Below are 60948 nucleotides of genomic sequence, written 5' to 3'. Positions count from 1 at the left end.
CAGGTCAGCAAAGAGGCTGATGGAGTGGTTGAGTCAGGATAAAAGGAGCTTCTGAACCAAGCTAGTATATAACCACATAGGAGTGGCTCTTCCCAGACCTTCCCTTCACCGAGGTCGCAGGTCCGCCCCCCGGGAGCAGTCGCAGCTCTGTAGAAGAAAGAGAGGTCGACGCCATATTGGGCCCAATCTCAGAAGGAAGCTGTGTTTCTCCATCTCCCGGTGAGCATCACGGACCCGATGCTATTTCCCAAACCACCCTCCCACCTGCAGAGACGTCTTCTTACCGTTCCCTCCCATGAAGGGGCTATGTACGGTCTCGAGTTGAGTGAAAATGAGATCCATCCGCTTTGGGGGGGGTCTGAGGATTTTTTGCAGTTGGAGAAACGCCTCCGGGAATGCACATCTTTACGGTCCGACGGCTGGGGAGTGGTTCGTTTCCCCAACACGAAACAGTTCCTGGTCTGACAGGGAGTTCGAACTCAAACCTTGGCAAAAGTCCAGAAATTGGTAAGTCTCCAGCGGACATCACTTGGCCAAAGAAAGGCCACCTTTGTCTAGGAGAATAACAATAGGGATGAGGAGGAAAGAGGTAAGGGTGCTGACCAGGCCGCCTAGTGGGAGTCAGAAGGTCATGAGTTCCAATCTGGGATCCACCACTTGTCTGCCGTATGGCCTTGGGTAAGTCACTTCACTTCTCTGGCCCTCAGTTACCCCATCCATAAAATGGGAATCAAGACTGTGAGCTTCAAGAGGGACAGGGACTGTGTCCAACCCTATTTGTTTGCCTTCAGCCCAGTGCTTAGTACAGTGCTTGGCACATAAGCGCTTAACACAAACCACAATTATTATTATTAGTGGAAAGACTCTGGACCAGGAGGCAGAAGCCCCAGCAACTCACTGAAACTCTTCAGGCTTCAGTTTCCTCTTCTGTAGAATAAGAATAACGTCCTCGTTGTCCCCACCTCTTAGACTTGGAACTCCAAGGTGAGACTAAATTCAATCCGATTGTCCTGTATGGACCCCAGCCCTCGGTACAGAATAAGAGCTGAAGAAATAGCATGATCCCACCATGAAAGCCAAAGGCGCCTCCCCCCACCCCCTTGCCGCACGGTTCCCAGCTGTGGGACAATAGCCCTGGGATCCAGCTGTCAATCAATCAATCAATCAATCCGGGTCGGGGCAAAGTCACCGCCTCCCCCACATCTGACCGAACAGCACTCCCAGTCTCGCTCCATGCGGACTAGGCCCGAGAGTATCGAGAGGCTGGAAAGACCTCCTCAAATCGGGTGTCTGGCCTTTTAGCTCCCACCCCCAGACCAGACCAGAGCCGTGGTCTCTGCCCTCTGCTCACTCCGCTCCCTTTCCGCCCGTCACCTCTGTTCTAGACGGACAGACGGACAGACAGACATCCCTCATCATCCATCTCCATAAACTTTAAGTCGCCTCATTTGAGTCAAGGATGGGTAAAGTCATATCAAATAGGAGGCGGGAGGACTGAAGCGCCAGGCTCGGTGGCCGGCTGGCTCGGTGGCTAAGCCGGCTCTGGGTCCGGCTGACAGGCCGGCTGGCAGGCTCCGTGGCTGGCAGAGTCACTGACGCAGCCGGCAGGAGGGGACGGCTGAGCAGAGGGTTTTTTCTGTCTAGGCGATGGAGACCCGCCCCGCAGTCGGAGCCACACTGGCCTCGGGAGCGGGTCCAGGGTCCGGCCAGTCCTCGGCCTCCCCTTGCTCCGCTCCAACCCCTGGGGCCTGGCCAGGTTCCTGGCCAGGTGCCCGGGAAGGGATGGGCACAGCTTCTCCTCCATCTAGGAGGGGAGGGGGCGGAAGGAAGGAAAGGGAGGAAAGGGGCTGTGGCAGAAGAGGGGATGGGGCTGCTTTCGTCCCCGAGCACCCTCTTCATCTGAAGCAGTTCCCCCCCTGCCCCGCCGCTCTGGGATCACTGGCCCTTGCCCCTTTGCAAGGGTCAGCCGGGGAGGGGCTTCCCAAGCCTGGGAGTCAGAAGGTCATGGGTTCTAATCCCGACTCCACCACATGTCTGCTGGGTGACTTTGTGCAAGTCGTTTCGCTTCTCTGGGCCTCGGTTACCTGGTCTGTAAAATGGGGAGTGTGTGAGCCTCATGTGGGATAGGGGCTATGTCCAACCTGACTACCTTGCATCCCCTGTAGTGCTTAGAACAGTGCTTGGCACATAGTAAATGCTTAACAGTGCCTGGCACAGCGTTAAGTGCTTAACAAATACCATCACCATTATTTTATTATTATCATTATTATTATTAACGGGTACCATAAGTGGCTCGGTCACTTGCCAGCTGTGTGACTTTGGGCAAGTCACTTCACTTCTCTGTGCCTCAGTTCCCTCATCTGTAAAATGGGGGTTAAGACTGTGAGCCCCACATGGGACAACCTGACCACCTTGTAATAATAAGAATAATAATAACGATGGCATTTAAGAGCTTACTATTTGCAAAGCAGCACATAGCACCCCAGCGCTTAGAACAGTGGTTTGCACAGAGTAAGCGCTTAATAGATGCCATCGTCATCATCAAGGCACTGTTCTAATCGCCGGGGAGGATACAAGGTGATCGGGTCGCCCCACTCGGGGCTCGCAGTCTTCATCCCCATTTTCCAGATGGGGTCACCGCGGCCAAGAGAGGAGAAGCGACCGGCCCGAAGTCCCCCAGCTGACAATAATAATGTTGGCATTTGTTAAGCGCTTGCTATGTGCAGAGCACCCTTCTAAGCGCTGGGGTAGATACAGGGTCATCAGGTTGTCCCACGTGAGGCTCACAGTTAATCCCCATTTTCCAGATGAGGGAACTGAGGCCCAGAGAAGTGAAGTGACTTGCCCACAGTCACACAGCTGCCAAGGGGCAGGGCCGGGATTCGAACCCATGACCTCCGACTCCCAGGCCGGGCTCTTTCCCCTGAGCCCCGCCGCTTCCCCAGGGCTTAGAAAGAGTCGGAGCCACACCGGCCTAAGCCACACTCGGTTTAGGAGAAGCAGCGTGGCTCAGCGGAAAGAGCCCGGGCTGGGGAGTCAGAGGTCATGAGTTCAAATCCCGGCTCTGCCCCTTGTCAGCTGTGTGACTTTGGGCAAGTCACTTCACTTCCCTGGGCCTCAGTTCCCTCATCTGTCAAATGGGGATTAACTGGGAGCCTCAAGAGGGACAGCCTGATGACCCTGTATCTCCCCCAGCGCATAGAACGGTGCTCTGCAGAGAGGAAGCGCTTAGCAGATACCAACATTATTCAAGCGCTTGGCCCAGAGTAGGCGCTTAAGTTATTGCTGATCTGTGCCGCGTCTGTGCAGCCGCTAGGCGCCGGCTGACCGCTAGATGGCGCCGCGGGCCGGGCCCCGCCCCCTCCCCGGGAGCGGCCCCATCCCCGGCTGCCGGCAGGGGGCGGTGGGGAGCGCGGCGGGGCTGCGTCACGCTCTGGCCAATGATGCTCCGAAGCGGAAGTCCCTTCCCGGGCGGGGGCGGGGCGGGGGTCGCGGCGCCCCCTCCCGGCCAGGCCGGGTCAGGACAGGACAGGCCAGGCCAGGCCGGGCCAGGGGGCTGCCCGGTCCCGGTGCCGGTCCCGGTGCCGGGGACGGGATGATGGGGCCCCCGCGCGGCCCCCCCCCGAGCGGCCCCCGCGGGGGGCGGGGACCCGGGCGCCGCCCTCCCCCTCCCCCTCCCCCTTCCCCCGCCGCCCGCCGCCCGCGTCTGACGGCGGCCGACGGGGCCCGGGGCCCGGGGCGGGGCGGCGCCGGCCAGGATGGCATGGTGCCCCCATGGGCCCCGCCGCCAAGGAGCCGGTCCTCGCCCTCGCCCTCGCCATGCCCCGCGGCGTGGCGCTCGCCCTCCTGCTCCTCCTCCGCCTGGCGGCCTGGTGAGTGCCGGCGGGACCGGCCCGGGGCGGCGGAGCGGGAGGAGCAGGAGCAGCAGGAGGAGCAGGAGGAGCAGCAGGAGCAGCAGGAGCAGCAGGAGCAGGAGAAGGCCGTGGGGTGGAGGAGGTCGGGGGTCCCGGGGGCGGGGGGTGGGGGGGCAGGGGACGGCGGCCGGACTGGGGGATGCGGGGAGGGGGACGGTCCCCGAGCTCACCCCGCGCCCCTCCAGCTTCAGCGAACCCCAGAAGGAGGACAGAGCCTGCCCGGAGAATTTCACCCGCATCCTGGACAGCCTGCTCGACGGTTACGATAACCGGCTGCGACCCGGATTTGGGGGTAGGAGCCACCGCAACCGCGGCTGTGCGTCCGTCCGTCCGTCCGTCCGTCCGTCCGTCCGCCTGTCTGTCCGCCTGTCCGTCCGTCCGTCCGTCCTGTCTCCCTGTCTGTCTTTGGGGACGCTCCCCTAGGTAGGGCCGGTGTCTCCAACCCACGCGGCCCCTTAGGGTTAAGGCGCCTCGCCCCTCCCCATCTTCCCCATCCCCTTCGTTCCGTTCATCTCGATAATAATGATAATAACGTTAGTATTGGTTAAGCGCTGACTAGGTGCAGAGCGCCGTTCTAAGCGCTGGGGGAGATCCAGGGTCATCGGGTTGTCCCACGTGGGGCTCACGGGCTTCATCCCCATTTTACAGATGAGGGCACTCGATGCCGCTGTCTTCTTTTTCTTCTCTTCGGCTTTGCCGTCCGTCCTCCCCCCGTATAGACCCTCCCCGAGCCCGTCTTTGGGCGGGGATGGTCTCTCTCTGTGGCCCAGTAGGACATTCCAAGCGCTTCGGGCAGTGCTCTGCACGTAGTAATAATAATTGTAAAAATGTTGGTGTTTGTTAAGCGCTTACTGTGTGCAGAGCACTGTTCTAAGCGCTGGGGGAGAGACAGGGTCATCAGGTTGTCCCACGTGGGGCTCACAGTCTTCATCCCCGTTTGACAGATGAGGGAACTGAGGCACAGAGAAGTTAAGTGACTTGCCCACAGTCTCATAGCTGACGTGGCAGAGCGGGGATTCGAACCCAAGACCTCTGACTCCCCAGCCCGGGCTCTTTCCACTGGACCACGCTGCTTCTCTAAGCGCTCAGTGAATACGGTTGAATGAATGAATGAATGAATCTCCCCACCCCTTTTGCCCCCCACCCGGTGCGGGGCTTCTTCCCGACCGACCCCGGTCCTCCAACGCCGGTCCGCAGGAGCGGGGCCCAAGGCGGGACGCGTCCCCACCGGGAGTCTCCTGACAAGCGCTTCCCGCTTCCCTTCCTCCCGGAAGGGTGATCATCCCCTGCCCCTCCACCTTCTCCCTCGCCACTCCATCAGTCGTACTTGTCGAGTGCTGACTCTGTGCCGAGCACTGTCCTGAGAATTGGGAGAGCACGACGGAACGGGTAAATACGATTCCTGCCCCCGAGGAGCTTACTGTCCAGCTCAAGTAAACTGCTAGTAGGAGGAAGTGACAGAGTAAATAATAATAATGATGATGGTATTTAAGCGCTTACTATGTGCCAAGTGCCCTTCTAAGCGCTGGCGGGGGGGATACCAGGTCATCAGGTTGTCCCACTTGGGGCTCACGGGCTTAACCCCCATTTTACAGATGAGGTCACTGAGGCACAGAGAAGTGAAGTGACTGGCCCAAACTCACACGGCTGACAAGCGGCGGAGCCGGGATTAGAACCCATGACCTCTGACTCCCCAGCCCGGCTCTTTCCACCAAGCCACGCCGCTTCTCTAAAAAGTCAAAAGATACGTCCATAAGTACTGGGGACCTAAGTACCCAAATGCTTGGGTGACGTGGAAGTACCGAGGTGGCGGTTGTGAGGGTGATAGAGCGGGGAGATGGAGAGGTGTGATTTCTGAAGTGCCTTGAAGATAGGGAGAGCAGTGGTCTGGCAGATGTGAAGGGGGAAGGCGTTGCAGGCCTAAAGGAGGGAAAGAGCACGAGGTTGGCAGCGGTGAGAGACAGGAACGAGGCACGGTGAAGTAGGTTGACTTGAAAGGAGTGAAGTGTTATGAGCTGGGGTGTCGTGGGAGAGAGCGCTGATTGAGTGCCTTAAAGCCTATGGTCGAGAGTTTCTACTTATTGCAGGGAGCCAAAAGAGCAGCAGTGGCAATAGTATTTATCAAGTACCCACTGTGGGCAGAGTGCTGTGCTAAGCACTGGGAAAGAGTGTAAGTACACAGGTGTGACTCAGACACGGTCCCTGTCCCTTAAGGGGCTTACAGTCTTTGAATGTAGGTGGAGAGGAGAGGACTGGAGTTGGACGCTTTGGGAGCAGTAATAATAATAATAATAATAATTGTGGTATTTGTTAAGCACCTTGTGCCTCGCACCTGGGGTGGTTACAATGCAATGGGTAACCACTGGAAACTTTTGAGGAGGGGGGACAGGTGTATTAAGCAACATTTCAAGAAGACGATCCAGGCAGTAGACTAGTTTAACCCGAAGGGGAAGAGGCTAGAGGTTGGGAGGCCAGAGAGAAGGCTGACGTGGTAGTCTGACGGTGAGATGACCAGTGGTTGGACCAGGGTGGTAGCTGTTGGGTGGAGGGGAAGGAGAGGAACCAGGAGACGTTGACGGGAAGAACTGGTGGGATTTATCAGTTGACTCAGTGTGAGAGCTGAAAGACAGCGGGGAGTGGAGGCTGTCACCAAGGCAAGGCAGCGGAGTTACCGAAAGATCAAAAACGGGGAAGGAGGAGGACGGGGGAATGGGTTTGGGAGGGAAGATGAGAAGTTCAATTTGGGGGCATGTTGAGTTTGAGTCGCCGTTGGTCCATCAGAGAGGAGGCGAAAGGGATGTGGGCTTGTGGAACGGGCGAGAGGTCGGGGCTGGGAACCACCCCCAGAGGGTGCGTTCCCTGACCCCCGGTTCTGGTTAGGGCGGAAGACAAAAGACTGGATTTCTGCTGATTTAGTAAAAGCCATAAAAAAGATCCGATTCTCCAGAGCCCCGACAGTGTGGCCGACTTTTGCTTCTATTCTGAGTCCAATGGTCGCATCGCCCACTGTTGTGGGGACGTTCCCTCTCCTCTCCCCCACCCCCCACCCCCGACTCCCCCAATCCCACCATACCGAGAGATTCCGCGGCAGATCTCCTCCTGCTTACACGGCCCCTCGCTTGGCACAGTTAGACAGGGACAGTGGGGACGGGAGGGACCCCGGGCACGGTTGGGAAGGGACTCTGTGGAGTTGCTTTCTGGGTCACCAGTGGGAGGAGAGTTTGTCCCCTCCCCACGGGTCCGGCTTGGTCCCTCGACTTGGGGCACAGCCTTCAGGGCCACCCCGCTGCCCCTCAGTGTGACTAGACTCTCAAAGAAAGCGGGAAACTTTTGTGGAAGTGAATTTGGGTCGGCAGCGTGCGTGATCCTCCTCCCCCCCACATTCAGGGAGATGTATTTTGGGGACTAACCTCCCTTCAGCAAGTAAAAGTTTCCCCGGGACCCCCAAGCAGCTCGGCAACGACCACGTCACCCATCAGAGCCTTTCCTCTCCCTCCCTCCGGAGGAAGGAGAGATGAAAAGGTTACCATGGCCACGGCTCCTTTCAGAGGAGAAGAATTGGGACCAGATCGTGGATGCTTTGATGCTGACGAGGCCTGTCAAGTCCTCATCCCTGACCTGGCCCTGGTTTTGGTGGTGGCCTCCCGGCCTCTCTGCTTGCCTCCCTCTTTCTCTTCCCATCTCTTCAACGTTCGAACATCTGTTTGAAACAGGGTTCTGGGGCGGAGCTCCAGGTCAGGGCTCCGGGTCAGGCTTTTGGGTCAAGGCTCTGGGTCAGGGCTCCGGGTTAGGTTTTCGGGTCAGCACTCTCGTTCGGGGCTCTCTGTCAGGCTTTTGGGTCAGGGCTCCGGGTCAGGCCTCTGGGTCAGGGTTTTGGATCAGGCATCTGGGTTAAGGCTGTGGGTCGGGGTTTTGGGGCTCCAGGCCAACTGCCCCTCTTTCTTTTATCCCAACCAGAAGTTCATAATCCGTTTCTTCCCGAGAGGAATCACCCTTGTAAACACGCATTTTTCCCCGCAAAGCAACTCTGTGGCCTTGTGTTGGCAGTAATGTTGACCAGCGATTGGTCCGCAGACTCTGTTTCCCATGTGGTCTTCCCCCGGTCGCCTCGACAGTCAACTGTGTTTCTCTCTTCTCTCGATTGCCCACCTGCTAGGTCCCGTCACGGAAGTCCAAACAGACATCTACGTCACGAGCTTCGGGCCCGTGTCTGATGTGGACATGGTATGTGAAGGTTTCTGGGGCTCTGGAAGGCCTCAGCCCGGTGGGTCCGGTGCTGGGGGCCAGGCAGTGGCCAGGCCCGGGCATTGAGGGGGGCGCGTTGGGGCGACCGGAATCTCCCTTTGGTGCTTATGTCACATGAGGTTTGGGGAGTGCATGTCTCCTGGATTCTTTGCTGCCTCTCCCCGTCTCCCCTCTCCCGAGCATCCCCCTGCCCCGAGTCCTTTCCCCCAGCACAATACTTAAGGTTTATCTCTGTTTCCCACTTTCTCTCTGGGATGAGAACCTTTGAGATCTCAATAGGTGAAATTGGTCCTTGCTCTAAATCTTCCCCCATCCCCACCCCCGACTCCATTTTCTTCCTCCCTGCCCCATCCCCCTTTACTTCTCTCCTCCCCGCTCCCACCCCATCTTGCCCTTTCTTCTCACCTTGCCCCTCCCTCCCCCAACCCATCATCCCCCTCACCCTTCTCCCCCCGCCCCACCACCAGTCGAGCTGCGGCCATGGACTGTTTAGGCAATCTCTGGTTTGGGTCTGAGTTTGTCCGGTGCCCCTAGCAAGGCCTGCCCAGTACTCTCGGGCCTGCCCCGGGCCCTAGGCCAGAAGTGGTGAGCTAAACTGGAAGCTCCTGGAGGGCAGGGGTGTTGCCACTTGTTTCTACTGAACTCTCCTGGTACAGGACTCATGCACAGAGCGGGTGCTCAATGAATACTAGTGATGGGCAGTAGGAGTAGCAGGGCTATTTCCTGAGCAGCCCCTCGGGGGGGGAGGGTGCTACACTGTCCTCGACATGCTTGGGAGAGAAGCCCAGAAGCAGGAGCCACGCTCCCTGCCCATCACGCCTGTGTTGCGGAAGCGCCCCCGCAAGATGGGTGTCCCAACGCATTTCCCGGCCACCTCTGGCCCCTCAGAGGACTGTCATTGGCACCTGTCACTGCTGTGAGTCGTGCCGTGTCTTGGTCCAGGCTTGGCGGGGAGGATGATTTCTGGCTGTCTGCCACATTATGAGATCAGCGTCGTCGTTCCCGAGTGATGAAACAGAATGGCGACGGATCTCCCGGTCGAATGCAGGGGACCGTGGCACCTTGGGCTCCCGCCTCCCCACTCCACCCTGCTGCTCGTGAACCCGCCCGGCCTCTTGTGGCCTGGACCGGCCAGTGAGCGGCGGCCCTGTGGTCCCTCCCTGCAGGAGTACACCATGGACGTGTTCTTCCGGCAGACGTGGGTGGACCCGCGGCTCAGGTACGACGGCCCAGTCGAGATCCTGCGGCTCAACAACCTCATGGTGACCAAAGTGTGGACCCCCGACACCTTCTTCCGCAACGGCAAGAAATCCGTCTCGCACAACATGACGGCCCCCAACAAGCTATTCCGGATCATGCGGAACGGCACGGTCCTGTACACCATGCGGTGAGCGGACCCTCGGACGTTCTTCTCGTGGGGGGCAGGTGGGGTCCCGATGGGGGCCAGGTCCCGAGCGACACCAACGGTCTTGTCCCCGGCCCCCACCGGGCGTGGCGTGTCTCCATTCCAGGCTCACCATCAGTGCCGAGTGCCCCATGAGACTGGTGGACTTCCCCATGGATGGCCACGCGTGCCCCCTGAAGTTTGGGAGCTGTAAGTCACGGCCCCACCTCAGCCCGCGGAAGGAAAGCCGGTTAGGTTAGTTGGTTTAGGTTAGTTTAGAGAAGCAGTGTGGCATAGTGAATAGAGCACAGGTCTGAGAGTCAGAAGGTCATGGATTATAATCCCGATCTGCCGTTTGTCCGCTTTGCGACTCTAGGCGAGAGCTTAACGTCTCTGTGCCTCAGTTATCTCATCTGTAAAATGGGGATTGAGACTGTGGGCCCCACCTGGGACAGGGACCATCTCCAACCAAATTTGCTTGTATCCACCTCAGCGCTTAATCCAGTGCCTGGCGCATAATAAGTGCTTAACAAATTCCACAAGTATTGTTATTCTTTTTGTTTTATTAGATTAGGTTAGGTCCCGAGACCGCTGGGCTCTTTGGTTTGTATTACTGCCTTGGCTTGAGACTATTTTGTTCATTATCTTGATGGTTTAAGATGCCATGGAGACGGTTTGGGTCCAGGATGTGTCAGGTGGCTCCACAGCTTCCTTCTTCTTTGGTGCCTGGGGTGAAGCATCCAGGAGACATATCCTAGGGAGCCTGCAGCTGGGCTCTACTGTCCCAAATCCCAAGGTTTTCCTTAGGAAATGATGCTGGGATGGCTGTGCCAGGTGCCTGCTGTATGCAGAGCCCTGTGCTGGGCCCCGGCTGTGTGCAGAGTGCTATGCCGGGTGTCTGCTGAGGGCAAAATGCTATGCCAGCTTCCTGCTGTGGGCAGAGCCCTATATTGAGTCCCTGTTGGGTGCAGAGTCCTTTGCTGGGTGATTCGATAAGTGCAGTAAAATCGATCAATCAGTCAGTGGTATTTATTTGAGCATTTACTAAGTTCAGAGCACGGTACTAAGCACTCAGGAGAGTACAAAGCCCTTGGGAGCATAAAAGGCCGTCCCTGCTCTCAAAGAATTTATGGTGTGTTGAGGGAGACAGGCAGACACAGACTATCGGCATACAGTCGGAACAGAAGAGAACACGTAGATACCCCCATGAACAATGAAGGAAGGGAAGGCAGGAATTAAAATATAACAGGGAGAGGGAAGGTTCTTGGCGTGGGTGCTCGGGGTGGTCAGTGGGACAGTTTGGCCAAGAGTGGGGACGGCGGGAGTTGGTCCCTGGGGGGAGGGGCGCATGCGCTAATCTTCCTGTGCCGTTCAGATGCGTACCCAAAGACCGAGGTGGTCTACGCTTGGACGAAGGGGCCCGAGAAGTCGGTGGAAGTCCCCAAGGAGTCTTCCAGTCTGGTCCAGTATGACCTGGTTGGGCAGACTGTGTCCAGCGAGACCGTGAAGTCCATTACCGGTGAGCGCTTGTGGGTTGGAATTCAGGGAGGTAACAGAGGGTGCCAGCCAGCCCCAGGGTGGGGTCTCGGCCTAGAAACCTGGTTTAGGACTTCCACGACCTCAACAGACCCACCCTGATCCCCCAAAGCCAGGTCATGGGTGGGGAGCAAAGGAGAAGGAGCTGGGGAGTGGGGAGGGAGGCATACCTCACACTCTGTCCACCTTGGAGACTTGTCCCGAGAGCGTTTTTCCAGCGCCCGCCTATGCCTTGCAGAGGGACAGAAATTTGATCATTTCCTTTTCTTTTCTTTCTGGTATTCTCCCCTTAGGGCGGAATAACCTAGCGTGCACATACGCACGCACACACACGTATGTAGCATTTCACACCGTGTATAAGTAGTCAGAACACAAAGAGTTCAGAGAGCCTTATTCCTAAATCACAGGCCCCCTTCCCACCCCTCCCCATCCCACATACAGACTCTTGGAAGCTCCTCTCTCATCCTGTGACTGTAGCGTCAAACCCCTCAGGTTTTTAAATTCTTCGTCCCAGACAAATAACCAAACTCTGCTAGATGTGGAGGTGGCTCGAAGGAGCTGGGCGGTGACCCCCCAGAATGCTAGTTTGCTCACAGCCCGATGCTTTTTCTCCAACACCAGATTCCTCCTGGGACAATCCTTTCTTCAGCGGGGTGGGGATTGAGCATTCGTTCTTGCAGCGTCACACTCCAACACTCTAGTTTGGTTGGGAGGACACAGCTTGGGGTCACTCTCTCTCTGAATGGGAGACGAGCCAGGCTGGGAGGAGAATTGGGAGGAGGATGGGGATCAGAAGGGCAGGGCGGGGGGGCTGGGTTGGGGAGGGAACAGGAGGGGCCAGATCTGCTCTGGGTGGGATGGGAAGTGTACGGGGACTGGGTTGGGGGTGAGGAGATGGGTGGGGTGACCCGGAGGGCTGAGGATCTGGGGCTGGGAGGCCGGGAGTGGGGCCGGGGCAGGGAGACCGGAGCCACGGAACCACAACCGCACGTTCTCCCGGTGTTTTGTCTGGCAGGTGAATACGTTGTCATGACGGTTTTCTTCCACCTGCGACGGAAGATGGGCTACTTCATGATTCAGACGTACATTCCCTGCATCATGACTGTGATCCTGTCTCAAGTTTCCTTCTGGATCAATAAGGAGTCAGTTCCAGCCCGCACCGTATTTGGTAATTAGTGTTTCTTTCTGGGCAGTGTCCTCCGGGCTGCCCCGCCTGCCGGTCAGCCGCACTGGCCCCCCAGGCCGCTCTGCTGCCTGCTGTGGGGCTGACTCTGGGAGGGCTAGGGCCGATGGGTGCTGCTCTAGCCTTCCAAGGGTCCTCCCGGGGTGGGAAAGAGCATCCTGGCAGATGCAAGCGATAGCCCGGCCAGCTACGGGCCCTCACTCTAGTCTTGTGCCTGGGAGGCGGGCAGGCGGGCTCTGAGAGAGGGACTGTGCAGGCGAGAGATCACGCGGGAAGCGCGGGGTTGGCGTTCAAGTCCTCCCTGCTGCCGGGACCAATCGCAGTGATGCCTGCCTGCCTGCCCACCCTTCCGTCCCTCCACCCGTCTGCCCGCACAGTGAAGTGCACCAAGAGCCAACTAGGACCAAGACAAGAGAGCCGAGCCCAGTCCAAAAAAACCAAAGGGACTTGTGGGTGAGGGAAGGAGTGACCTGAAGGGTGCTGATGCAGGCCTGGTCAGTGGGGTCCTGGGGGCCCGGTCAGTGGAGTCACAGGGGCCTGGTCCCGTGGGGCCCCGAGAGCCTTGTCTATGGGACCCCACCACCCAGGTCAGTGGGGTCAAAGCCCATTTTTCTTTGGTAGCAGAGCCCAGGCCAAATTAATCAGAGAGCTAACTTAGCTCTCTCTTCCAGGCTCCTCATGGAGTCAACAGAATTTCCAGAATTTCCCAAATAATAGCAAGAGAGTCTGCCGACCTCGTCGGCTTCCCAGAGTCACCTGCTTGGCTGGCTTTCCGGCCTACAGGGAGCTGGGGGGAGCTGGGAGGAAGGAGGCAGCTTGGAGCTTGGCCAGCTACCGGCTCCACCCTGGCTTCCCCACGGTGGGGGAAGGAGGAGAAAGAGGAGGAGAAAGAAGCAGAGGTAAAAGCACATGGTGGGGGAAGGGTTTTAGCAGAAGGATTCTAGGGAGGGAAAGAGTGGCACAATCACCCACCTAAGTGACAGAGATCGAAATCCTGTCGATCTCATCCGTGTGACCAGGCCAGAGGGGGCATTTGAGGGTGCAAGGGTTGGGGCGGTGGGTTGGGGGGGTGGCGGGTGGAGGCGTGTTGCTAGAAAACACTGTCGGAACTCATGAGGACTTCATCACACATGGATCTTAATTAAAACACTGCCCCTTCTAATGAGATTTCATCTCTGCTTTCAGCTTAGAGGCTCAGTTGCTAAAATGGTGCTTCCTTAATTAACAGATCTGTGGTGTGTCGAGTCGCTTTCCTGAACAGGAGAAGCTTTCTTCTCCGATAAGCCTTGTGCTGGGCGTGTGCAGGGGAGCGGGCCAGGGTCAGTGCAGGAAGCTCGGGGGACCGCAGCAGGAGCCCCAACCGGGCCCTGACCATTCACTGTACAAGGACGGGTGACTTCTACTCGAATGGGGAACTGTGCCATACAGATCTGGAATGCTGAGCTTCTAAATGCTCACCTCCCGGTGTAGACAGAGGCTGATCCTATAACTACCCACCCACAGTGTAGACAGGCTGAACCTCCAACCGTCCAGCTCCTGGTGTAGAAAGAGACTGGCACGTCGAGTAATAATAATACTAATGATTGTGGCATTTGACTGCTTATTATGTGCCAGAAAGTGAGCTGAGCACTGGGGTAGTTACAAGATCATCAGGTTGAACATCATCTCTGACCTACCTGAGGCTCACATTCTAAGAGAAGGAGAACAAATATTGAATGTCCATTTTGCAGAAGAAGAAACTGAGGCACAAAGAAGTTGGGTTACTTACCCAAGGTCACCCAGTAGGCAGGGGGTGGAGCTGAGGGTAGAACCCAGGTTTCTTGACTCTCAGGCCTGTGCTCTTTCCACTAGGCCATGCTTCTCCTGTGTAATTAGGGAAGCAGCGTGGCTTAGGGAAATGAGTACGGGCCTGGGAGTCAGAGTACCTGGGTTCTAATCCTGCCTCCATCACGTACCCGCTGAGTCACCTTGGCAAGTCACTTTAACTTATCTGGGCTTCAGTTTCTTCATCTGCAAAATGGGGATTCAGTACCTGTTTTCCCTCTCACCTAGACAATGAGCCCCATGTGAGACCCGATGATCTCATATCTAACACAGCGCTTGGTACAGTGCTTGGCACATAGTAAGCACTTAAATACTATGATTATTATTCTTATTATTTTTCCTTGGTTTTTATTTGGGACTGTAATTCCCAAAGCCCTCCCTCATTATTTATCTCATTTTTGCCCTCACCACAATCCCATGAGGTAGGTAGAAAGGCAGGTATTTTTGTTATTCCCATTTTGCAGATGAGGAAACCGAGATACAGAGAGTTTAAATGACTTGCCCTCGGTCACACAGCAGGCTTGGGGGGCGGGGGAGTAGAGGCGCTGCAGAAGCACTGGCTGTGGCTGCTGCCGGGAATTAGTTCTAGCCTAATGGATGTCCAGGGCCTGGAGAGGCTGTTTCTTCCCAGGTGTGTGGGCAGGGGGGATTTTCAGACCTGTCAGGCCCTCAGGGGGCAAGAGTTAAACCCTCTACACTTCACCCCGGGCCTGCACTAGGCAACCCACAAAGCCAATGAGTACAGCTGATCCCCGACTGTGGGCAACCCTGCAGGGATGTCTCTGTCCACACATGAATCCTGTGTGCACATGGCCGATCTGCACGCGAACGATGAGAGCACGTCACCAGGGCCGGTGTTGCTGCTGGTGCCGCTGGTGTGTGTGTGATGGTGAGGCACCAAATCGAGCAGTTGGCGATATTCCCGGGGCCGGGGTCTAGCCGTTGAGCATTCTGCCAGCAGCTGAAACCACATGGCAAGGGACTTCTTTGTCCTGAGAACGCCGTGAATTTATCCAGAGCTGCCCTTTCCCCGAAGGGCTTTCCCTTCACTGACCTCCCTGCACCCTCCCAACGTTCCCGCGACGAGGCGGCGAGAGGCAGGCAGGGGGTGACCATTCCCAGACCCCAGATGGGGTGGCATCGAGGCCCAGGGAAGGTCAGTGACCATCTGAGGCCACATAGCGGGCCGGGGGCAGAGGGAGGACTTGGACACGAGGCTGGCGGCTGGGGCCAGGGCCCGTTTTCGTCCCGGCTCCCTGGCCACGCCCGGGCCTGAGGACTACTGTGGCTCCACACCGCAGGAATCACCACGGTCCTGACCATGACGACCCTGAGCATCAGCGCCCGCCACTCCCTCCCCAAAGTGTCCTATGCCACCGCCATGGATTGGTTCATCGCCGTCTGCTTCGCCTTCGTCTTCTCCGCCCTGATCGAGTTCGCCGCCGTCAACTACTTCACCAACGTCCAGATGGAAAAGGCCAAGAGGAAGCCGCCCAAGCCACGCCCGGAGCCGCCCGCCCACCCTGGCCAGCGAGACAAGGGCCTGGAGGGGCCAGTCCAGGTAGCTCAACCATCCGCTCCGGTCATTGACCCCTCTCTCCTGGGCCACCGCTGCGTGGAGAGGCTTATCCGGGGAGGCTGTTAATCATGAATCACTGGCACTTATTGGGTGCTCCCTATGTACTAAGTGCCGGAGAGACTGTAACCCAGTTGGTAGACAGGATCCGATCCCTGCCCTCAAGGACCTTCCAATCTAGTTGCCACTGGGCAAGGCACTGTACTGGGTGCTTACTGAGTGCAGGATATGGTAGCCAGCCCCTAATGCGTGCAGGGTGCTGGGCTGTGTGCCAGCGCTATGGGCTGGGAGCTGTCCTGGGCACCTTCCATGTGCAGCTAGCTGTACTGGGCCCTAGGGCTGCAACCAAAAGAAAAGACCCAATCCCTACCTTGGAGTTTACTGGGGAGACCCAAGACCAGACCCAAGGATGAAAATTCAACAGGTGAAAGAGTGCCGGGCGGGGAGGGGCCAGGAGGAGGAAGTTGCAGGGGGGAGACTGGAGAGACGGAGGGGGCCGGAGCCCGTGGCTCCTCACGAGCAGCACGTGACGAAGCGTGGCCGGTCCGGACCCTGCAACCCCGGGGCCCGGGCTGACTGAAGTGTGCCCCGCCGCCGCCCGGTTTTCTTGGCTCACTGACCCTGCATTCCCCTTTGCAGAGTCCAGAGCCTGGCTCAAACGTGAGGAAGCGCACCAACGTCTCGGGGCCGCCCGACACGGATGCCGGCAGCCGGCCGGAGCAGGGGACCCGTTCTCCCGCGGCCACTCCGAGCCCCGTGGCCCTCCCCGCCGCCCGCGCCTGCCCGGCCTCCAGCCCAAACCCCTTCAGCCGCCTGCAGGTGGCGGAGACGCTGTCCGCCGCCCGGGCGCTGACCCCCACCGCCCCCCGCACGCCCAACCGTGCTGGCCCCGCACCCTGCTCCCCTCCCGCTGGCTCTCCGGCCACGGTCCGTGCCCCTCCAACACGGTCTCCGGCCACCACCGCTGCACCGGCCGCCTCTGGCCAGCCCTCAGCCAGCACCCCAGCCCCCGCCCCCACGCCCGCCCCCCCGCCGCCTGGCTCTGGCACCAGCAAGATCGACAAGTATGCCCGCATTCTCTTCCCCGTGGCATTTGGGGCCTTCAACATGGTCTACTGGGTAGTCTACCTGTCCAAGGACACCGTAGAGAGGGCTGAGGGCACGCTGTAGCAGCCCAGATGGGGCAGGCCTGGACCCCCAAGCGGGGCAGGCCGAGGCCCCTCAGCGGCCCCGCTGGGAGAGGGCTCGTGACCCTGCCCGGCAGCGGGATGGGGGAAGCGGCTCCACCCAACGTCTCCAAGTGAAAGAGCCCGGCTCACTGCCGGGGGATGGACTGACGGACGGACTCGGTAGGGTGGAGATGCAGCGCTCCCTGTCAGGGTATGGAGTTGGTCTGGGGGCAGGACCTGGCCAGGGGCACCTGAGACCCCTGAGCTCTGCTGGCCTCCCTGGCAAGAGCTGAGGAAGGCACAGGGGTGGAGGCCGGAGTGGGCACCATCACAGGCGCTGTGGTAGGCACGGGCATTCCAAGGACCTCCTAGGCCCACAGACACCGGTGTGTCTCGGCTGCACGGGGACGGGAAAGGATGGACGGCGGGCAGCACGGGGGGAGATGGCTTGCGGTGCCTCGGAAGAGTTCAGAAATATGGCCCTGGCAACATCCTGCTCAGAGCACCGCGAGTCCTCACCCCATCTGGATTCGACCGGGGAGCGGATGGGGGCCACCTCCCGCCGGGGGAGGGCTGGAAGATGAGGGGAAGGGGGATCTCCAGTCAGCTGCTTCATGTGCCCTACACGTGCCCAAGGCCCTCTGGATGCTCAGCCATATGCCGGTCACCTCCGCTACAGATCGGGTGTGGGCAGGAGAGAGGATGGGCCAGATGTCTAACTGCAGGTCCTAGGGTTTCCCCATTGCCCCTCAGGGGGTGGAGGTTGCTGATCTGCCCCTGCTCTCCCGGCTCTGTTTCCCCATCCTTGGGCCCAAGCTTTGAAGCACTGATTGCAGTGTTGTAGTCTTTGAATGGGGTGCAGGGTCTCTCCCCTCAGGACACCATCCTGGTCCTCAGACCACACAGACAAAACACCATCAATCAGTAAATCACCAAAACGTCAGCTACTCTCACATCCCCAGCTCAACTTCACCACCTCCCCAGCCCAGGCCTCTCTCTCTGTCACTTGGAGGAACCATGCTCAACGTCGTCCTGCTCATCCACCCGCCCTCGTGATCCGGGATGGACCATCCAACATCCCTGACACTCGCCTCTCCATCCCTGACTCTTCCCCCGGTTGACTCGGCACCCCTGACTCTCCCATCTCCATCTCTTACTCTCCCTCCAGTGACCCAGCACAGATCATCCAAAACCCTTGACTCTCCCCCATCCTTCCTTGGCTCTCCCAGCATTGACCCAGCCCATGCTCTCGTCTGTGTTCTATCTGAATCCCCCTGGTCTTGCAGATGTTCCCAGCTGCAGAACTTCTTGAGGGAAGCAGGCCCCCTGCAACTTCCAACCGTTCCTCACATAGGGGTCTGTGGCCTGCAACCAAGAGGAGCTGCCCCTCCAGACGTTTTGAAACCCCTCTGCCGAAGTTAGTGCTGCCCCAGAGCATGAGCCTTGAGCTTAGGAGCATCCATCAAGTTGCATGTTGATTTTTCAAAAATATTTTTTATAATTCAATCAGAAACCACATCTAGCCAGGGAGGAGCGGCCCTCAGTGACCCTCTCACGTGGGTGGCACTGTCCCTTCTCCTTCCCCTCGGAAGGACAGGAACCCAGCTGTCTCCTTCACAAGGAGGGGCTTGTCTTTTCTGTGCAGGAGGGTATCAAATCTCTTGGGCTCGTCCCTGGATTATGAGGGCTTCTGGGATGAACATTCCATCTCCTCTGCCGGTGTTGGGGCTCGGGGTCAGTGAGCAGATGCTTCAGAGAGCTCACTAGCCAAGGGGATGTTTCAGACTCATTTCAGAGTCTCCAAGACCGGACAGGCCTCAACCCTCTGCTGCTCAAGCCAGCAGCCGCTGCTTGGAATGGGCTGTGGTTCCATTTGGACGCTCCTCCACCCCTCTGCCCGCCGGCTGGCTCCAAAATAGCCATGCCTACCCCAGGAAGGGTAGTCTGAGGCAGAGCAACCCCTGCTCTGTATCTCCATTTTCGGTTCTCCTGGGCTATCAACAGTTCCCTTCTCCAAATCCCTCCCCTTCAACTCACACGTTCCCCGTGTCTCCAAATCCTGTCCATTCTTCCTCCAGGATCTGCCCTTTTCCCTCCATCCAAACTACCACCTGCTGGTCCAGGCAGTCGACACATTCCAGTTTGAATACCGCATCAGCTTCCTTGCTGACCTCCCCGCCTCCAAGCTCTCCCTTTCCCAGTGCAGACTTTTCTCTGGCTGGCCGGATCGTTTTTCTAAAACGTCATTCTGCCTATCTCTCCTCACTTCTCAGAAACCTCCAATGGTTGCCCATTCCTCTCTGCGTCAAGCAGAAACTCCTCCCCCATCGACTTTGAGGCTCTCAATCAACTCGCTCTCCCATCTACTTATTCTCACGTCTCTCCCACTACACCTCAACTTGCACGTTTCTCTCCCTTCGAGCCAACCTACTCACTCTGCCTCATTCTTGTCTCTCCCTCCGCCGACCCCTTACTTGCACCCTCCCTTCAGCCTGGAACTCCCTCCGGCTTCACTTTGGCCAGACTACAGTTCTTCACAGCTTCAGACGCCTTTTTGATTCACACCTCCTCTAGGAGACCTTCCCCGATTAAATTCTCCTCACTCCTGGTTTCATCCACTTTAGCATTTTGCGCCAGTCACTTAATCTGGACCACCTGAAGCACTTTTGTATTTACAGATTTAACGTACACACCCTATTGCTTAAGCGCTTAACTCATCACCCTGTCCACTTTCCTTATTCTAGCTGTAAATTACATCAGTGTTTCTCTCCCCTAGTAGACTGTAAGCGCTTTGAGAGCAGGGATTGTGCCTACTAACTATTGTACTCTCCCAAGCCCTTAGTACAGTGCTCTGCACAAAGTAGGTACTCAATAAATACCATCGATTGACACTCTCCCCATTGTACAGAGGAGGAAACTGAAGGCCTGAGAGGGTATGTGACTTGCTTAAGGTCACACAGGAGGTCAGCGGCAGAGCTGGGACTAGCAACCCAGCCTTCTGACTCGGTCCCCAGTGCTCTTTCCATTAGACCACTTTGCACCCTCTCAGAGCTGACCCTAACCTCGGCCCTGGCCCTCATACTGAGACAGGCTCTCTGCGGCCCTTAAATTTCAGGCTGAAGGAGAAACCAGGTGGGCCGCAGAGCCACGATAGCTTTTCCTGGGACCTTTCCCTTGGGAACCCAGCATTTCAATTGGGAAGAGGCTACAGGATAGGATGGGATGCAGAGAGAGAGAGAGAAAGAGACAGTGTGTGTGTGAGTATGTGTTTAACCCTGCAGGCCTCAAAGCCCCCAAATTCTGACTGACCTGTGGCTGAGACCAGAGCAGGGGACAGTTTTCCAGTTTCTGAGCCAGCGCTTCCATCCGCAACCTAGAGTCCCGCCCTGGGACAGCATTTCAGCCCCTGCCCCATCCTCCTTCAGCTCCTACTAACACCTTTGGGAATGTCTGCTGTCGGGTGTTTTCTTTCCTGGTATCAGGTTTGGTCCCATGAGAGAGTAGGGGGCTCAGCTCTCTGGGGCGCAGACGGGATGACTCTGGGCAGACCAGCTCCGCTCTCTCGGAGAATGGTCCGCCTCTTCGTTCCAACCCTCTGGGCACTGGCCAAAGCTCGTTGCCGTGCTGTGGGTTACACGCAGAGATATATGGCCTCACCCGCAGTTCCTGTCGGTCTGCCAAACCAGATCCCACAACTCAACCCGTGCTGAGGTCCCAATACCAGAGCAGGGCGCCCACTCTGCTGGCCCAAGGCAACTGTGCTGAAACCTGTATGAGAGTGGGCGATTGAGACTGTGTGTGTGCCCTCTGTTAAATTCGGGCAGAAAGTTAGCAGCTTACCCTTTGAAGACAGGAAATGTCACAGACTCTAGTACAGCCCTCATGGGTCCTTTGCTTTTCATTATAAAACACGCACAAACTCATCTTGGGTAGCCTCCCCCCGCCAATAGACAGCGTATGTTTCTGGTCACACTCTGTGGCCAGAGCCGATGGCTTTTCAAATACTTGGACTGTAGCTGAGTGGAATATTGACCACCGATATGGAACTGACCCTATTTTTCTTCTACACGGAATATATTTCCTTTTGGAACTTGTAAATCGTTGTATAATCTTCATTAGCAGTTGGGAACGTTAATTGGGTAAATCTCATTAACACTAATTGGGGTTGCCTAGTTACTTGGAGCGGAGCATATGCGATAAAGATATAAGACTCTGGTAATGGAGAATTTGCATAGGAGTCAGTCACTGTTGCAATAGATTAAGGTCCCTGGGGTGTATTTCACTTCTAAAGGCTGCTGCCTGTACTTATGGAGCTCACGAAGTATCAGGACCTGGTTTTTCCAGGCTCTTATTAGGAACAACTTTCTGGTTTTCCCATCCCAACTCCATTGTCCTGGTTTGGCTTGCAGGGCTTGTGAAAACAGGAGTTGCAAATGGCACCCAAGTGGAACCGGCCTCCCCCACCCCCCCAGCCCCAGCAAAGTTGGAGGTCGCCTGGCCCGGCCCCAAATGGTGGCTGGCTGCCTGGTCCTACACCACATGGTGGCTACCTGACCTTTCTCTAGGATGGTGGCCCTTCACGGGATGGCAGCCACCCTGGCCTGCCCGAGATGGCAACTCCTTGTCCCTTCACAAGATGATGGCCCCTTGGCGCTGCACAGAATGGAGACTGCCCAGCCTTTCACAAGATGGCAATCACCCGGTCCTTCACAAGTGGCAGCAGGGCACAATCCACCTCCTAAAGGCACATCAGCACCTATTGTTGTGTGAAAAGGGTACCCTGGGCCACCTGCTTCTATATATATGACCCCAGTGGGCCCCGGGGAGTTCAACAGTGATGAAAGGTCCTCGAATCTGGGGGCTTTGTTCCTAGGGATCCCCAGAGGGCCGGGAAAAGCCAGATTGGGTTTGATCAGACAAGGCAAGAATGCTGCAGGTTGATTTCCTGGTGTGTGTCTCCTGGCTGGCCAAGGTCATGCCCACGTCTGGAGCAGCTAAGCTGTATCTTTGTGCCGGGTCAACGGGACTGTCTGGGTCTTGAGGGGTGACTAGCGGCAAGGGTGCCGCTCACCCTGAGTGACTCTACGGGACAAAGATGAAATTATGTGGAGGAGACTCTTCCGGCCCAAGGGACTTTCACTTGGTCTGGCCCCAAGGGCTCTGCTGACCTGGGGCTGGAGTAGGGTGGGAGATATGCAGAGTGTTGGCGCATTCCGTCTCTGCTTGGCAGAAGCTGCCGTCAGAACCCCATATTCTGAGGATTTTATTCCTCTCTGGGATGACAGGATTTACCGAGCACCTTTTATAGGCACCTATACTGTGGACAAAGAACACTGTACTGAGCACCTATTGGTTTCAGGCTGTAGTCTTCGTTACCTAATCTGCAGACATCTGAACTGAGTGTCTACTGAACATAGTGTTGCATCAGATGCCTGTTGTGTGCAGAGCACTGTCTTGAGTTGTTACTGAATGTGGAGGGCTGTACTGAGCACCTACTTTGTGCAGAGCATTGTAGTGGACACATATTTCATACATAACTCTGAATTTGTGCACCTATTGTGTGCAGAGCCCTGTTCTGTGTTCCATTTTGTGCAGAGTGCTATATTGGGCACCTACTCTGTGCAGAGTATTCTTCATTCATTCAATCGTATTTATTGAGCTCTTACTGTGTGCAGAGCACTGCACTAATCGCTTGGAAAGTACACTTCGGCAACAGATAGAGATCATCCCTACCCATGCTGGGCACCTACTGTGCAGAGTGCTGAACTGAGTGCCTATATTTTGGAGAGCAATGTACTGGCTGTCTACAGTATGAAAAGCACTCTACCAGAGATATGGTGCTATTTTGGACTAGTTTATTGTATATCTTGTGCCAACCATGCAGGGATTATTGGCCTGGGTGGCTATTCTTAGTAGAACACTGTTCTAGGCTTCTACTTTGTGAAGAACACTGCACTAAACACCTACTGTATTCAGAGCCCTGTACTGATACTCTCTGCAGAGCAACTTATTGGGCATTTGGGAGCACACAATAAAAGTAGGAAACATGTTTCCTGACCTCAAGCTCCCAATCCAGTTTCTAAGCTCTGTGTGGGCAGGGAACATGCCTCTGTTAAATTGAACAATCCCAAGGCTTTAGCACAGTGCTCTGCACACAGTAAGTGCTCAAAAAATATGATTGATTGACACGGATTGGAAGGACAGAAGGACTTGTTGGACTCAGAGGGAGATATAAAGCCTCAGTGCATTGATTTCCTGAAGGGGCAGTGTATACGGACTGCCCTAGGTCTATACAGAATTATTCATGTTTTCAGGGAAAGTCCCAGATTAATTAGTAGCCCAATTTTAAAATAACTGCTCCACACTATGCGCACACTGCACCATGTTTCCCTGATTTGTTTTATGGAAGACCAACTAGTTTAAAAGTAGCCACTTTAGCCTTTCATTTGGAATCACCTCCAAAACTGGAAATTTGAGTTTCTCAGAAGATTCTGAATTTCATCTCACAGTTTCCCCTTCACATCGAGGGGAAGGAAAAATGAACATTGAGAGCAGTTGTGCTTGAGTTTCAAAGTAGAAACCACCTGGGCCTCACACTCTTCCTCAGTGGGGCCTCCCTTCCAGCAGACAGGCATGAGGACAGGTACAAGGGCAGAGTAAGACAAGTTATGATGGTGATGATGGAGGTAGTGATATAGTAATTGAGATCCCACAGGTGCAGTAAACTCTAATGAGGAATCAAAACATAAAATGATCTGGTCAAAATAGATAATTGAGTACCCCTATGTACATGAGCGTTGAGGAGGATGTAAATAAGTTTGTAAGTGCTAGAGTTGGCTGATGATATGGATGGACGATATGGCCCAGGGTGCTGGGAGATCAATCAGGGAAGGCTTGTGGAAGGAGGTGGGATTGTAGGAGGGAGTTGAGTGTGGGGAAAGCTGAGGACTGTCTGATGTGGAGAGGGATGGAGGAAGAGGGATAGGGAGTTCCCAGCAAGGAGACCAGCGTGGGAGAATGAGCTGAGGTGTGGAGGAATGCTTTTCTGCAAAACAATGTAGGTGACATTAATAAGTTCCATGCGCACATGTGTAGCATAAGCTAATGATGTCATCCGGCACAGAGGGGACTAATCCTGGGGGAGGGTCGGGGGGAAATCTCTGTGGACCCCGGTCCTTCATCTTCTCAGAGCCCGTGTCAAACAGCCAGTCCTCCTGGGGGTTGGCCCGTCAGCCTGGTGGCCCAGGAGGCTGCCAGCTCAGCTGGGATCCACCTGATTCTCACACTTGGAGAAGACACCAGCAGGACTTGTGACCCACCAGAAAGCATCTCTTCCTCAGGGTAATTGGGACCTCCTGGGTCCAGAGACACCACCTCCCCCCTACACGCTTAGGACTGGTGCTCACCCCCAAGACCGGTGACCCTCTGGGACTGGTGACCACCCAGGATTCAAGACGCCCTGCCTAGAACCTGTGACGCCCCAGGCCTGGTCATCTGCCCTGGAGTCGGTGATCCCTGGAGCAGGTGAATCCCCTGGGACCCTTCTTTCCATGAGGCCCAAAGCCCCAGCAATAAGAAGGATGAAGTCCCTGGATTATACCCACATCTGAGGGTGGAACCCGCATCCCCAAGCTTCCCCAGTTCCTTCTCTTCAAGCCATGTTCCCGACCCTAACACAGGCGCCCAGGAACTCTGGTGGGTGGAGATGGGGGTGGGGGCTGGGCAGACCCTGAGCTCTGCTGCAGGCCCAGCCACAGACTGGGCTCCCCCTGCTCCAGCTCCCGGGAGAGCACCCACTCCCGACACGCATTTTTAATCTCTGAGCAGCAGGGGAAACTACTTAAATGGGTCACCCATAATTCAATTTGACACAGAGTGTTTATTTTTCTTGTCCCGCTAGTCAAAACCAGCTGGGTGGATCGTTAACATTAATGCAACATGAGGTTCTGGTGAGCGTCTCCTCTCAGCCTGGACAGTGTTTAGGGATGCCAGGTGCTCAGGCCTGAGGGTCCTGTCCCCCCAGTCTTAGTGCCTAGCTGCCAACACGCTTCCCCCAACCCTGCTGGGGGTCCCAGGGATCCTGCCCATGAGCACCAGGACACTTTTTTTTTCTTTTATGGTATTTGTTCAGCACTTTCATTCATTCAATCGTGTTTATTGAGCACTTACTGTGTGGAGCACTGTACTGAGCACTTGGGAGAGCACAGTAGAATAAACAAACGCTATCCCTGCCCACAACGAGCTCACTTATTGTGTGTCAGACACTGTACTAAGTGCTGGGGTAGTTACAAGCTAGTCAGGTTGGATCCAGTCCATGTCCCACATGGGACTCACAGTCTTAATCCCCATTTTACAGAGGTAACTGAAGTACAGAGAAGTGAAGTGACTTGCCCGAGGTTACACAGCAGACAAGTGGCAGAGCTGTGATTAGAACCCAAGTCCCTCTGACTGCCAGGCCTGTGCTCTACCCACTAGGAAACACTTGTCTATGGTTCTGTCCAAACCCCTCTGCACCTGCCAGTGTTTCCGGCTGCAAAACTCCCTGTGGGGATGGATTTCTTGTGCTCCTGTGCATTTTGATTGTAAATTATGCTAATGGGCCTCTATCTGCCTGTGTGGAAGCCAAGGTTCCTGATGGAAATTCCAGAGGTTTCTGCTCTTGTAGCAAATTATTTAGGGTTTGGAGGCGAAGGGAGTTGGCGATTCTCGATTTCCCAGGGGCGGTCCCCAACTACGTTTCTCACCGGCCTCGGCCCCTCTGGTCTCCTCTCCAACTCCCGCAACCATAGAAACCGGAGGGGAGAAGAGCCCAGACGTGGTCTCGGGGCTGGCGCTCGCTGGTCTCCATGGAAACGCCTCAGCGTTCCTTGAAATGGCCGTAGCTGGTGGGAGTGGGACCGCCCCCGCCCCCGCAAGAAGCGTGGAATGATGCAAGTTTCGTCGATGAGCTCCGGGGACGGGGAGACGGGGGAGCTCTGGAAGAGGGAGAAGAAAAACCAACAGGATTCAAACAATCCAACCCCACCCGGAGACTCCTGTCCGCTGCAGGTCACTCCCAAATCCCGACTTCCAGTTGGCTGGCTTCTCTTTTTCTGGGGCTTGCAGAGCCTTGTCCTGAGCATCTTCTGGCCATCTTCTGTGACTGGAAGCTTGTAAGGGGCAGGGGATGGTTCTGCTAATTGTGTCCTGTTGTACTCTCCCAAGCCTTCAGTAAATACCATTGATTGATGCTGTGTGCAGACCACTGTTCTGAGTACCACTGTGTGCAGAGCTCTGTACTGGGTGCCTATCTTGGGCAGAGCTTTCTCTCTGGCACCTAATAAGCCAATAAAAACTGAATAGGAGAATGCATGGGTGCCTCAGTGGCTGATCAGATGCCCTGAGAAGGATGGTGGAGGGGCCATCTGGGAAGGTTTCTTGAAGGGGGTGAAAACACTGCTCATGGTCAGCTTTTCCAGACCCTGGGCTTACCCAGAGCCCCATGAAGTGCCCCCTGCCCCATTCTGTATCCCAGAGGGTTCCCGACCAGGCAGAGAAGGGAATGATGAGGTCTAGACCAGCCTAGGGGTTCCTGACCGGGCAGAGGAGGAGCAATGGGAGGAAGAAGTGGCCAAGTCTAGTCCTGGGTGTTTTGGCAGCTCAGCATTATGGGTGCAGTGTATTTTTGAGGGAGTGACAAGGCTGGCGTGTGGCCAGATGACCATGAAGTAGGCGGAAACCAGATTGGAGGGCATCTAGGAGACAACTGGACGAAAAGAAGTGTAGACAGCGGGTGTAATCAACTCTCTCGAGAAGTTTGGAGAGAAATGGTAGGAGGGAGACTGGGCGATAACTGGAGGGAGCAGTGGGGTCAGGGGGAGGGTTTTGGGGGGCTAGGGGATACATTAGCATGTTAGAAAGCAGCGGGGATGACGCCTTTGGAAAGTGAACTCTTGGAGATGACAGTCGAGGAGGGAAGAAAAGAAGATGAAAGTGGGCAACATTCTTCAGACCACAGAGAGGTACAGTCGACTTCCTCAAGGTGGTAAGGGACCACAGCTGATCTGGGAATGGCAGCCCGAGGGTAGGAGCTGTGGGGAGAAGCGTGCAGTCACCGGTCTGGACTCCAGGGGAGAGCGGAACTAGGGCTCAATGAAAGGCAATAGTCAATTTGTTGACTATTGCCTATTAATTGTGGATGCAAGCAGGACATCCAGCAGCTGCTGTCCAGGGAGCTGGAGGAATCCTCTTGCCAGGCTTTAAGATTTCATGCAATCGAGAACCCACCCCTGAGCTGGGTTCACTAGTGAACCCCCCGGGGGGGGTGGTTTTTTTTTAAAATGGTATTTCTTAAGCACTTACTATGTGCCAGATACTGTACTAAGAACTGGTGAAGAAACAAAATAATCAAGTTGGACACAGTCCCTGCCCCACCATTTTACAATGGCATTCTCCCCATTTTACAGTGGAGGTAACAGGCACAGAGAAGTTAAGTGATTTGCCCAAGGTCACACATCGGACAAGTGGCGGAGTCAGGATTAGAACGCAGGTGCTGTGGCTTCCGGGCCAGGGTTCTTTCCACTAGACCACTCTGCTTCTCACCACTTCTTGATGAAGTGGCCCGCCCTCAACATCACCACTCCTTCAGACCCGGACACACTCAGACACAGATACACGCAGACCCTCACTTTCCCAGAGAGGCTCATACTCAGTCCCCAGCACATGCACAGCCACACAGAGACTCAGACAAAGATGCAGTCTCAAAGATTCAGGCAGACCCAGATGCACAGAAACAGATACAACCAGAGGCACATACTGCAGAGTGCTGTGGAGGTTGAGGGGCTATGGAGGCTGGGGGCTGGGCGGGGCCATAATCTGTTCAAACCTCCCTTGGAGGCAGAGCCGAGGCCAAGGAACTGGGGGACAAGTAGGGAGCCTGTTCTTGGAGCACCTGCAGTCTGAGAATTACATCTCTCGGAGGCCAGGGGCCTAAATTCCTCAGAATCTGCAGGGAGTGAGAACCAATCAGTAAGCGAGGCAGAGCCTTTAAATTTGCGAGAGAACTCTGGCTTCTTTTCTTCCATCTGCTGAGTCACACTCTGGCAGCCTTGCTGAATGTCCTGCCCCTCCAGCTGACTGGTGAGTACAAGAGCTCAGAACACTGTATCTTAGGAAGTTTGCTTGCGGGGGTGGTGTCCGTGTGTGTGTGTGTGTGGTAGTGTGCCTGCGTGCTTGCATGCGTATTTATGGAGGTATAAACCTTCAAATCTTTCACTCCCCAGGTGAAGAAAGGAATTATTGTGTCCAGCTCTGTGTGCTGGGGAGAGTCCGGAGGGGCTGTGACCTCCTCCTCTCTGGGTCCTCCAACCCTGCCGACGTACACTTTAGGTCACAATGGGCAGTGGCTTGAATCCTGGGGCCACGGTTGCATGAAGTCTTAAAGCCTGACAGGAGGCTTCCTGCTGGATGTCCTGCTCGCATCCATTCTCCAAACATGTCCGGCCCCTCCGTGCTGGGGAGCTGACTGCCTTCCGGGTCCTGGGGGTTGCTGTCGCGCCTTGTCACTTGGGGCTGAGTGTGGCCCATCACTTAAATTACTTCCATTATTTACGAGGCACGTACTATGTGCTGAGTGCCAGTCGGATCCAGGATAATCAGATCAGACTGTGTCTCACAGTCTCATGGGGCTCACAGTGTAAGGGAGAGGAAGAGCAGGTATCTCAACCCATTTAAAAGAAGAGGAAATTGAAGCCCAGAGAGATAAAGTAGCGTGAGGCAATGTAGCCTAGTGGAAAGAACTCAGGCCTGGGAGTCAGGGACCTGGTTCTATTTCTGGCTCTGTCTCTTGCCTGGCGTGTGACCTTGGACAAGTCACTCAACTTCTCTGTACCTCAATTTCCTCAATTTCCAGGAATGAGGATTAAATATCTGTTAAATGCAGGTATTAAAATTTAAATTAGATTAAATATAGATGGGGATTTAAATACCTGTTCTCCAGCCTGCTTAGGCTGTGAGTCCCAGGGAAGACAAGGGCTGTACTCGATCTCACTATCTTGTATCTACTCCAGTGCTTAATACAGTGCTTGGCACATATGTCAAATATCATTATTATTATTATTAGTAGTAGTAGTAGTGGTAGTAGTAAAACAACTTGCTCCAGGTCACACAGCGGGCCAGGGGAAGAGCTGAGGCTTGAACTCGGGTCTCCTGACTCCCACTCCTGTGTGCTTTCCATTAGGCCACACTGCCTTCCTAACTATACGAGCAAAAATCCACAGTGGCTTCCAGGAGCAAAGGAAGAAATAAGGGGTTTTGACGGGGGCCATTTCCCTCACACGTGGAGTGTGGACCACCCCTTCGCCTCTGCCCCCTTGAGACCACAGTTAGGCCCTCTCTTTGGACCACAGTCTTCTGTCTCAAGCCAAGGTGGGGGCTGGGGACAAAGGAGACCCAGGGCCAAAGCCAACCAAGACCCTTCTGGCCACCAGCTCCCCTGTGGATCTCAGTTGGCATTGGGCTGCCCCCACCCCATCTCTATGGGCACCCTCACAGATTTTGTGCCTTTGGTTTTCACATCCTCCCAGCCAACCACAGGGGCAGCTCCTCCCTGAGTCCAGAGCTTCCTAGGAGTCTGGGTGACACTTTTGAGGGCCCGTGGTGATGTGGACAGTACCTGTTCCTCGGGCCCTGCCGCTGACCCCAGCACTACGGGCTACTACAACTCCCCGAGTTCTGCCTGCCTTGCCCTGCTCCGGCCCGGCCCGGCCAAGCCACCCAGCAGTTTGGTCCTTTAGTTTCTGGGGGGCCAGAGTTGGGCATGCAAGGCCTGTCTGGGCCTAGGACCAGCAGCGATGGAGTGTGTGTGGTTGTCTTCGTCTCACAGCTTTTTCCCTATGCCTGTGGACGCCCGTGCACCTTTGTATGAGAAAATATCTTGACCCAAGAAGGGAAACATCCCAGGCTTTGGGCACTGGACAGCCACCCCAGTTCTGTGCAGAGCTGAGGCGGTGCAGGAGAGCCATGGGAGACCAGAGGGTCTGGGAGGGGCAAGGGGATAGGCTGGTTTGTCCCAAGATCCTTGTTTCTAGGGTGGCTGCGGCAGCTCATTGTTGGCATGAATTTGAGGAAGCAGAGTGAATCAGGGAAGCAATCACGGATCCAACCCTATATTCACTAGCAATAATTGCTGGGCAAAGAGAAATTGGCTCCCAACGTCGACGATGAGCAGTGCCTTTAGCGAACGGATGTGAATGGTGATTGAGCCCGAAGGCGGGAGTGTCGGGGAATGCTAATGAGACCGCCCGACTGCCGGCAGTGATCGTGGGTCAGGCTGGTGCGGGTCAGCCCCAGGTCAACCCCACCGTCCACTACAGTGGCCCAGAGTTCTGGCTCTCAGAAGAGCCCAGGACACTTGAAGCGACCAAGTTTCCCTCCCTCCATTCCATCCGCTCTCTATCCCTGACACACCCAAGCTCACCACCTCTGCTTGTCCCCCACAAACCTGTTTGGACTCTCCTGACTCTGACCCGTTGCCCATACCCTCCTCCCTCCTTCATGTCCCTAAGATCACTCCACCCCACTTTCAGAGCCTCCTGAAGAGCCACCTCCTCCGGGAGGCATTCCTTGATAGATCCCCACCTTCTTACCAACCTGGATTTTCACAGCTCAATCTTGGACCCGTCCTCGGTGAGATCACTCGGCACAGTCCGGTAACCGTGTGCCATACTGGATGCCTCCTGAAGGCAGAACACTATACCGGGGCTGTTTGACGCGGGCACAACTGGCTGACCCCACCTCGTACCAAGCTCCTTGCCAACTATCGGGAATTGGGCCAGGGCTGAGTCACTTGGGATGGACTGGGAGGCTGTCCACCCTGCTTCTCTCCTTCCTCCTCCCCTAGGTGTCAAGGAAAATTCTCTCTTCTCTCAGTGAAAGCCCGGCCTGCTTCTTCCTGCTCCTCCAACCGCCCTTTCTCCTCTCAGCCGAGGGGCAGGTCGAGCCCTTGGGTCTCTACTAAAGTACTACTAATCCGCCACAAACTTTGGGAAGGAGGGGCACATCACCCGTGAGACTACATTCCCTCCCCGGTGGGTGTGCTTCCCCTCTCCGCCCCCCCCCCCCCCGGCCAGGTACCTCCTCCTCTTCTTGCCTACTCCCTCACCCATGGCCGTTCCCATTCTCCCTAGGCATGATCCTTCCACCCCGCGGCCCCTTCCTTCTTTCTTTGGGCATGCTCCTTTGTCCACAGATGGATTTCCCCCCATGGGCACATTCCCTCTCCCCTCTTTCTCAAGGATACACTCCCCCTACCCTCTCCGCAGCCCAGCCCAACCCTGGGGACACTCCCTCCCCGTGGGTGCTTTCCCCGGGGTAGTCCAGCCCAGCCCCTTTAGTAATGTACCTGGAACGGTTTCATTATGAAAGGGAATTAAAGTATTCTAAATTCTGGCAGGGAAACAATTTAATTAATCCAGGGGAATTAGGCTAGAAATTGCATCTGAAGCTCTCTGAAAAGCAGGCATCCAGTCATGGGACCTTGCATATTCCATCAGATTCACAGTCCAGACAAGCAAGGCAACGTTATGTCCTAGAACATTCCTGGTATCGGTGCAGAACTTTCAAGTTCCCAAAGTCCTTTCTCTTCAGTTATCTCATTTTCTCTTCAGAGGGTCCCTAGGAGACAAGGGGAAAGGTCTCATTCTCCCCATTTTGCAGATGAGGAAACTGAGACCCAGAGAGGTAAAAGTGATGTACCCGACCGAGGGCCCACAGCTGGCCAGTGGAACCCTGTTTTCCCAACTCCCAGCTCCACAGTCCCTGCACTAGACCCCACTGCCTCTGAGAAAGTCAGAATGAGCCAGGGAAATTTTCTTAGTACCTGGATCTTTAATGATCCCATCTGCCTCGGACAGACTCCCACTTTATCCCAAGCCCCCTTGGCCAAAGAGCATCACCCACCTTCATGCCCCTCTAGGAGATGATAACTAGAAACGTGGGAAGGAATAGTTCTGAATTTCCAGGAAGTGATGGGAGAAGACCCGTTTCAAGGTTAACGTGGAGCAGACACCCTCATCACTTCTGTCCTTTCAACTCTTCGTCGCCAGAGCTGAACTGGACTGAGCTCTATACTAGGTTCCTGCTTTGGGCCCAGTGCAGTAGTAGGTGTCTCCTGTAGGACAGAGCGCCGTACTGGGAGCCTCCTACGGGCAGAGGACTTGTGTCAGATCCCTCCTGGGCAAGAGCACACAGTTCCCTCAAGCATCCTGGTCCCCCTGACCAGCTGCAGATTTCTGACCTGGCTCCCAAAATCCGATCTGTCAGTTGGTTGATTGACTGACTGTTCGGGGGCCGCAGGAAGGAGTCCTGAGTCAGCCACTCTACACCTGCGCTAAGAACAAACCGGATCTGGGGAAAAAACCATCAGTCTGGGCATTTCGCCTTCCTCTCCACAACTCTGCCCTCCGCTCCCAGGTGTGGAAGGCTGTCGGAAGCCTCTGGCAAAGCCGTGTGGCCCGCGGGGGCATGGACGGGAGCACGTGGCCAGCCTAGAAAGAATTGAGCTGATGTCGAAAGGAAGGGCACACACACGATAAGAGGTTGGACGGTGAAGATGGGTCCGGAGGCGCGCTCGTGTGGAAGGGTGGAAGGAGGAAGGCAGGGCTGGGTGTGGGTAGGCGAGTGTGGTCAGCAAATGAGGAGGTGGGTGGGTGTAGAGGGAAGGGGTGGGTGCGTGCAACCGGTGGAGGACATGGGTGGGCATCGAGGGGAGGGGAGAGGAAGGCAAGCTGGGCATGCGTGGTCAGCCTGGGAGGAGGTGGGCGGGTGTTGAGGGGAGAGGTGGGAGTGCTCGGTCGGTCAGTGGAGGAGGTGCCTCATGTTCAGGCCTCAGAGGGGTCTCCGTGGCCTGACCCCCATCCATCCCCCCACGGTCCCCTTCACATGGACACAGTCCCCCGACCCTGACGACAGTCTCTCCCCAGCATACTTCCCACATTTCTCGTTCCAGGTTCCTCTACCCCTGACATGGACACGGCCACGGTCTCCACTTCACCGCCCCCTCCAAACTGGCTACAACCCCCTCTTCGGTGGCCACAGCCCCTCCCTTCCTCCACTGGCCCCGGCCCACATACATACTCACAGACTCCCTGTGGCCAAAGACTGGGAAATGTGGAGGGGATTGATTGATTGGAAAACCAGCAGCATTTAACCAGACCGACTGTACAGATGTGGAAGAAATTCTCTCTCAGAGACACTCATCGAGGGTTCTCGGCATCCACTGAGTCATCTTCGAAATGAAGGGCATCTACTGTTTGGCACAAGGTAAGCGCTTAATCAATGCAATGAAGGGCACGATAATAATAATGCTGATTGTGTTGAGTGCCTACTGTGTACAGAACACTCTATTAAGCTCTTAGGAGAACCCACCCTCAAGGAGTTTACAATCTAGCAAGAGAGATAAACACTAAAATAAATTACAAATTGTTGGAAGTGATAGAGTGTAAAAATACATGCTTTGGGAAAATGGATGGTCTGAAGTGTCAGACCCCGGGCCCATGTCCTACCTCTGGCCTGGAATGCCCTCCCTCCTCACATCTGCCAAACTAGCTCTCTTTGCCCCTTCAAAGCGCTACTGAGAGCTCACCTCCAGGAGGCCTTCCCAGACTGAGCCGTCCCTTTCCCTCTGCTCCTTCTCCCCTCCCCATCGCCCCTATTCCCTCCCTCTGCTCTACCCCCTTCCCCCCCTCCCAGAGCACTTGTGTATATTTGTACATATTTATTATTCTATTTATTTTATTAATGATCTGTTGCCGACCTGTACTTTCCAAGAGCTTAGTACAGTGCTCTGCATACAGTAAGCGCTCAGTAAATACAATTGAATGAATAAATGAGTATATAAACTGAGATTAGAAAGTAATCAAGGGAAACCTCCTAAAGGAGGTGTGATTTCAGAAGTGCTTCAGTCTGGCTTCTGCCCCCTTCACTTGGTTTGAATGGTATTTGTTATGTACTTACTATGTGCCTGGTACTGTACTAAGCACTGGGTTGTCAAGTTGGACACAATCCATTTCCCACAGGGGGCTCACAGCCTTAATCCCCATCTTACTGATGAGGTAACTGAGGCACAGAGAAGTGAGGCGACTTGTCCAAGGTCACCCAGCAGGCAAGTGGCAGAGCCGGGATTAGAACCCAGATCCCCGGACTCCCAGGCCCATGCTCCGTCATTCATTCATTCATTCAATCTTATTTATTGAGTGCTTACTGTATGTTTACTCTGTCCAACAGGCCACGTTCCTTCTCTTCACTCACTCCATGGAAACTAAGTTCACCGAATGACCACCTTCTTGCCAAACTAAAAGACCTCTACTCCAACCTGATCCTCAACCTCTCAGCTGCCTTTGACACTGTGGACCACCCCCTTCTCCTGGAAATATTATCTAGCCTTGGCTTCAGTGACGGTGTCCTCTCCTGGCTCTCCTCCAGTCTTTCAGACCGCTGCTTCTCAGTCTTTTTCGCAGGCTCCTCTTCTGCTTCCCATCTTCTAACTGTGGGAGTCTCTCAAGGCTCAATTCTGGGTCTCCATCTAATCTACATCTGAATCCATTCCTTCAGAGAACTCATTCACTCCCACTGTTTCCATTAACAGCTTTACATGGATGATTCCCAAATCTACCCCTCCGGCCCTTACCTCTCTCGGTGCACACGGTGTCGGTGCACGGTGTCGGGTCAGGGGAAGAAAGTGGACTTTGCCCCAAGTCCCAAACATAGAGGAGGGGGCTCAGCCAGTGCTGGGGGTGGGGGGCGGTCAAGACCCTGGAATTTCTCCACGATGGCAGGCCGCTGTGCTGGGGAATGAGTGGGCCAGAATTTCTCCATGGGCTTGGACGCACAGAGCACTGATCCTCACCAAACTGATCAGTGGTATTTATTGAGCTCCTACTGTGGGCACCAAACCCCCAGCATTCCTTCAGTAGTATTTATTGAGCGCTTACTATGTGCTGAACACTGTATATGCACCCATTCCTGGGGATTTTTCTTTTTTGAAATATCCCACAACCGTATGTCTGATGTATTGCAGAGGCCGTCCCCACAGTAGGGGCCCATTTCAGTGCTCTACGGCCAAGCGACACCCAGGGCAGCTCTCTGAATGCGAGAAGCGCCCTGAACAGCTCTCTGCCACCAAAAGGCCGTCAAGAAATACTGATGAATGAGTGAACTAGCCCAAGAGCGCATTACGAATTCCTCTCTGCTCTTCACCACCTTCCACAGACTCACCCCTCTCCTGCACCGTGCAGCTCGCCGGGACTGAAATAGGGATTTCCCGAGTGGGAAGGGCAGGGGAACAGGATCTGGGAGGGAGCCGGGCGGGCAGAAGAGTCGGGATTGGGACTGAGAGCAAGAACTTGTCGATGTAGGGGCCGCAAGGCCGGGGACTCCCACTCAGCAGTCAGCCGGCCTGGGCCTTACGCATGCGTCGCCCCGGCAGCTCCAGGCATGTGATCTGCGTGTGCTCTCCCAACCGCTCGGTACCGTGAGCCCTGCAACCGGTAAGTACTCGGTAAATACAACCGACTGATTAATCTGCGACGAGAGGCGAGATCTGAAGGGCCCAGCCCCAGCCGTGACCTGCCCCACAGCCGAACCGCACGGGCCCTGACCACCGGGCAGAGTGCACTGCTGTCCAGCAGCGTGGATGGCGTTGCTCCCTGCGCTAGGGGAAGGAGTACAGCGCTTAGAGTAGTGCTCTGCACGCAATAGGCACTCAGTAAATACCACCGATTGAAGATTTTTCAGCTACCACAGACGGAAAGGCTTTGCTTTTCCCAGAAATGGCTTGCCGGCTGGAAACCAGGACTTTTCACCCCAGCCCGTGGCGACACCTTGCCCCTGCACCTCACCCCCGGTCACTCCAGACGAGGGACGTGCAACTCCACGGGCCAGGTCTGCCCTTGGCGGCTGCAGGGTGGGAGGATGGGTTCGGGGGGAGGGTGGGAGTGCACCTCCTCACCATACACACACAGACCCCCTTCTCTTCTCCCTCCCAGGGGGACTGAAAGTGCCGAGGGAAGCGGGAGAAAGGGTGCCAGGGACTTACTCCCCTGCTGGCCTGCTGGCTGATTTGGGGCGAGTCCTTTTACCTCTCCCGTCCCCCCCCCCCCGCCCGCCCGGCTACCTCCGCTTTAAAGTGGGATTAATTCCAAGAGACCAACCAGGGTACCTACCAAACTGGCGAGGGCAGAAATGACATCAGCGTTGCGAAGGCTCTTTGGAAAATAAAGTGCTCGAAAAACAATCCCGTAAATGGGCTCTTCCGGGCTGCTGGAGCGAGCACGCGGCCGGGGCCGGCTGCCGGGCCGCCGTCTCCATGGAGACCGAGCGCGGCCGGTCCCCTCCCCCGCCGGGGCTGGACCAGTGCCCGTGGAAACGGGAGCTTGCAGGGGCCCGCGGGATGGAGGGAGGGAGGGATGGAGTGGCGGGGGGACGGGATGGGGGGCGGGATGGGGGACGGAGGGAGGCGCGGGTCCCGCTCCTCTGCCCCCCTCCCGCCAGCCCCCCCAAACGTCGTCCCTCGGGGAGCCCTGCCCGCCCCTCCCGCCTCCCGGGGGGCCGAGAAAAACCGAGCGGGAAGCCCCCGGCCCGCGGAATACCCACGCTGATCATCGTGATGATAATAATGTCGCTCTCGGGTAAGCGCTTACTATGTGCCAAGCACCGTTCTAAGCGCTGGGGGAGATACAAGGTCATCAGGTGGTCCCACGTGGGGCTCACAGTCTTCATCCCCATTCTACAGGCGAGGGGACTGAGGCACAGAGAAAGCACAGAGAAGTGAAGTGACTGGCCCAGAGTCACACAGCTGTCAAGCTCCCTCCCCCTACACCTCCCCTCAGCTAAGCCCCCTTTCCCTCTGCTCCTCCCCCTCTCCCTTCCCCTCCCCTCTGCACTGCGCTCATTTATATAGATTTTTATTACCCTATTTATTTTGTTAATGAGGTGTACATCTCCTTGATTCTATTTATCGTGATGATGTTGTCTTGTTTTTGTCCGTCTGTCACCCCCGATTAGACAGTAAGCCCGTCATTGGGCAGGGATTGTCTCTGTTGCCGAATTGTACATTCCAAGCTCTCAGTACAATGCTCTGCACATAGTAAGAGCTCAATAAATACTACTGAATGAATGAAAGTGGCAGAGCCGGGATTAGAACCCTCGACCTCTGATTCCCAAGCCCGGGCTCTTTCCACCGAGCCGCGTTGCTTCTCTTGACGACGCTTGCTTCGTGATAATGCCTCTCTTGCTTCGTGATGATGATGGACTTAGTGTCTGCTGCGCCTGTCCATCACTACCTGCCAAGAGTTTGGGGTGGGTGCCCCTTACTACAGAAGGGGAACTTGAGTCTCAGAGGTGTCTTGCCCCGGGTCGCCCGGAGGGTCAGTGGAAGAGCTGGGATTAGAAGCAAGTCCTGAGCTCCAGTCCGGCGCACTTCCATTAGACCACACTGTCTTCCCAGTAAAAGTGACCCGACCCGGCCCAGCCATCCCTCCCTCCCAAGCAGCACCGATCCGAGCTGGTGGTTGGATTGAGGCCCTGACTCCACTGGGCCAACTCTGCTGGCCCGGGAGGCCGGGCTCCCGGAAAGCCTGACGTTCAGTGTACCCTGCATTTCTCCCCATTTTGCGCCACATCTTGCAGCCCAGGTCTCGGAGTCTCGCGAGCTGTGGGATCTTGCAAGTCCAGGCCAGCAGCGCTGGAGAGCCCTCAATCCCACCAGGGTGCCCCTAGATCTTGATCTGATGGGAAGAGTAAAATAATTCCAAAGAGAGGATGCTTATTCTAAAGATGGCTTTATTGTACTAGGTTGATAAATGGCCCGTTTCACAGCTTTCCATCCATTCTCTTAGCGAGAAGTAGCGAAAAATGACTTAATTAAAGCTGAGTTACAGGGTGTGAGGCACGTTTGTTTGGAAAAGGCTGCGGGCACAGCTGGGCCCCGGGGGTGCCGGGAAGGAGACAAGCTGGCACTGTGCAGTGTGGGGGGCATCGGGTCCTAGGCACCGTTAGGAAGCCCCCGGGGCAAAAATCTTCTTTTTGTGTTAGATCGGCCCTGCTGTGCCACTCTGGATTCCTGAGCAAGTTCGGGGTGTATGCTCAACAAATACCGTGATTATTATGCACCAAGGGCAGGGTATCAAGACGCTGGGGGAAGTAGGGCACTTTTTGCATCAAGACACACCGGGAAGAGCACTTTTACCAAGTTCTTACTAAGAGCCAAGCACTGTACTAAGCACGGAGATAGGGGTGAGAATCAGATCGGATATAGTCCCTGTCCCACATAGACTCACAGTCATAGAGGGAGGGAAAACAATATTTTTACCAACCTTTTACAGGAGAGAAAAATGAGGCCCAGAGAGGTCGAGTGACTTGCCCAAAGTCACACAGCAGGCGAGTCATGACGCTGTAGGCTGGAGAGATGCAAGCCAAGGACAGATGGAGTTGGGTAAACCAGGAGAGTGGAGGTCAGGGCAAACACGGTGCCAAACTCCACGGCTCCAGAACGAGGGCACCCAGTGGTGTTTGAAGATGGCTCCATGTCTTTCCTGAGCCCGTGATAAGCAGGAGGAATCTGTTCCTACAGAGAGCAATGCGGTGGGTGCAAAAGGGGTGTGGATAAATTCACAGATGAGTAGTCTGTAATGAGAGACCAGAGGGACAGTCAGGGGTGTTGGGTGGTCTGGGCTGGGTCACTGGGGGCGAGTCAGGGTTGGAGAGCTGGAGTCAGGAGTGTTGGATGGAACAGGCTGCGTCGCTGGGCTAGAATCAGGGGTGTTGGATGACTTGTGCTGGGTCACTGGCGGAGTCAAGGATGGAGAGTGGGGAGTCAAGGATGTTTGGCAGTTCTTGCCAACAAATGATGTCTCTCCCTGGTATGGGACAAAGCCTTGACCACACTCCAGGGCAGAGATCTGGGCAGACTGTGCCAGCCATGCCCCATCCTCAGGCCATCATGCCCTGAGGCAGATATCCGTACACCTGACCTGTTTACCAGTCCCCTGTCATGTGCCCCTCTGCCCCGCCTGGTCCCACCATGCCAGCGTCCAGTATTTTCACCCTTCCTGCTCCAGCGCTACCAGCCTGACATTTGGGAGCCCGTGGCTCGATCACACAAAACCATTTCCAGTGTTTACCATTCTCTTCCTCCATCTCTCACATAGCAGCCTGCAGCAGCACACTGTCCTGGCCCCTTCCCTCAGCACCACCACCTGGGGACAGGGTGGGCTCAGGCTGTCAGGAGGGCATTCCATGGAAATTCTGGTCTGAGGATAGCATAGCTTGAAAATTCAGTGTGATCTAGTAGAAAGAGCAGGGGCCAGAGAGTCAGAGCACCTGGATTCTAATTTTGGTTCCACGACTTGCCCGCTCTGGGACCTTGGGAAAGTCACTTAACTGCTCTGTGCCTCAGTTTCCACTAATGTAAAATAGTGGCTACAAACCTGTTCTCCCTCCATCTAAGACTTAAACTCGATATGGGAAAGGCGCTGTGCCTGATTTGCGTATATTGTACCTTCCCCAGAACTTAGCACAGTGCTTGGCACATAGTAAGACTTAACAAATAGCACATTTATTATTATTAATTTCATTATTATTAGTGCAGAGAGCCCGGAAGTCAGGAATCCAGTTTCTAGTTCCAACTCTGCCTCGGGCAAGTCACTTGACCTCTCTGGGCCTCATGATCATGATATTTGTCAAGAGTTTTCTATGTGTCAAGCACTCTTCTAAGCACTGGGTTAAATACTAGTCAAACAGCTTGGACACAGGTTCTGTCTTTTATGGGGCTCACAGTCTAAATAGGAGGGAGAACAAGTATTTAATCCCCACTTTACAGTTGAGGAAACTGAGGCAAAGAGAAACTAAGTGACTTGACTTGGGTAACACAGCAAGCAATTGCCGAGCCGAGATTAGGACCCGGGTTCTCTGTCTTCGCAGGCCCATGCTCTTTTCTCTTTCCACAAGGCCACGCTGCTTCCTCCGGTCTGTAAAATGGAGGTAAAATCCTTGCTCTCCTTCCCTCGTACACTATGAGCCCCATGAGGATGGGGACGGCGGCAGACCTTATTATCCTGCATCCACTCCAGTGCTCAGTGCAGTACTTGGCATAAAGGTAGCACTTAATAAATACCATAAAGTGCAGGACCTTGTCAAATTCTGTGCCTTGCTCCAGTCCAGGCGGGATTCCTGGCAGTTCTGGGCTGCCCACTTCCATCCGTGAGCAAGAGGCTCGTGAAAAGAAAACCAAAGAATCCTGCTCCCGCCTGCTGTTGCCTGAATCTGCCTACTTCCTCCCAACCCTGCCCCCTCTCCCCTAGGAACACGTCTGCCTGGACACAAGCCTCCTTTCTACGGCAGAAGGTTGCCCCAGGAGACGGCGCTGAAGCCCTCTGGCTCCTCCAGAGGAGAGGAGATGACGGATGGCAACGGGACTCCCCCACCGGCCTGTGTCAGTCGGCTTAGGGGTGGTGGTGCCGGCGGCAGCGGTGACGGTGGTAGGGGGAGTGTATTGAGCACCTACTGAATGCAGTGTCCTGTACTAAGCAGTTGGAACCTGGCCAAAGGGCAGCCTGCAGGCCCCTGGTGGAGCGGGGATGTGGTCCGGCCCCATCCCTGCCCTTCCCTGACCCCGGTCCCTGGGCAGGACTGGTCCTCCCCGGGGCCTGCAGCAGCTAGCTGTCCTTTGTAGTCAGCCAGACAACCAGTCAATCATATTTATTGAGCGCTTACTGGGTGGAGAGCACTGTACTAAGCTCTAGGGAGAGTACGCTGTAACAATAAACAGACACATTGCCTGTCCGCAAGGAGCTTATAGTCTAGAGAGGGGGACAGACATGGATAGAAATAAATAAATCACAGATACGTACATAAGTGCCGTGGGGCTGAGAGGGGGGATAAATACAGGGAGAAAGTCAGGGTGACGAAGAAGGGAGTGGGAGAAGAAAGGATAGTTTAGTAAGGGGCGGCCTCTTGGAAGAGAGGTGCCTTCAGTAAGGCTTTGAAGGAGGGCAGAGCCACAGCTGTGGGACTAGAGTAGGGTAGGGCCTGTCAGGAGGGAGGATCAGTGATACCCTATCAACAGGTGGGTGCTTGTGCTATAGGTTCCTGAGCAGTGACCGATTAGGAATCATCCACATTCCCGCCGGACGCCCCCGGGCCGACAGTACACACTGCAACGGGCAAGGTGGGTGTCATCGGAGTTCTTTTTTGCAGTGAAGGAGAAGAGGACAAGACAAGCTCTCTCCTCCCTCTCTGCCCAAAGACCGCCCCCAAATCCCAGCACCAACAGCCCCACAAACCCGCCAGCTAGTGACGGCAGGGCCTGACTGCCTCTGTTCAAGGGGCAAATGTCGATTCTCAATGGTGGGCGAGGCCTTCCCTGCTCTTTCAGTTTGACAGTGTCTCCCACCATCTCTGGAGCCCCTGAACCCCCCATGTCTGATTTAGTAGGTGCGTCTGGGGGTGGGGTGAAACCTACGTGTATTCAGTCGTGCTCTGTTGCCGGGGATGCCACTGGTGACAGGGAGGTGGGCCCGTCTGTGCATGTGTGTGTGGTTGGGACAGACCTCTGAGGACAACACTCCTTCCAGCTACACTGCGGACATGTAAAGGTAGCCCACGCTGCCCCTCGGTATTCCCTCAGGCCATGGAGAGCAGCTCCTCTCACCGTTTGCTGCCCACCCTCCTGGTCTGTCCATGCTCCATTGTAATGTCTGAGACCGGTTTTCAAATGGGAGTCTTTCCAGGAGATGCAGCGTGGTCCAGTGGAAAGAGCCCGGGCTTGGGAGTCAGAGGATCTGGGTTCTAATTCCAGCTCCACCACTTGCCAGCTGGGTGACCTAGGACAATTCATTTCACTTCTCTATGGCTCAGTTTCTTCCTCCGTGAAATAGGAATTCAATATCGGTTCTCCCTCCTCCTTAGATCATATGGGACAGGAACTGTGTGGGGCCTGTTTATTTTGTATCAACCCCAACACTCAGCACAGTGCTTGGCAATACTGAGTGCTTATGCTTATTAAACACCACAATTATGATTATTGTTATTGGCATAGTGCAGAGCTGAGCTAGGAGTGTGTCTCTCAGCAGCTCCTGGGGTGTCCTGCTGTAGTCTATTCTCCACATGCAGCCCTCCTGGCAGAGCTGCACTGCTGTGAACTCCACCTCGGTGTCGGTGAGCCGCACCCCCTCGCTGCTGGGACTCCTGTCCTGCAGGTAGTGGGCAGTGAGGATCGGGGGTGAGGGGTGTGTGAGGTTATTGAGAAGCAGAGGGTTCTGGCATCTGGCCCCAGGAGCAGGGGGAAATGCACAGAGGTCTGGCAGGTACAACATGAACCATTCAGCTCTGGGGCAACATGACCTTCTCCTTCTCTCCGAAGGGCGCGACGAGATCGCAGGAGGATGGCACCTGAACCACGCAACACCCTGGCTTCGGGGTCTCTGAGCAGAGCCTGTGGACAAGGCAGAGGACAGGGGGTGCTGCCGGTCATCCCTCTCCTGGCTGGCCGAGCTCTAGTTGGAGGAGGGGGCTGCATATTCTTTGGCAGATGGGGATGGAGGGTGGGGACCATAGAGGGAGGGGAGACAGTCTCAGAGGAACCGAGGTCAGAATTGAGTCCTGAGAATATTTTGGGATGGAAGAGGCATTTAGGGAACATTTCTAGCGTTTTTTAAAATTTTTCCTGTGAAAACAAACCATCCCTGCTATTTCATGTAATTTTATTTTCATAGTAAGTGATTAAATTGAGATGGCAGCATGGCCTGGTGGAAAGAGGTGGGTCAGGAAGTCAGGAAACTGAGTTCTGGTCCCAGCTTTGCCACTGGCCTGCTGTGTGACGTTGGACAAGTCACATACCCTCTCTGGGCCCCAGTTTCCTCATCTGTAAAATGGACATAAGATGCCTTCTCTCTCTTCTTCACAGGTATGGTGGGAAGATAGAATGAAATAACTGATGCAAAAGCATTGTGTAGATTCAAAGGATCATTACATCAAGAGGAGAAGTATATTTTCAAGAGTGTGGGTGCGTGCACGTACGAGGGCACACACAAACATAAGTTTTCCTTTGCACTTGGAAAAGGCTGGGTTGTATTCATGTGTCAGCATCTTAGATGTCTCATTTTGATTTGATCTTGCTTTCATTCAATGTCTCCTATAGGGGTCTGCAGGGGATTGGGGAAAACCTAGTGTTATCTCATTTTGTCTCTTTTGAATAACACGTCACGCCAAGTGACTATGTTCTCACCACACGACTGGCTTCTTCTAGACCTTCCGCTCACTACTTGCCTGGAAGACTGAATGGGAAGGCTTGTTTTACGCTTAATTTTACTTTTCTAATAACCTCTGTGCCCTCCTCTCTCTTCTCTTTACTCGCACTTTTCAGCAACTGGTTGGGTCTCCTGTCGTCACCCATTCTTCTCACTTGTCCCCTCCCAATGCAAGTGTGTTGTGGTGTTCAATGCTAAAAGACTGACTTTGCTGTAGGACTTGGTTGTTTGGGAGCCCATTCACCTCCACATCAAACAGAAACTCTTTACTATTGGCTTGAAAGCACTCAATCACCCTGCCCCCTCCTTTCTACCTTGCTGATTTCCTTCTGCGACCCAGTAAGCTCCCTTTGCTCCTCTAACGCCAACCTAGTCACTGTACCTTGAGCCTCATCTATCTATCTGCCCACCCCTCACCCACATCCTTCCTCTGGCCTGGAAATCTCTCCCCCTTCCTGTCAGACGATCACTCTCCCCCACCTACAAAGCCTTATTAAAATCCCATCTCCTCCAAGAGACCTTCCCCAGCTAAGCCCCCAGTTCCCCTAATCCCTCTCCCTTCTACGTTGCCTTTGTACTTGAATCTGTACCCTTTAAGCACTTGGTATTCATCCTACCCTCAGCCCCACACCACTTACGTGTAAATTCATAATTTGTTTTAATGCATGCATCCCCCTGCATGCATCCCTGAGGATGGGAAACATGTCTACCAACTCTGTAATACTGTACTCTCTCAAGCACTTAGGATAGAACTCTGCACGAAGTGCTCAATAAATACAAATGATTGATTGATTGACCCTGTCCTGTGATTTGATGCTCACAATAACCTTAAGTGTTGCAGATGGAACCAGTCCAGACTCAGTCAATCAATCAAAAGGCACGCTGGTCTTGCCCTCCTGGATCAATATCTATTTTCTTGCTTTTAGTTGCATCTTAGTACAGCATGCTGCCTAGCTAACAGAATTCTTGATGCCATTCAGTTCTGTGTTGCCAGTGAAAATCTCTGGTTGGGTGTAGTGTTTCGTGGTGAGAGGGTTTTATACCTTGCTGCAGCTTTTTGTCAGGTTTTTCATCAGTCCATAGACCCAGTCTGTGTCTATCAAGCAGTCCCCAGTCATCTGTGTGTCTTCACGGTGTGACTCTCCAGGATCCAGCAGCATTCCTGCAGAATGTACAATCGAAGACCTACTTGTCAGGACTGAGGTAAGATTTTAGGCTTTACTGAGGGGACCTTATGCATACCAAAGGTCTCCATTAGCAATCCAAAACACAACTCTGTCAACAGATACCACTACCCAGGTAGCACACTAGGCAGTGGGGCATGGATAGAAAACTGCACCAAGAAGCTCAACCTGTTCTTTGGGACATTGACCAAGTTGAGGCCAAAGGAGCATCAAGCTTCATATGAAATTGAAGAATTACAAAGCTGAGATGGTGTCCAACCTTCTATCGGGCCCTGAAGACCAAAAATGCCACAGAAGGCACATCCAGGGCCACCCATCAGACTCACATCACATCAGCCAGCAGGGCAGGATGATTTACAGCTGGATGAGGGGACCCAATCAACTCACCAGCACTCACCAGCTCATAGCCTCGTTGTTGTGGTGGGTGGGGTGTGAACAGAGAATGAAGACAGCAGGATACTTAAACGACTGCTGTATAAGGACCTGATGGACTCACAAGCCAGCGGAGCAATGAATGGTTTAAAGCCTCAGTGCAGCAGCCTCAGGCTCTACAGAGTAAGAGGGGTCTTTGGGGAGATGCTGCCGTGGACAGGGAGCCTGGTGGGCAGCGATCAGGGGCAGGGCTGCCCTCCTAGAGCAAAGCCTTTGTGAAGAAGACTCTAGAAACCAGAGACAGTCTCTGGGCAGGACAAAACCCTCAGTGCAGGGAGGACCCAGTGCAGGAGTGTGTGTCGCTCCCACGTCGTCTGCCCCCCACACAGCCAAGGACAGGATCTCTCCACCTGGGCCACCATCTCTGAACCTGAAAGGGAATGTGATCTAGTGGAGAGACCACAGAAGTGGGAGTCAGGGGACCTGAGCTCTAATCCCAGCTCTGTCACATCTGCTCTGGGTCCTTGGACAAGTCATTTAACTTTCCCGTACTTCAGTTACTTCATCTGTAAAGTAGGGATTAAATCCTCCCTCCTACTTTGGTTGTGAGCCCTATGTGGGGCAGGGATTGTGTCCAACCTGATTATCGTCTATTTACCCTGGTATTTAGAACAGTGTCTGGTACATAGTAAGTGCTTAACAAATACTTAAAAAAAAAAATAAAGGGAAGGAGATGCCACCGCTCCACAGCCCTACAGCCCCACTGCAGCATAGAGAGGTTACTGGGTGGGAAAAAGCCCATGAAATGTGATGGAAAACCAAAGCCTCTCCCACCTACCCTAGCCAGGGCTGAAGGGGACCATTCGCCCTTTGCACTAGGCCAAGAGATCAGTCCCCAGATGGGTTGGGCGACCCGTGGCAGGCCATCAGCGCTTAGAACAGTGCTCGGCACATAGTAAGCGCTTACCAAATACCAACATTATTATTAGTATGAGCTGCCCTCGGGATCAGTCCTTTAATCACTCTCCGGGCCTGGGCACTTGGACTGAAGCGCGTCCGCCCAGAGAGGCCAGTCCGGACTGGCAAAGGGCTCCAGGCCACAGCTGCAGTCGGGGTCAAAGAGGACAGGCCCTCACCTCCAGAGGGCAAAGGCGAGATGGACAGGTGCCTGGACGGGCAGACGAGTGTGCAACGGGGGGTTGGGACAGATGTTCATGAAGTTGAGAGGATGGATAGCTTTGGGGCCTGGGTGAAAGGCGGATGGATGGATGGATGGATGCATGGATGGACGGATGGATGGATGGAATGGAATGGATGGATGGATGGATGCAGGCATGGTGGGAAAGACAGACCAGGGCTGGGGAGATTCAGAGCAGACATTCTGGGCCTCTGCCCCAAGCCCCCTAAGTGAGCAGGTAGAAGTCCACCACTACTTCCAAAACACACACCCACCCCACCCCGCCCCGCCCAAACCCTCCCCTCCCCTCCCGCACCCCTCGAGCTGAACTGGGCCAGGAGCTGTGAGAGAACAGAGGGAGAGAGAAAGTACTGGCCACAGCCCCTCCCAGTTATCCTGCCCTCGGTTCCTCCTCCCCAGTTACCCAGCGACTTGTATAGTTGTAGTTTCTTCCCCTCGAGCCCAGATCCACGGGTCCGGGGCTCCCGGACGCGGAGCCCTTAGGTCCAGGCAGGTGCGTGTCTTGGTGGGGGAGGGTCGGGGGTGGGGGAGAAAGGGGGCGCGAGGGATGGGGGAGCTTCCCTTCCCGACGCGGTTGCCTAGGATGCGTGTTGTTGGTCCAAGAAACGCCCCTCCTCCTTTTCCCTTCTCCTTCTCCTCCTCCTCCTCCTTCTCCTCCTCCTCCTCCTCCTCCTCCTCCTCCCGGCTCCCCCTCCCTTCCCGCTCTCCGTCCAGCCCCCCGCCCGCCCCTGCGCTGCGCTGCGCTGCGCTGCGCTGTGCCCGGAGCCGGGGCCGCCGCCCGCCCGCCCGCGGGGGAGATTTCCAGTGGCTGGTGGGGGGACGGTCCGGCCCTCGGCCCTCGGCCCCCGGCCCCGGTGCCTTCGCCGCCCCCCCCCCCCTCCATCCTCCGGCCCTGCCCCCCGCCCCTCCCTCTCTCCCCCTCCCCCCACCCCCATTGGCACGGCAGCCGCGTGGGCAGGGGCTGGGCAGGGGCTGGGCAGGGGCCGGGGCCGGGCCCGAGTGGGCTCAGGGCTGGGCAGGGGCAGGTCCGGGGGCAGGACCGGGGGCCAGGGCCGGGGGGGCAGGGCCGGGGGGCAGGGCCGGGGGGCAGGGCCGGCTCCCGCGGCTTCGCTTTCGGCTTCTCCCGGAGCAGCAGACAGGACAAGACCAGCCGCAGCCTCCAGCCTCCAACCTCCAGCCTCCAGCCTCCAGCCTCCGGCCCGCAGCCTCCAGCATGCGCCTGGTGCTACTGCTGCTGTCGGCATGGGCGCCGGCCAGGTGAGGGTCTGGGGGCGGGCCGGGGTTGGGGGGCCCCACGAGCTGGGGGCGGCCCAGGGGGATGGGATGGGATGGGATGGGATGGGAGGGAGCAAGAGGGGGTGGCTGGGGGCGGCCCGGGGCAGGGAGGGCACGGGGGCTGCGGGCAAGGGAATCCACGGCCCCCGGAGCCCGTTCCCTTGCCCCGAGGGGCATTGCTAGGCCGGGCGGATGGACGGGTCGCCCCCTCGGCCTCCCCCCGCCCCCACCCCCGGGGAAGGAGCGCCGCCCCGGGCCTCTGCCCCTTCCTCACTCGGACCTGGACGTTTGCGCCTCGGCCCCCGCGCCGAGCCCTCAGTGGGACCGGGACCGTCCATCCCCAAATGGCACCGAAACCTCTCCCTCTGCGGGATGGGGTGAGGGTGGGTGGTGGGAGAGGGTACGGTCAGGACAGGCGGCGGGGGAGGGTCGCGCCCCCCGCAGCCCCGGCCCCGGCCTCATCCTTTCCCCGCAGCGCCGTGGGCACGGCCCCCGGCCTCCGGCCTCCGCATCCAGCCCCGCTTTTCACCCACCCCCTCCGTTCTCAACCCCAGTCCTCACCTCCACCTCCTGGCCCCAGTCCTCACCTCCACCCTCTGCCCCCAATCCTCACCTCCACCCTCTGCCCCCAATCCCCACCTCCAACCCCCCGGACCCCGCCCCGCCCCCCCATTCCCCATCTCTATTCTTAACCTCCCTCCCACCCCCCAGCCCCAGTCCCCCGTCCCAACCCTGTCCGAGCCCTCCTCATCAGCCCCTGCCTCTGGTCCCAGCCCCGGCCCTAACCGCAACCCTCCCCCCGCCCCGACCCCCGGCCTCCCCTTCCACCCCCGACCGCCAGCCTCCCACTCCGCCCCCCGACCCCCAGTCTCCCCCGGCCCCGAGCCGGAGTCGCCCAGTCGCCCCCCCCCAAGAAACGTCCCACGCCCCAATCTGCCCCCGCTGTCCTGGGAGCTGACCCGGCCACTCTCCTCTCGCCCCCGGCCCCTCTATGTGGCGGAGCCCCGCGGGCTGAGGGGGCGAGGGCGAGGGCTGGGGCCCGTCTCCCGGGCTCAACAGGCCGAGTCGGCCCGGTCGCCCTCTGCCCCCCGACCCCCTCCAGATGCTCGTCCGGGCTCCGCCCGTGGGCTCCTCCGGGAGACGGGGGCCGAAGCCGAGGAGCAGTCGGTGGTCTGGGGCGAACGGCCGGCGGGGCTGAGGCTCGGCCACGGGCCCGGGGCGGGGCCGGGGGGCCGGGGCCGGGGGGTGGGGCGGGGGGCGCTGGCCGAGCGGCCTGTCTGCGTCAGGGGGGCCTGGGTCGGCCCCGCATCCCCTGCCGGTGGGCAGCCTTGCGCCGCCTCGGACCTCCTGGGCCCGGGGCCCGAGTGTCCTTACCCAATCCTCCCGGGGAGGGCCAGTCCTGGGGCGGGGGAGGCCGGGGGCCCACCCCCTGTGAGGTGGCGGGGGGCCAAGGGAGGGGGCTCCGAGACCCCGGAGTTGGGGCCGGCCACCCGCCCTTCTACCGAGGGAGCGCACCCCCGTTCGCCCCGCGGTCAGCTCGGCCTGTCATTCATTCACTCATTCAATAGTATTTATTGAGCGTTTACTCTGTGCACGGCACTGGACTAAGCGCTTGGAATGGACCATTCGGCAACAGATAGAGACGATCCCTGCCCAGTGACGGGCTCACAGTCTAAACCAACCAACGCTTGGCGGTCCAGGCCCGCCAGACCCCTGCCGATGCCCTGCCGGGGACAGAGTTTGGGGCGGGCTGGTCGGCCCTCCGACCACACCCCCCGGCCCCTTCTCTCCGGCCACGGGGTCAGGCCCGTGGCCTCCATCCCCTCCCCCAGGCCCTCACCGGCTCCATGGATCTCCAGAGCCCAGTCGGGGTCCCCTCCAGCCCCCGCGTCCCCCGATCTGTCTCCAGAGGCTCCCCGGCGCCATCCCGGTACCTCCTTCCCTTTCCGAATCCGGGGGCCCGGGGGAGGAGAGGTGGCCGCCCGGCCCGGGCCCTCCCGCGGCCACCCCTCCTCCCTGGGCAGGGTCCGGGAGAAGACAATAGCCATTATGGGGGGTCACGGGCCGTTTGGCTGAACTTTCATTCATTCATTCAATCGTATTTATCAAGCGCTTACTGAGTGCAGAGCACTGTACTAAGCACTTGGGAAAGCACGGTACAACCATAAACAGTGAAGATCTCTGCCCGAAACGAGCTCACAGTCTAGGGATGGGGAGAGACAGACATTAATACAAACAAATAAGATTACAGATATATGCTTAAGTGCTATAGGGCCGGGAAGGGGTGGGGGAAGCAAAGGGAGCAAGTTAGGGCGACGCAGAAAGGAGCGGGAGGTGAGGAAAAGTGGGGCTTAGTCTGGGAAGGCCTCTTCAGGAGATGTGCTTCCACTAGGTCTTTAAGGTGGGGAGAGTAACTGGATAACGTTTCCCGGACAAGGGGGTGGTCCACAGTGTTGAAGGCAGTTGAGAGGTCGAGGAGGATTAGGATGGAGTAGAGGCCTTTGGATTTGGCAAGTAGATGATAATTGAAGCCATGGGAGCGAATGATGCGTCCCCACCCTACTCCCGGTAGCCAGCTCTGGCCGTGCCCGGCAGGAGTTTCATTCATTCAGCCATTCAATCAATCGTGTTTATTGAGCACTTTACTGTGGGCAAAGCACTGTACATACTTGGGCGACGGGCGGGCACTGCAGCGCCGGCCCCGGTGGGCGAGGGCCGGTGGCAGGCGGGGCGTCGCCAGAGCGAGGCCCGCAGCTGACAAGGCCGGGGATAGGACTGGGACAAGGCCGGCGACGGGCAAGGCCAGGGATAGTCGGGCAGGGCCAGGGATAGGACCGGAGCAAGGTCCGCCCTGGTCAGGGCTGGGGGAGAGCAAAGGGGCAAGGCCCACAGCAGCAGAGCCAACAGCAGCAGAGCCAGCAGCAGGCGGGGCCAGGGCAGCGGCCGTCCGGGCTGAGAGTTGGGCATGGCAGGGGCTGGAGAAGTGCTGGCGTGGGGAGAGAGGGCAGAGCCCAGGGGAGCGCCCTGGTCCGATGTCCGGCGCCCACGGCTTAGCGGGCTACGTGTCTGTGTAGGTCAGTGCTGGCGGACACGCAGGAAGAGGAGGCGAAGAACAACATCACTATCTTCACCCGGATTCTAGACAGGCTCTTGGATGGCTACGATAATCGCCTTAGACCGGGATTAGGAGGTAAAAATAGTGGTTTTTTCTTTCAAATATCTTTTCGACGACATCCCCCGTTCTCGTTCCAAGCTGAAACCGAAACGGTGTTAATTGACTGCCCAGGCCGCGGGAGAACCCGGCCGGACCTGCCTGGGGCTCCACCCCGATAGACGGTCAGGCCCGGGGGAGGAGGGGGCAGTGACCTCCTCCCAGGAGGGGGCCGTGGCGCGGGTCCCTGCACACTTGGTGTGTGGCCTGTGCTATGCGCTGCGCGCCTCCTAACCGCCCATTTGCCTGGTTCTGACCCCGACGTCCCCACCGCCGAGACCCTGAAGATGGGGAGTCATTCGGCGGGAGGAGGAGATGATATCAAAATCTGTCCGCCCCAAAAGTATCGCATGACGCGTGTTTGTGCATCTATTTCTGATCGTATTTCCATTCTCGTAAAAGTAAAAAACAACTTGTTTTTCTTTGAGCCAGTTAGTTGGGCCACGAGTTACTAACTTAACACTGGGTGGAATCCTCTTGTTTCAGCTAACATCCTTCAGGACTGTCTTGATTTTCTGTATTTCGTTCTCCTCCATCAGCTTTCGTTCCTGATTATTCCCTGTAAACAGGACTCCTTAAAAACGAAGTCACCCATGCGGTGTTGCCCGAGCTCATGTTTCCAGCATCATTCTGGCCAGAACGCGGGCAGGGAGTTGGGGAATGTCTGGGTGGACGCAGCCGGTGATGGGAAGGGAGAAGTGGTTACATACATATGCGCGGGGTGACGGACTCGGGGCTGAGTCAGGGAGAGTAGGGGCAGCTGCCCGGGGACAACTGGCTCGGGGCAAGCAATGCAGACGTGACTCTTCTTGTCTGCGGCGAACGTCGCACGACACAAGATGGACGAGTGGAAGTCGACGCAGATGGGCCCGGCCCCTTGAGGGGGACGCAGGTAGCGACACCCTGTTGTCCACCATGCCCAGTCAGAAGATTTGGGCTTGCCTCCTCTCAGGCCATGGGACTGGGTAAGATGGCCAATGATCAGTAATATTGATCTAAACGCCTATTGTGTGCAGAGCAGCCAGGCCAAGTGGAAAGAGCCCAGGCCTGGAAGTCAGAAGACCAGGCCTTAATCCCACCTCCACCACTAGCCTGCTGTGTGATATTGGGCAAGTCACTTAACTTCTCTGGGCTTCAGTTAGCTCATGTGTAAAATGGAGACTAAATACCCATTCTCTCTCCTATTTAACTCTGTGCCCTGTTAGGACAGTGACTGTGTCTGACCTGATGATCTTGTATTTGCCCCAGTGCTTGGAGCATAGTAAGCAGTTAACAAATATCGCACTTATCATTAGTTATTATTATTGCCCTTAATGGTTGGGAGAGGACAGTAGAGCTAAAAGACATAATTTCTAATAATAATAATAATTACGGTATTTGTTTAGTGCTTACTTTTTGCCAGGCACTGTTCTAAGTGCTAGGGTAGATACAAGAAAATCGGGTTGGATACAGTGTTGCACGTAGTGCTCGTGGTCTTTACCCCCATTTTACAGATGAGGGAACTGAGGCACAGAGAAGTTAAGTGACTTGCCCGAGGTCACACAGCAGACAAGTGGCGGAGCAGGGATTAGAACCCATGAGCTTCGGACTTCCAGGGCCGTGCTCTAGCTAATAGGCCATGCTGCTTCTTATGCCCTCCAAGAGCGTACAGTCTAGTGGGGGAGACAGACTCTAAAATAAATTTCAGGTAGGGGGAAGCAAAAGAGTTTAAAAATATGTATATGAGTGCTATGAAATGTTTGGTGAGGGAGGGAACATGAGGGAGGGTGAGTACTCAAGTGTTTATGTGGCCTGAAAGTGCTGATGTGGCATTTGGGAAATATAAAGTGGGGCGATGAGAGGTTAATTTAGGAAGATTTGGAAGAGCTGTTATCTCAGGAGGGCCTTGAATGTGGGAAGAGCAGTGGTCTGTCAGTTGTGAAGCTGGCAGGGGCGGCGGGCAGGGAAGGGGAGGGTGGCACACCGGGCATCCAGGCGGGCGGGAGGGTGGGAGCAGGGTGTCGTTATTGGGGGAGATGAGAAGGAAGCCCAGTGAGTAGGTTGGCTTGAAAGGAATGAAATGTGCAAGCAGGGGTGGAGTGGATAGGCAGGAGGTAGAGAGCTGTTGTAGTGCCTTAAAGGCAATGGTCAGGCTCTGTTTTGGGTCCCCTTCTTGATCCAGTCTACACTGGCTCATTTGCTCCCTTAGGGAGCTCACCCGTTTCCACAGCTTCAACTCCCTCTTTTAGGCAACGACTTCCAAATCTACCTCAGTAGCCGTGGCAGATATCCTTCTCTGCAGTCTTGCATCTCCTCTGGCCTCCAGGCCATCTCTGCACGAAATGTCCCCTCAGCACTCGCTCTCAGCAGGTTCTAAACTGAACTCTTCATCACCCTCCCCGCCCCCGCCCAACCCACTCCTCTACCTCAGTTTTCTATCACAGTTGACAACACCACCATCCTCCCCACCCCTCAGTCCCACCACCATGGCATTATCCTTGACTCTTCCTTCTCTTTCAGCCCCCACAATCAATCTGTCGCCCAGTGCTGTCGGTTCTTCCCCCTCGGCATTTCCAGAATCCACCCCCTCCTTTCTACCCTGCTGGCCCAGGCACTCGTCATATCCCAGCTTGACTATTGCACCAGCTTCCTTGCAGACCTCCCTGCCTCCAGTCTCTCCCCTCTCTGGTCAATATTTCACTCTGCTACCCAGATCGTTTTTCTAAAAATGACATAGTGCACACGTCTCTTCACTCCCCCAAAACCTCCAGAGATCACCCATTTCTCACCACAAAAAGCAGAGTCTCCTGACCATTGGCTTTGAAGGGCTCAATCGGGTCTTTCCCTTCTTCTTATTCACTTTTCCTTCCCATAACACCCCAGCTCGTGCTCTTTGTTCCTCTCAAGCTCACCTACTCACTATGCCTCATTCTCATCTCTCATCTCTCTCTCTCCCTCCCTCCTTCCCACCCCCCCCCAGCTCTCTCTCTTATCTCTCTGACCTTTTGCTCACACCGTGCCTCCTGCCTGGAACTCTCTCTTTTTTCCCATCCAGCAGGCCACAGCTCTCCCCATCTTCAAGGCCTTTCGGAAATCACAGTTCCTTCAGGAGGCCCTCCCTGATTAATCTCTCATCTCCCCACCCTATTTCTCCTCCAATGGCCACTTCAGCCCCTCCACACCACCAGAGCATTTAAGGTGCCACAACTCTCGTAGTACTTTAAAAACATAACTTACGTACTCTATCCCTCTCCCTATCTGTAATTTAGTTTGGGATCTAAATCCTCTGTTACTCCACAAGCACCATGAGGGCCGGGATCGTGTTAGCTATTAAACTTCCCAAACGATTAGTACCGTGCTCTGCACATAGTAGAGGCTCAGTAAGCAGCGTGGAGAAGCAGCGTGGCTCAGTGGAAAGAGCATGGGCTTTGGAGTCAGGGCTCATGAGTTCGAATCCCAGCTCTGCCACTTGTCGGCTGTGTGACTGTGGGCAAGTCACTTAACTTCTCTGTGCCTCAGTTCCCTCATCTGTAAAATGGGGATTAAGACTATGAGCCCCACGTGGGACAACCTGTTTCCCCTGTGTCTACCCCAGCGCTTAGAACAGTGCTCGGCACATAGTAAGCGCTTAACAAATACCAACATTATTATCATTATTATTAAATGCCATTGATTGATTGACTGATGGCTCTACTTGATGCGGAAAAGGAATGGGCAGCCATTGGAGGTTTTGAGAAATTACAATGGCATTCATTAAGCACTTCTGTGAGGAGACAGGTGCCGAACAATGTTTTTAGAAAGACAATCTGGGCAGCAGAGTGAAGTCTGGACTGGAGATGGGAGATGCTGGAGCCCCGGAGGTCAGCGAGGATGCTGATTCAATTACCTGCCCAGAAGTAGGGAACAAAGGACTGAGGATAGGGAATTGGGGGCCCACCCTGAATTCCCTCTGCCCTCCAGCGGAATGGCTTTGTCGGAGGCCATTCCACTCTTCCTGGACCTCAGGCCTGGAGAAGCTCTGTGCTGGCTGTCTGGTCTGGCCAGCTGGCCTCCCCTCAGACCGCTCTGCTGTCTACCCCGTCCTCAGCCCCTGCAGCCTGTAATGGGTAGTCCCATTGCCTGCCCCCCAATCCTGAGCTGGAACTCCCTCTGCCCGCTCAGGCAGTTCCATGCAGCCACTTGGGCAGTGCCCCACGGTCAGTCACAGCTCCCTCCCTTTCCAGTGCTGGTGCTCAGCCAGCTGGAGACCCATCTCAGGAGGTCTGAGGACAACGCTCAGGCATCTGTGGACAATGCTCAGGCAATGCGCGGCCCCTGCCGGAGCAAGGGTGGAGCCATTGGCTTGGCCCTCAAGTGCTCGGGAGTCCTGCTTTTTCCATTCTCCATATACACCCTGCCCAGTGGTCACCCAGGGGCTGCTGTCGTCCATTTTCCAGACACATCCCACCTGGGGCAGTGGTGTTTCTGTAAGCACTTGTTGCCTTAGAGCTGGTGAGCCGACTGTGCTCTCGGGCCTCGTTATCGGGGCTTCTATATATCCTGCCACTTGCTGTGGCTGGAGTTTGCGGTGGTGCTGGTCAACCAAGTCTCAGAGCCTTGAAGAGGGGGTGTCACCCCAGCAGCCTTGCAGACCTTGGGCTCGGTCTGGAGTGAAATGACCAATCGCAGGCCAAACTTCCAGGCACAGACCAACCCTTCCCGTTCGGTTTCTAGGCAACAACAGCCCCCAGCTCTGCACTGTCATGGTGGGAACCTGATTCCCCTGGGGACATCAGCTGGCCCTCACTCTTGGCTTCCTTCAGACAAGCTGTCGGTCCCCGGGGCCCAGCTGGCCTCGTGAGGCGGCTCTCCCTCCCCGAACTCCATCCTGCAAGTCGACCCCTAGAGCCCACCGGCAGAGGGCACTGAGGCTTGGGGGCTGGCGGTGTGGGGGTCTGCCTGCCCACCCTCACGGCCTGCTGAACCAGGAGAGCTTTCTGGGGCGGGAGCCTGGCTCCAGTGCACTGATCCCTGCCACAGCCTCCAATGGGCAGCCTCCTGCCAGCAACCTCCAGTGGACGGCCTCCAGCGGGCGGCCTCTGGATAGTCTCCAGAGGGCGGCCTCTTGAGAGCAGACTGAAGAGCTCAGAGCTCTTGTTCCTGCCAGCTCATGCCCGGCCAAGTGGCCTAGCTGGGCTCCAGGTGACAGGAATCACAAAGGAAAAGGAAAATGTCACTGGGGAGACCCCTCCCTCAGTCATGTCTTTTGTACTTTCTTCCCAGTCTCACATGGAAACTCGTCTGGAAAAATCACATTTCTAGACAGATGTCTTGGGTTCTTTGGCGAGCAACACCTGTGGCCTGGCAGTAAGATGGTGGATGAGGCGGGCTGGACAGGTTCCAGCAATGGTGGCTCCAGATGGGGTGGGGGGAGTCACGTAAAGTTCCAACAGGACTCAGGCTGGATCCACACATCCTTGGAGGCTGGACCAAGCCTGGGCCTGCGGTGCCTGGCTTCTCGCCCCGGAGCCCAGCCTCTCTCTCTTGCACCAAGGGCTGCCGGAGTCACTGAAAGGTTCGGTATTCCTAAGGAGATGTGGCTCCTGGCAGAGCTGGTCCCCTCAGACCCATCGCTCCCAGGCCAGGAGCGGGGCCCTGGGAACAGCAAGTGCCATGTGGCCAGGGAAGGGGCATGGGGATGCTGGACACTGGACGCTGGCACCGGGCTGCCATTCTAGGCAGTGGGCAGGCAGGCCGGGCAGCTGGGGGAGCAGCTGCAACCACGGCCTGGAGGCTTCAAGGAAGATTTTATTTTCCTACGTCTAGCTTACAGTACCAGACACTGTGCAACCATGATGGGCTCCTTCTGGCGCATGTACGTGCGCGCGCGCGCGCACACACACACACACACAAAATCTCTCACACACAGAGACAAGGGAGCCCTAGGGCTCTGTGTACCGCGTGTGCCCCTCACTAATAAAGAGGCCAGCAGGGGCTTCGATTAGAAGGCTAAAATCACTTGCTCCATTTCTCTGATCCTGGGATACAGCCAGGAACCAGGGGCCTGGCAACCTCTGGGCTACCCCCTCCCAGTAGAGAGACAGCATTGCTGAGATGGAGCAGAGGGAAGCCAGGACATCTGAGTCCCATTTCTAACCCCACCTGGGACTTGAGGGGGCACCCTCTAGGCCTCCAGACCCCTTCCAAGGTCAGATGTGGGACCCTTCTTAGAGCTCAGCTGAGCTCTAAGTAGCAGGAGGAAGGGAGAAAAGGAGAGGATGCGTGCTGCCTGCCCCCTCCCCCGGCCCCCGCCACCCCCGATCTACATTCTGGTGACAATTGCCCTTAGCCTCCTGTTGATCACGACTCTTGTTTCTTGGTGGGATTTTAACATTTGCTGTTGGCTTTGTGTTTGACTACGTTAACGATGATTACAATTATGGTATTTGTTAGGCACTTGCTCTGAGCCTAGTATGGTGCCAAGTAGACAGCAGAAACTCAGATTGTTATATTGTCATTTACATACCTGCAGGCCTGGGTTCTGTGCAATTCAGAACCCTTATAACCTGCCTCCTCAGAGGGTCTGAACCTCCTGCCAGTCCCGGTTCACCCCAAGGGCAGGGCAGAGGGGTGCCCAGGGATGATGGCTGTGTCCCCTGCCCCGGTGAGGTCAATGTGCTTAGTGTCGGGGTCGGAGACTGTGGTCACCGTGCTTGGTGTCTGGGGTTGGAGGCTGCACCCCCCGCGGCGGATGTAGTGCAAGCACTATTCGAACTGGAAAGGGAAGAAAGAGGAAAGGAGGATGGACGGAGGGGAGGAGGAGAAGGAGAAGGAGGAGGAGGAGGAGAGAGGCACTTAGCTAACTAGGGCGTATAAGAGGATGGCTACTGGAGCAGAAACGGGGGTGATGCAGCAGTGAACATGGTGCCGGACCCAGGGGAAGGACAGAAGCGCTGATGGGGAGGAGAGAGGCCAGAGGAAAATTTAATGTGAGGCCAGGAGAGGGGCTGAGGAGATGCAGGGGATGGCGGGCAGATATATTGGGCCAGATTCATGTGGGCTGGAGTTAGGTGGGTTGTTACCTCCAGGGCTGAGGACCGTTCAACCCCATGAGGCGAGAACACCTCAGGAGTTGTTCACACATGGAATGCACGTGGCTCCTTTATTTTGCCAAAACACTTTCTCATCCCTTATCAACATCCCTGTGAAGCAGGGAGAGGTGGATATTCTTAACTCCAATTTCTGGATTGGAAAAATGATGCCCAGAGAGGCTGAGTGCCGTGCTTGGAGCCTCACATCAAGTTCCCTCAACCTCTCCGGATACCCGACAGCCCGGCACAGGCCACTGTGCTGTTGGGCAAAGCGGGCGGCATACAAAGCTACTTTCTGTCCAGCGTGTCCCATCTGCCTCCTCCTTTCTTTCTCCAGGACAACTGTTGACCTGGGGAGCAAGAGAGACAAGGAGCTAGGCAGAGACACACAGAGACGGATAGACAGACTGACAGATAGGGAACAGCCCAGAAGAGAGATGCTGCTGAGCATGGGACATTCTGACCCTGTGAAACTCAAAGGGCTTCCCTGAGAATTGGGTACCCGTGCGTACGCTCCTTGGGTCCAAGAGTCAGAAGGGCAGACATAGATGTGCTGGGCACCCTCAACCCTCACAGGCTGGAAAATCAAATTGGCTAGTCTCTAGCTAGTCCGTGACCCAAGGGTCAGGGTTCCGTTTGGGCGAGAACCAGACGTCTCTTCCCTTTTCTCAGACAGTATCACTGAGGTCTTTACCAACATCTACGTCACCAGCTTCGGGCCCGTGTCGGACACAGACATGGTAAGTAGCTGCCCCCCGCTGCCCTTCGACCCGGTTCCAGCTCCACCCTTCCCCCGCCATGGTCCAGCCCTGTGCCATCAAAGTCCAGCCCCCACCATGGTCCAGCTCCCTCCTTGTCCCCCACGTTCAGGGAGAAGTGAGGGGACACTCGGTTGCAGGGTGAAGGGAATGGAGATCCTGAGGGACAGCTCGGGGAGGGATGGTCTCAGCCAGGACCACCTTGTCCTTCGCAGGAGTACACGATAGATGTGTTCTTCCGCCAGAAGTGGAAAGACGAAAGGTTAAAGTTCAAAGGGCCGATGAACATCCTTCGCCTGAACAACCTGATGGCCAGCAAAATCTGGACACCGGATACCTTCTTCCACAACGGGAAGAAGTCGGTGGCGCATAACATGACCATGCCCAACAAGTTGCTGCGCATCCAGGATGACGGCACGCTGCTCTACACCATGAGGTTGGGAGTCGGCCGGCTGGGAGGTGCCCCCATCCCCACCCCAAGGGGCCTGCCGGGGGTAGAGGGGGGATCAGGGGCCCCGCTGAGATTGGGGCCGGCCCACCGGGTGGCAGTCCTGACCCCAGAGGGCCCTCAAGGAGGGATCGGGAGCCCTGCTTCTCTACTCCATTAGGTTGGGGGCTGGCCCTCTAGGAGGTACTTCTCCCCACCTCCCCAAGGGGCCTGTGAGAGTCGGGATATCAAGAACCCAGGAGGGCAGAGGGCTGGTCAGTGCAGGGCCTGCTGGGTTGGGGCATTCTGACACGTGCTGGGTCTCGGTGGGGAAGGACGAGGTGGGAGGGCTGCAGGCTGAGCTCTGGCCTGACCAGCCTGCAATGGGAGATGGATGCCCATGGCCATGCTCGGGCTCTGTCGAGACTTGTGTTGGGTGGGACTGCATGGACGGGGACAGCAGGGGGAGGATCAGGGGGATTGGTGGTCGGTATTGATTGGACACTGATACCTTGAAGCACCCCCGCCCACCACACACACACACATATAGAGATGGAGGGAGATGAGGGTATGGCCAGGCTGGGTTTCTGCAATCCTGACAGCTCAACTACCCCTCTATCCTGCACTCCTTGACCCCCGTGGGCGGGCTGAGAGGGTCCTGCCTATTGACCAGACCCCGGCCCGGCTCTGCCTCACAGGCTGACGGTCCAGGCGGAGTGTCCAATGCATCTGGAGGACTTTCCAATGGACGCGCACTCGTGCCCCCTCAAGTTCGGCAGCTGTGAGTGCCGGGGGAGGCGCCGGGGGGGACCAGACCGGGGAGGGGGCGGTCAGCATGGCTGCTGTCTCCCCGGTTCCCTAGGGACCCTCCTCTACCATCCCATCCACCCACCACGGGAACCCCCCGGGGAATCAGCGGGGACCTAGAATGGGCCGTGCTGATGCCGGCCACTGGGGCCCCCAGTGTCTCCCCACGGCAGCTAACTGGTAACTGCGGGCCGATTGTCCTCCCCTGAGGAGCTGGCACACATCCCTCTGCCCTCCCCCAGATGCCTACACGACCTCCGAAGTGACATACATTTGGACATACAATGCGTCAGACTCAGTGCAGGTCGCGTCAGATGGCTCCCGGTTGAACCAGTACGACTTACTGGGCCAGACCATCGGGAAGGAGACGATTAAATCCAGCACAGGTCAGAGGGTGTCCATCCCCGTCCGCTTCCGCCATCCCCACTGTCCTCACCCTCCTGTCCATCCCCATTCATCTGTCTGTCCTCGGCCCACATCCAGCCCGGGCACCCCAGGTTCGGCTGGCCTGATGTGGGCCTCGCATCCTGTTCCACCCAGGGGAGTACACGGTGATGACAGCCCACTTTCACCTGAAGAGGAAGATTGGCTATTTCGTCATCCAGACATACCTGCCCTGCATCATGACAGTCATCCTGTCACAGGTGTCCTTCTGGCTCAACCGGGAGTCAGTACCGGCCAGGACCGTCTTTGGTGAGTGCCGAGGGTGGCCGGCCCGAGGGCCGGTGAGGTCCAGGGAGCTAGCCTGACAACAAACTCCTGCCCTGCCTATCATTAAGCAGTATGGGAAGTGACTTCTCTCAGTTCGGCTCAGGTAACTCTGCTTGGGGGTCAGGGTTCAAACCCATCTTTTCCCCAAGATCCGTTTCTTCCAAGATCCATTTTTTTCCAGATTGTGGGCCTGGATTCAGCAGTGTTGGCCGCTGGGTCAGCTTCTAGGTTTGGATGTGAAGAGAAGGGAGGACTTCATTCATGGCTAAGAGAAAGGGGATGGGAGATTCTAGCTTCACGTCACAGGCTTCTTCACCGCTGGTGCCTGGAGCCCCCTGGGACGTGGTCCCGATCGACTGGATCATTCCTGGGAGAGAAGGAGTTCCCAGGAGAGGCTCCCGATTGACTGAAGGTTTGCCTGAGTGGCACAGCCCCCACGGGAGGGATCTCCAGAAGTCAGCTAGGACAGGGCTGAGCTAGCTGGTGGATGTTCCCCCAGGCTCTGAATCGGGGAAGAGGACAGATGTGTGCCCGGCCCTGGGGACCTCCCTGGCACTCCTTCCTCAGGCTGGGCGAGGGATGAATACGGGCTCCTTGGCGAAGCAGATCCAGGGCCAGGCAGGAGTCCGGCAGGATTGCAGCCGGTGGCTAAGCCTTGCTCACGGTTCTCCTGCAAGAGTGTGACTTTTCCTTCTGACACCGTTCCCTGTGCAGGAGCGAGAGGCAGGTCGGGGCGTGGGTGGACGAGTGGGTTTGGAGTCGTAGGTTCTCGGAGCCGCAGACGCTATAACTGCTTGGGGATCGACACTGGAACTGTGATTTCAGGAATGAGCAGTCCCAGCC

At 56.2% G+C, this 60948-nt stretch overlaps 2 protein-coding genes and 3 long non-coding RNA genes across 7 annotated transcripts in view; 4 read left to right on the top strand and 1 right to left on the bottom strand.

Moving 5' to 3' along the window:
- The first annotated feature begins 316 nt into the window (after positions 1-316).
- On the top strand, positions 317-19454 carry GABRA4 (gamma-aminobutyric acid type A receptor subunit alpha4). Of its 2 annotated transcripts, none has more exons than XM_029076719.2 (9): positions 317-507; positions 4100-4206; positions 8071-8138; positions 9326-9546; positions 9671-9753; positions 10919-11062; positions 12095-12247; positions 15388-15647; positions 16302-19454. In XM_029076719.2, the coding sequence occupies exons 1-9, from the start codon at positions 332-334 to the stop codon at positions 16830-16832; spliced, it is 1743 nt and encodes a 580-aa protein (XP_028932552.1). In that variant the 5' UTR covers positions 317-331; the 3' UTR covers positions 16833-19454. The 2 variants fall into 2 exon arrangements, with proteins under 2 accessions (XP_028932552.1, XP_028932553.1); XM_029076720.2 differs by lacking the exon at positions 317-507 and adding an exon at positions 3734-3872.
- Positions 19455-27789: 8335 nt separating this feature from the next.
- LOC114815573 lies at positions 27790-34200 on the top strand. The gene is made up of 3 exons (XR_003763368.2): positions 27790-27949; positions 32817-33130; positions 34094-34200. It is a non-coding gene; the product is annotated as an uncharacterized LOC114815573 (long non-coding RNA).
- LOC114815572 lies at positions 31251-36201 on the bottom strand. Of its 2 annotated transcripts, XR_003763365.2 has the most exons (4): positions 36031-36201; positions 35084-35346; positions 32949-33116; positions 31251-31483 (listed from the first exon to the last, which is right to left on the bottom strand). It is a non-coding gene; the product is annotated as an uncharacterized LOC114815572 (long non-coding RNA). The 2 variants fall into 2 exon arrangements; XR_003763364.2 differs by lacking the exon at positions 35084-35346 and having other exon boundaries at positions 36031-36189.
- On the top strand, positions 35278-42387 carry LOC103166678. Its single transcript, XR_484927.2, has 4 exons — positions 35278-35355; positions 40168-40298; positions 40951-41033; positions 42228-42387. It is a non-coding gene; the product is annotated as an uncharacterized LOC103166678 (long non-coding RNA).
- A 4627-nt stretch (positions 42388-47014) lies between these two features.
- GABRA2 (gamma-aminobutyric acid type A receptor subunit alpha2) overlaps positions 47015-60948 on the top strand; it is a 17236-nt gene continuing 3302 nt past the window's right edge. Inside the window, exons 1-7 of the mRNA XM_029076913.2 lie at positions 47015-47124; positions 50217-50332; positions 58075-58142; positions 58406-58596; positions 59286-59368; positions 59637-59780; positions 59935-60087. Of these exons, the coding sequence (XP_028932746.1) occupies positions 47081-47124; positions 50217-50332; positions 58075-58142; positions 58406-58596; positions 59286-59368; positions 59637-59780; positions 59935-60087 (799 nt within the window). The 5' untranslated portion in view covers positions 47015-47080. The remainder of the gene's footprint in view (positions 47125-50216; positions 50333-58074; positions 58143-58405; positions 58597-59285; positions 59369-59636; positions 59781-59934; positions 60088-60948) is intronic.

This window comes from Ornithorhynchus anatinus, chromosome 12, assembly GCF_004115215.2.
Source record: "Ornithorhynchus anatinus isolate Pmale09 chromosome 12, mOrnAna1.pri.v4, whole genome shotgun sequence".
NCBI lineage: Eukaryota > Metazoa > Chordata > Mammalia > Monotremata > Ornithorhynchidae > Ornithorhynchus > Ornithorhynchus anatinus.
This window is presented reverse-complemented; position numbering and strand designations above follow the sequence as displayed.

Coding starts and splice junctions, on each gene's coding strand:
- GABRA4 (XM_029076719.2), top strand. CDS start 332: ATGAGATCCATCCGCTTTGGGGGGGGTCTGAGGATTTTTTGCAGTTGG. Junction 8,139..9,325: donor CCGTGTCTGATGTGGACATG/GTATGTGAAGGT, acceptor CCCTCCCTGCAG/GAGTACACCATGGACGTGTT. Junction 9,754..10,918: donor CCCCCTGAAGTTTGGGAGCT/GTAAGTCACGGC, acceptor TGTGCCGTTCAG/ATGCGTACCCAAAGACCGAG.